Below are 66262 nucleotides of genomic sequence, written 5' to 3' on the forward strand. Positions count from 1 at the left end.
GTCATTAAATGCAATATGCACTTGTCATGGTCGTCAATATATGACCCCTATTGATTTTGGGGTCAGAAGGTAGAAGGTCATCGTGACCTTAAATGATGAGCGCTGCCAACAGGTGACATATCCCATTGGTAGAAGTTTTGTTTTGAAAAAAATGTGTATTTTTGTATTTTTGAAACAACATTATTTCATGCATTTTCCTCACCTTAATCCTACTCAAGGTTTAACAATTTTTTAAAAAAGGACAAGGTGTTGCAGAAAAGGAACATTATAAATAAATATTTCAAGTTGGACATTAAAATATTCCAAACGAGAAATATGGGAATTATGACTTGCTAGATGTTATAAAAGTTGTTGACTTACTAGTTTTAATGTGAATGTTTATCCATGGATGGTACGGTGATTTTAATTCTTTGCTTTGCTAGATTTAAAATGTAAGCAGTTCATGCAGTACGGTTTTATAAAAAAACACATTGCGTACAAGGGTACTGACTACAACCAGGGAGATGTGTGGATGGACGGTTGCAACTACAACTTTACTTGCATCAAAGCCTCCATCGGATACTACAGATGTAGAGAGCTGTAAGTGTTGTGATATTTTTTCAGGTTGAGGCATCCAATGAACAATCTTGTATCGACGGGTTTTAAAACATAAAAAGAAAACATTGCAATCCTTATTTTATTGCGATGAAAATTTGCAAAATCGGTAATTTTATGTCCATTTGCAGTTTTGTTTTATTTTGTTATTAGCATTCTTCATGTACTGCAGCAAAGAAGAATGTTCAACATGATTTGACAGACAAGGTCACACCAATATGATGTTTTGTTGATTTTTAATTTTGTTGTTATGTTATTGCTCCTTTTACTGCCTACAAATACAAATACACTTACTTTTGAAGCAATGTAAAAACATGTTAAATATTGTCAGACAACTCCCGGAAGACCGAAACACTTATATAACATGAATACGCTGTGGAACATTTGCTTAAAGCTACACGTAGAAGGAAGAAAAGTTAATATTATTGAGAATTATTCAAATATTTTGTTTCACTGCAACAGGTGCTTGTTTGCTGGTTTTGTTATGGTAACACAACATAACATAACATAGAGTTTACTTTCATTGAAGCATGTGAAGATTATCTTTAAATAAAACGTGTAAATGGCATATCATTATTTAACGTAAGTTATATTTCAAAATATCATATTTAAACAAATAAAGTTTTACATGAGTGTGTTTTTTAACAATTATATGATACTACACAGTAATGTTAATAACATAAGTTCTTATTGTATTTAATTAATAATATAAATGTTTTTTTCGGCGTTGTGTAACAAACTAACAGTTTTATATAAACATACGGTCTTTTCTCCAAACAAAACATTGGAATATATTTTTCATATACGTCCCTATAGTTAGGGCAAATTAAAACGTGATTTTCATCTTCAATGACATTGTTTCCACAAATATATTTTGTGATGATACTCTAAGTCTGCATTCTTCTTGTTGATGTTTGAGATATTATCCATCCATCCATCCATCCATCCATCGTGTAATGAATAGATCCTCTAATCTCAATTTAAATTGTTCATTAGATTAAAGCATGTTTCCAGCGTTCTGTCGGTACAAAGGACAGTCCTACGTGCAAAATCAGACCTGGAACGACGGATGTAGCGAACTTTGTACCTGTACGGACGCTATCAGGGGTGTCTACACCTGCGGCAAATTGTAAGTTATTTGATTAATTAGATATCTGTTTGTGAAGAAACAAGTCAAAGTATTGTTATAATTTAGATTTTAATGCCATCAATGTCGTCAACACTTTGTCATGAAAACGTTAACTAATATAAAATGCACATTGGTGATGTGAATTCACCTCATGACTTCGGCTTGACTTAATGCTGAGTAATGCATGTAGTACTATGTTCGTTATATATAAAAACATCCTATCATGTTGTCCCAATGGTAACATATTTGTTTGATTCATACACATGTATAAAACCAGAAAGAACCTTACTTCATGTTGTACCAAAGTTAACATGTTTGTATGACTTGTACATATACTTAAAACCAGAAAATGCGTTATTATATGTATCTCAAAGATAACATGTTTGTATTTTCTAGGTGTCTCAACTGGGATAATCTACCTGGAATCTGTCACCTTGAAGCTCCGGGCTCAGGGTCCTGCTGTGAGCAACCCAGATGTCCCGATGGTGTAATTATCAATATCCCTAAGGCATATAAAGACCATTACCCTGGATACAACTAGGTAAACTAGTTTCCTTTATCTAGTGATTTTTGTAACATTAACATAAACACAGATTTTGTTGTCAATAAGGTTATAAGTCCCCTACTATTTTCAACAGTAGTTTTAAAGTTATTTAGACTTACAACGATTGTGAAACAAGCTGTTGCAACTTATATTAATCACTATCGTTGGCACGATGTTGGGCGAGAGTGTGGTCTTGTGTTGTGGGGGAAACCGGAGTACCCGGAGAAAACCCACTTGTCCGTCTTGGTGACCACTAACCATACACATATGCGCCCAAGCCGGAAATCAAACCCGGGTCGCCTTGGTGAGAAGCGAGTGCTAACCGGACAACCATTTTTAACATTACCATATGTCACCTTGAGCCTCCTGACTAAGGGTTGTGTTGCGAGCAACCAAGATGTCCCTACGGTATAATCATCGATATCCCTATGGCCTAAAAATACCAGTTCCCTGGATACAACTATGTATGAGAAAAAAGTTTCCGTTTTTCTCAATGTTGTGAAATATTTTATAACAAATATGTAACATAAACACGATCATGTTTCCAAAATCGTTGATCTAATACAATTTTACGAACAACTATTTGATATACAGTCTATAAGCAAACACCATCAAATGAACGTATCAAGCTTGAGGGCCGGCAGCGATGCACAAGTCAAATCGAGGACCAACATTATTTAAAAAAAAAATCTATTTAGTTTTGAGAGTCAATTTATGACAACCATGATTCATATATCCGTTGCGACGTGAAAATCTGTAATTAGGAGGTGAGCATTTTTTACGATAGAATATTTAATTAAATTTTCAATAAAAAAGCATTTACGCTTTACCGAAAATGTCTTAATACAAAAAGAATATGTTCATGGGTCAAATTTATCGGAACTGCCCAATAAACAATGTCTTGGGGCTTTGTGTTGATTGCAGCTATTTCAAAAATTATATATGCACTTTTGTTACCCGGAAATAAAAAAAAATATCTGAATAACTTTCTTATTTGACAAGATTTCATCAATCAGTCTGGGGCATTTGGACATAACAACAATATAATATAATAATGTCGACAGACCGAAATTATGTGAATGCTTTTTGATCCAAAAGCTGATAACATTTTCTTTTGTAAAATTTGTTTAACTCCTAATTTTCCCCAAAACATGTCATGTCACCAATATTAAATGTCTCACTCTCAAAATGATCGATCCTCAAAACTTAGTAAAACATGAACTTTTTTTAACGTTTTTTTACCTTCCCCACCCACTTTTGCATTGTGGCCGGTCCTTGATAAAATGTTATGACACTGAGACCAGTTGTCTATCAAAGCACAATAAATATCTGGTCAAGATTTACACATAAGCTGTAGACACCATTCGATACAGTTCGATATGTAGCCAATTGAAATGGTCTGAGAGACGGTTTTATCAATATCAAGTCCTCTAAAGTCCTCTAACACATCGTGCGCTGAAAATATGTTGATTTGGTACAATCTGGATGTAAGTCTATATTGATGATTTCCTTTAAATATGGACATGGTTTAGCGATGGAGCCATCTATAAACAAGGCACCCAATGTTGATTTTTTTCCTCCTGCAACATGTATACTAAATTTCATTTGAATATCTTGATCGTATTTTAATTATATCCAATGTTGGTCAATTTCCTTGCACTACGACGACACCAAGGTTATATCATTATTTATATGAAAAACTACAGAAACAAGCTCAGCAGCCAAAAGTTTAAATACAAACCCCGTTTAATGGCACAGGGTAAACGCCAAAGACATAGTACACACAAACAAAACATCACAAACAAGAAACATGGCACAACAGTACAAAACTCCACAAACAATACACCACGTATATACTCATAAATCAACTCGTTTGAGGAGACACCGATAGTCCATTGTCCTCAATTATAACCAAATGCGTTTAACACACACTGAGAACAACAGAAGGTAAACGCTTTTGAATTTTCGAAGTTTTTCAAGTGGTCCTTATTGTATGTTGCGAATGAAATATTTTAATCATGATGAAGCAAATTTACAATGATGGTTGATGAGCGAAATTATTGACAGTTAAACATAACTTTTAACGATGCTGTGAGTGAATTGGGTGACGCGGATATGTAAACATAAACAAATACCGTAAAGATGAAAGGTAACACTTGATTGAATGTAATAAGTGTTTCCTATAATGTCATACATCATGATAATTTTGCATAAAATACCATTTTATATTTTGACCAATGTTAAGGGCCTGGGCGACCTCATACTGAGCACATTGCATTGATTAAACATGGGCATTTATTTAAAACGACATGAAATGATGTAATAAAAGATCACTTTGTTTTATACATTTTCCCGGAAAAATCATAGGTGGGTTAATCTTACAAAAGAGAAATCCGCCAATGAGGGCTATGAAATGATCATTTAAATCAATCTCTAGACATTAAGAAGGCGTCATTATGTACAATTAAGTTGCAGTTTCACACTGTTATGCAAAGGAAAAATTCAAAGTCTAAGATCCAAAGCAAAATTGCGTTATAGAAATAAAAAAAAAGTTGAATGGCTGAACATAATAAAATATCCAAATCAATAATCAATATATTCATATATACAATTATATCGAAGGCTAAAAAGATTCCGAAATCAGAATGAATCGCACTAAACATTAATGCATTTACTAGGACCGTCAGAATTGGCAACATGTAAAAGAACACAGCGCTACAAAAATTGCTTGTTTAATAAAAGTGCGGTCTTAAACCCTAAAGACCTAGACATCAATTTAAACATTATCGCACGCTTTGGGTCCAGTCTGGGTCTGCAAGTCTTAACTTCTTTGCAAAACTGCTATTTGAAGAGCGATAATGGCTAAAAGTGTTGCATATGTTTGAATAGCGTTTTGTACTATACATTCTTTTTGTCAAAAAGTATCATATAAAAGATACTTTGCAACATTAAATTCACTTTTCTATCTCTTGGAAAGAAAGAAAACCAAACAATGAACAACAAAAAAACCCTTTGCTATGATTAATTCCGAACATATCTGATGCCCCATCGACCAATTTATATATAATGCTTTTATCGAATGTTTGATCAGCTACGTAATACCGTCAGATCAACAGTATGCTGTTTTGCATTTGCAGGCATTGAACAGTGCCAAACTTACAGATATGAAATGTATTCCGTGTACACATTTAGTTTGCATTGATGTTGAAGGTAAACTTAAAGGTACTGTATGTACTTTCAACATGATAAGGATAAATTGTTACTAGTTGACATTAGGTTATCTAATGTCAGATGGTTATGCTGATGAAACCATACACTGATAGATATATTTATATTACATGCATCGAACATCATTGTGGTAACCTAGCAAAATAAATGAAACAATGAATAAGACCAACAGCACTACGTCTTAAACGGTATTACCTTAAACTATTTGCTTTGTAAATAATGCTGCTTGTGGAATACAGCAGAACAATTTTACCATGTCGAGTGTGCACCAAGGAGTTAGTAGCAGTTTGAAGGCGACATGGAAGTTTACCGTGCTTCGGTCTTCCATTTAAGACCACATTAAGAACCCGGAGCTAGCTACAAAGAAATGGCTCGAGAAGCAGTTTACTTTAACAATAATTCCTGGATGGCCATGGCTTTTAGTTGATAAATCCCCCAGGAGGAATAGTTATTGACCGAGGAGTTTAGCCCGAAGGAAAATTGTTTTACAGGGCAATTATCAACAACAGCCATAGTCAACCATGTATTATCCTGAATTATACATTTGTTTCGTCATTTGTGAAGTATTTGAGCAAGTTTGAAACTTAAATTGTTGGATTTGATTAGCAGGACTTTGAGAGGAAACCCCCATAACAACTTGGTTTTGAATGGCCTTAGCTATTGAAAATTACGAATAATTGGAAACTATATTAGCAAACCCTTTCGCACGTGTTTTTGGAATTCGACTGCTACATTTTCATATATGCCCTAATGCGTGGCACTACCAATTACATATTTCCAGCTCTCTCGTGAACAGGTGTTGATATGTTATACTATTTGCAGGAATACAGACACTCTACATGAGAGGGAATTTACCTCACAACTATGTTTTATATAAGTCGGCGGCATCAATGTGAAAATAAACCTTGTAAATACAATAAATAAATCAACGGGTAAGCAATCTTGGTTTTAGTTTTTGCAATAATTTTTACATTTGATTTGTTGTTTCGAAAAGCTAGCTATTGAATTGTCTTAAGAAATATCGTTTAATTGAAATATTCCATTAGCAGTAGTGGTAAGTGAAACACCTTTGTCGTCCCTTAGGACAGGTGAAAACGATTTTTCAATTAATTTATGAATACAATCAAACTATATTTTTAAAAATGCAATAATACCATAAAGGTACACATCTGTTAACCATCATAATTAATTGCTATATTGTGGAAGAAACACTATGCGTTTTTTGATATAATCCCAACTATGAACTTTATCCAAGCAGTAGGGGCAGTTTTCATTACAGTATTATATTGTATAACAATCCGCATTACTCTAACATTTATGTTGCCAGATGCATGGCCATGTTTGTGATCTTTGTGATATTCAAATTCAACAAATGAATTTTCCTCAGAACTTGAAAAGGTTAAAGAAATAAAATTGAATGAGACTTAGTTTAAGCTTATTCATTTTACATCGATTGGGAAACAAGTTATTACAACATTTATAATTTATATGTAAAACTCCTGATGGCACGATGTTAAGCCAGAGTGTGGTCTTGTGTTGTGGAGGAAACCGGAGGAAACCCACTTGTCCGACATGGCGACCACAAACCGAAATCACATGCGCCCAGGGAATGAAACTTCAATATATATAATAATATTATTCACACTGTTATATAACATATAATATAATATATAACAGTGTGAATTTGAGTGAACAACAGACATCTGTGTGACTTATTGTTGCAAATTGTCTACGATTACATGAAAAAATTCATGCATTCGATATTAGAAGAATTGTATTGTATAATGGCAAACATGTAAAACTCATGTTTAGAAGAATTGTATTGTATAATGGCAAACATGTAAAACTCATGTACATTTCAATAAATACAACTATGTGGTCAATCGGTCAAACTTGTGTCCCCTTGGCATAAAGAGTTTCAGTCAACATCAAATCTTTCAAACTTTTGTGGTGGCAATGTCTGTACACATTTGATCATTGAACATTGTTCCCTAATTGTCTCCCTTAACAAATATGTATGTTTCACATTTACTCAATGCATTAATGGTCCGTTCTTTAAAGTGCGCCATCTGTAAAAGGACCCATTCTGTGTCGGCTCGTATTTCATTTACCTTATATTCTCTATAACAATTATATGCACCTCAAAATACATGCAAACACGCTCATTGTGAGAAACTTGCTGAACAGCTTCGTGAAAACAGATCATCCTCTTGTGAGCTTTAAAATGATCTTAAACACTTCGTTTACTCTTCTTCTCAATATAAAGAGCTGCCCCCACTAATGTATTGTGGCAGAAGATGTGTATCCATTTCTGACAAGGAAATCTTTTGAATACCTTTTCCAATCTCAATCTACATTGAATGTTCTGGATGGTCATACTGGTACCATTAATGCTAGTGAATTGGATAGGCCAACTATGACTGACTTCAATATATAATGTCAAGATGGCATTGATTCAATCATGGTTTTGAAAACCGGCAAGGCGACTGGAGCTGATTCTGTGAATAGTTATGTACTTGGGAAAATTGCCTCGGAAATAGCTCATCCCCTTCGAAACCTATTTAAGTTTTTGATCCGCTAAGATAGTGTTTAGGAAACTAGCAAACCTTTGTACTATACATAAGAAGTTGGATCCCTAAGACAGGAGCAGTTATCGTCTGATTTCCCTGCTTACGATTGTAAGCGAAGTTCTTGAACGTATCATGCATAAATACATCATTAACTTCTCTAGAACTGATTTCTCCTGGGGCAATATCTCGCAAGTGGAAGAAGAACCTGAGAAAAAAATATCAAATCGAGGCCGCTAGAATTATTTCCGGTGCACCCAGTCTTGTGTCCGTAAACAATCTTTACATCGAAACTGCCCTAAAACCACTAAATGCCAGTAGACGCGAAGACAAGCTCACCCTATGTGTTTCAATAAAGCTGTCTTCAACACTTGTTTTCCTCTCTTTTTTTTCGTGGAATGCCCTTCGTGACGAAACCATTCCTTTCCAGCCTTCGAACGCAATCTGAACAAAACCAACTAAACTGTTCCTCCGTTTTATAACGAAGAAGATCGAAAGTCGAGTGTGCATGACGCAAGGCTCTTATTACTAGCACCTATACTCTAAAAATATTGTAGATAGTCCATGTTGTCAATGCGGGGAAATTGGAGACACATACCTTCTCTTGTCTTTCCTTTCCCATTTTACCAAGATTCAAGTGCAAGCCTACTTGCAAAATATCATAACTTCAGGCCGATCACACTTCAACACTTCCCTCGGCTCAAAGGGCAAATGACCAAACAAACTCTCAAAATATGTGCAAACATTTGTCAAACAAACCGACATATTTTAAAATCATCATTAACACAATTTGCATAAACCGGACTTCTACCCCCTACTTCTTGCCATGTCATTTTTTCTTCTTTCCCAATCACTCTTACACTTGTATTTAATTTATTTTACACCCTGTTACACGTCTGTTCTCTGTAATTTACTCATGTCCATACCTCTTTATTATTTTCGATAGTAGCTGACACCAATCTTTTCATAACATTGTAAACGCAGCTTGTTAGAACGACAGAAACATGCCATTCTGTAATTTTTACGATGCAATCTTATTCCCAAATAAGATTGACCACAATTTATACAAATGTGTTAATATGCTAAAAAAGATGACTAAATGTCGAAAACAATGGTTCTTATTTTGAATTGAAAGATTGGTGCAGAATACCTAATGAGACGATAGGTCACTGATAATCTTTTAGCACTCACCAGTCAATTTAATATTTTTGCCTTTTCAGCTAGTCAATTCACGGTTACAATCTTCTGATAAGTAATTCATATTTTCCATTAATGCATTATTTAGTGAGTAGTTAAAAGTTTATCAAACAAAGATTACATTTGTGAATGTGAATGCATTGATTTTGAACAAGAGTGTCACTTTAAACTTTCTCCTTATTTATATCATGACCTTTTTAGCTTGCGTTTTACTTGTACAAGTTTGATTTTGCTGAACGTTTTTATTCTTGACCTTGTTTTGTTTTTCTAAATAAATATTATTTAAACCAACTCAAAGTGCCGTGTAATTTATTTTAAAACATGTTTTAATTCGTATGCTCCGTTAACCCGCCCGATACAAAATTTATCACAAAAGTAATGAGAAGAATATAATCCATTTTAATTACTGTATATTTAGCTTAAACTGAGCAGATTGCATAAAGATTTCAAGGTATAGCAAAATGCACGTAAGTAATGTTATAAGATAACTTATTACAGTTAAGCTTTAATTATTAATCAGTGAAGCAGTGATCGAAATATTTCTGGAATATACTGATTAGCATTCAAGAAACAATAAACAAGTATGTATTAGTTTTATTTCTGTTTTCTGTTTCAGCATAATCTAAAATAAACTGATGTATATTTAAAACAAAAATGCTGCAAAGAAAAACGTTCGAGGTTCGTCCGATAAGCACACTCGCTTTTCACCAAAGCGACCCGGGTCGATTCCCGGCTTGGGCGCATGTGAGTTTGCTTAATGGTCACCAAGTCAGACCGATAGTTTTTTCCCGGTACTCTGGTTTCCCCCACACCACGAGACCACACTTTCGTGCAACATCGTGCCAACAAGAGTGACTTAGTATAAATTATCATAACTTTCTTCACAATCGTTGTAAAATATAATGTTTAAAGCTGCACTCTCACAGATTAACCGTTTTTACATCTTTTAAAGTTTTTGTCTTGGAATGAGCATGTTTTTGCGTAGATATCTGCAAACTAGTGCTAGTGATAAAAAAAAAACTGCTGACAAAATATTAGATCGCAGGTTTTCATATTTCAGTTCGAAACTTATCTTTTATGGTTAAAGCGTTACTAACTCTATTTTTGAACTAAAATAGAAAAATCTGTGACAATTTTTGTCAGCAGTCTTATATGAAAGGTTTACACGCATTTTCACTTAAATTGGCTCGTTCCAAGACAAAAAAGTTGTCAAAATCTGTGAGAGTGCAGCTTTAAAATGGATAAAAGAACGTTAATATATTGTTCGCAAACTAAAACTTATAGGTTATCATCATATTTCCAATGGATGTTTTTAATTCATGTCTCTTATGCGCGGACAAAATAAAAATCACGTTCTAGGACACACCAATGGATTTATGTGTTGGTCAGCGCACGTTTTGCACGTGCTACTTATTCAACCAGTTTTTGAACTATAGGTATCACATATATTCCCGGAAATTGATTTACAGAAATAATTTTTGACGAAAATTGTGCGTCCTTCAATAACTTTCGATACCTAGACTAAGAAATGAGAATCGTGCAAGGAGTTTGGCAATGCTAGAGTGAAGACGTACACAAGAGGCCATTACAAGGCATTTTAACGTGTCTCGGTCGACAATATCACGCTTAGTTAAGCGAGTTAATGAAACAGGCCAAAGTAAGGTGCGCCACGCGTGACGTCAGCACGCCAGGACAATTACAAACGTACACGTCAGCTCCGTGATTGGTTTGTTACAGCGCGTTTAACGACGAGCATTATTTTAGGCAACAGCAATCGGCTCCTCGAGCGGGGCATTCTCTGCAGAAGACCGTATCGCGGCATGATTTTTACTGAGCGTCTCCGTCGAGATCGAAGTCAGTGGGCGGTTGACGATCTTGCTCGTCGATAGCGTTTCGTGATATTTAGTGATGTATCTCGTTTAAATATATCCAATGACGGGATAATGTGTGTATACAGGCGGTGTCATGAACGGAAAGCACGTTACTGCATAATGCAATATATCCGTGTCACTGATGGATATGTGTTAAAGTCTGACGCATATAGTACATTAATAATAAGATTGTATTGGCTATGTAAGACAACTTACTATTATAAAGTAACATTGTTTTCTTCAAAGCATTGTTTAAATAATTATTGTGTGCCTTCTCCAAAGCATGTATGTGTATATCACATTTGTAAATATTTGTAAATATTGTTTGTCCTCATGGGCCGTATGGATTTTTGGATATAAAACAAACCATCTTTTTCTTCTTCCTCCTCTTCTTCCTCTTTCCTTCTTCTTCTCCTCCTCTTCTTCTTCTTCTTCTTCTTCTTCTTCTTCTTCTTCTTCTTCTTCTCTTCTTCTTCTTCTTCTTCTTCTTCTTCTTCTTCTTCTTCTTCTTCTTCTTCTTCTTCTTCTTCTTCTTCTTCTTCTTCTGTGATGGTTCGGCAATTTATCACTCATTCAAATCTAACCTCTTTTTCGCTCAAGATTATGCGAGAAGATATATAGACCAAATCGTTGAACCAGTAGTAATGCCTATGGTAAATCAACGCCCTGCGTAATTTTTCAGCAACACAACGCACGTCCTCATACGGCATACGGCGTAGATACTCTTTCGTGGTCTTCTGTTTCACCAAATGAAACATATGTGTGATTTCCTATGACGTCTTTTACGTCAGCGTCCGTCGCAACGTTCAAGAATTGACAATTGCTCTTCGAGTTTGACCACATTCCCATGAAATTTGTGCACAAGTTTTGTGGGTCTATGAGGCGAAGAATTGATGCATTTGTTGCCAGTCTTGGACGTCATACTCACTACTGTGGAGATGATCATGATTAACATAACCTATTTGACCTATCAGCATTATGATTAATCCGAGACTTTCTGCATAATTTGAATACCATAGCATTGCTGTTTGATATATTATTTACATGTGTGATTTTTTTTGTGTTTGTAATTAAATACAGCCTTAATAAGACCATTTTAGCGTTTTGTTTTAATTTTCATCAGTTTTCATGCTAATATATGTACAGAAACGTGTAAATTTCATACCACTTTTTATCGACTCGCAATGCTTAAATAACTATTCTATATTTTTAGTCAGCATGTTTTTCTGTCTGGCCGTTTCCTATTTACTTTGTTTAATAAAGTAAAACAACAGCAACTTCATACATAGTTATAGAATCTTGCATAACATACATTTTAATTCAAACAGCGAGTTTTATAACAATTTGTAATAAATGACAATTCATGTAAGATCATTTATACTTAAAATGAAGTCTTTATTCATGTTTTCGGTGAAAATTTAGGGCGAAATGACGTCAATTTAATTTAATCATCGGCAGTTAAATTCGTAAATATAACGCCGGAAGTTCTTACCGGAAACAGTGAATACAGATTGAATACAGAAGTAATATTAAGAAATAAATTGCATAATTTAATAAATACAGTCATTCTAGGGCATTAAGCTGTCATAGTATTTTGGATCGAGAGTGTTCATATGACACTGACTTGAATTTGGAGCTTTAATTAAAGGAATATCTGAATAGAATATGAAATATGACAGCAATCCTCAAAATATGTTTTCGTTAAAACTCATTCGTCAGTTCGGTACACTGCCATTGCTTTATAAAAGAAGCTTTCAAGAACAGAAAAATGCGGTAAATACTAAGCACCCTTTTGATGTCAAATGTCTGTGTGATTTTTACCAATATCCGTGTGATTTTCACCAATATTTGTGTGATTTTCCCCAATATCTGTGTGATTTTTTTCCCCAATATCTGTGTGATTTTTTTTCACTAATATCTGTGTAATTTTCACCAATATCTGAGTGATTTTCACCAATATCTGTGTGATTTTCACCAATATCTGTGTGATTTTCACCAATGTTTGTGTGCTTTTCATCAATATCTGTTTTAGAATGACTTTCGTATTTTGCAGGTGGTTGAAGTAATAGTCACTTTGGGTTTAGTGCTGTTGTTTAAAAGGTAAAGTTAACTTTGAACAATTTCACTGACGGGCATTTCACTGCCCATTCTAAGGCAGGAACTCCACCATTTATCAACAATGTCAATTCATCAGAAAACAAAAAATAACAATAAAAATATATACATCATCTGTTTTCGTGGTATTGAGACATTGTGTGTCTGGCGTTGATGAATGTACTAGAAACAATATAATATTCAAGTCTCGCTCAGTCTTAAAACTGTCTTGTTTTATACCTATTTATCAAATACAATTTACTTAATTAACATCCATAATAATGCTCAATTTTCGTTTACATCAGAAGAGAGACATCTCAAAATACTTTAATTTTCTTCACGATTCTGGCTAAAACTTAATATATTAAATATACTGCCTCGTTTCAATATTGCAAAATAGTATTCCATACGAGTATATATTTCTATTTTCTTCGTCTTGTGTTGCATAATATGTTGATTTTATTTTTGCTTAATCCAACATCAATTACTGTTTTTGCGGTCACTTATTTATTTTTATTTTTTGAACGACAAATTTTCGAAACTTAGTCTGTAATATTGCATGCTTTCGCTAATTTCAATTTTTATCTACAGTATTTCTTTTCTTGTATATTTTTTCTTGGAGTTGGTTGGGTATTTAAGAACAACCTTTTGATTGATGTTTTGTTTCAGTGTCTATTCCCAGTCAACATGTCAGTCTGTCACTGATCAGTATTTTGTGAAAATACGGCTAGTTGGAAACCTTCAAATCAAAACACTGCAATTATACGTGATAAACTATGTACATGTTCTCCCAACGTCATCTGCTTTCTGAAGTACAAGGTAAACTATATACTGCCATTATTTCTGCATCTACGTCGCGCTTCTTATGAATTGCTTGAACCTAAACAGTTATACATTTTTAGTAGCATGTAAATTTATAGCTGATTTCATAGCTGGTACAAAACCTGATGTCGTGTTGTTGATATATTTCCGACTCATTAAATCCAAACATGTCTTTTCAATATTCACATAGAGAATACTTGTCTGTAAAAAAACAACAACGAATAATATTTTTAAACATTTGCCTTAAAGAATGAATAAAAAAATCGCAGTTTTTTCAAAAAGCGCCATATTGTATGCGAACGTAACGCCATTTCGGCAATTACAGCGTTGAAAATGTGTCTCAGCCCTCTGTCTGTTGATATTTGACCTGGAATTGGGAACGGGCTAAAATTTAAAAACAGTGAAAAATATCATTTTTATATTTACGCTGTTTGAAACAGTAAACTAACAATCATAAATCTCAATAAACCACCTGGAAGCGTATAATATTGGTTCAAATATATTTAACAGCGTTGAAATACGTCCAAAAAGGGGGCGTATGAGATACATACATGTACATTAATATAAACAGTGAACAGACATTAATACATACATGTCATATCATTCAGTTAGTTTAACATAACGCGAATAGGAAGTTATCTGCATATTATCGCACAATTAATAAAGTAAATTAACAAATAAGCTTTCTTAACACTACGGCAATTGAAACAAATAACAGGACAGATTATAGCAAAAAGCTTTTATTAATTTACCATATTTTTCTGCGCAAATACGGCGATCGTAAAAGGAAAATTAACTAAACAGTAGTTTTTTTTTGAATAGATAGCAAACAAGTGTGCATATTGGTCAGAACAAGTCATTGTCACTATCGACTTCAATGTTAAATGCTATATCATTCATTTCCGGCATTCATGTAGTCATACTTCTATATATATTCTGACCGATCGCAATGTAAATATGCATAAGATAACAACTTTATAATGCCATTATATCGTTCTTCATTTTTTGTGTTAAAACGAAAAACTCACCTACTCTTTTAACCTGTTCCCTAAAAGTAACACTGTAACATGATACAATACTACTTTATCCGTTATATATTTGCAGGTTGTTGGAGAGCTTACGGCAGTGTTCGGTAACGTATATATCACTGTATTTGGTACATCTATTTTAATGATGATAGTTAAGCATTATCAAATAAACATTACAGAAGATAGATGCGTAGTTTCTAATATGAATTATTCATATTTCAAAAACTGTTTGTGTATGATAGCTGCTTATAACTAATACTATATACAAGTGTTCATGTATGTGTTACTGTATATAAGAGTCAATATTTCTGTTAGTGTAGATTCGAGTCTATTAGTGTATATAAGTAGTCGTAGCTGGTACTGTGAATTTGAGTAAGACCGGGTACTGTGAACTTGAGTCAGACCTGGTACTGTGTATTAGAGCCAATGGTGTCTGGTTCTTTGAACCAGAGTCGATGTATCTGATAATGAATAATACAAAGTGTACGTATCTGGAACTGTTTATCAGAGTCAATGTTTTTGTCATTTATTTGACACTGTATGTTAGAGGTCATGTATCTGACACTGTATATTAGAGGTAATGTATCTGACACTGTATATCAGAGGTCATGTATCTGGCACTGTATATTAGTGTCCATGTATCTGACACTGTATATTAGAGTCTATGTATCTGGCACTGTATATTAGTGTCCATGTATCTGACACTGTATATTAGAGGTCATGTATCTGACACTGTATATAAGAGGTCATGTATCTGACACTGTATATTAGAGGTCATGTATCTGACACTATATATTAGAGGTCATGTATCTGACACTGTTTATGAGAGTCCATGTATCTGACACTGTATATCAGAAGTAATGTATCTGACACTGTATATTAGAGGCCATGTACCTGACACTGTATATGAAAGGTCATGTATCTGACACTGTATATTAGAGGCCATGTATATGACACTGTATATTAGAGTCCATGTATCTCACACTGTATATTAGAGTCCATGTATCTGACACTGTATATTAGAGGTCATGTATCTGACACTATATATTAGAGGTCATGTATCTGACACTGTTTATGAGAGTCCATGTATCTGACACTGAATATTAGAGTCCATGTATCTGACACTATATATTAGAGGTCATGTATCTGACACTGTATATTAGAGTCCATGTATCTGACACTGTATATTAGAGTCCATGTATCTGACACTGTATATAAGAGGTCATGTATCTGACACTTTATATTAGAGGTCATGTATCTGACACTGTATATTAGAGTCCATGTATCTGACACTGTATATTAGAGTCCATGTATCTGACACTGTATATAAGAGGTCATGTATCTGACACTGTATATTAGAGGTCATGTATCAGACACTGTATATTAGAGGTCATGTATCTGACACTGTATATAAGAGGTCATGTATCTGACACTGTATATTAGAGTCCATGTATCTGACACTGTATATAAGAGGTCATGTATCTGACACTGTATATTAGAGTCCATGTATCAGACACTGTATATTAGAGTCCATGTATCTGACACTGTATATTAGAGTCCATGTATCTGACACTGTATATAAGAGGTCATGTATCAGACACTGTATATTAGAGTCCATGTATCAGACACTGTATATAAGAGGTCATGTATCTGACACTGTATATTAGAGGTCATGTATCTGACACTGTATATTAGAGTCCATGTATCAGACACTGTATATTAGAGTCCATATATCTGACACTGTATATTAGAGTCCATGTATCTGACACTGTATATTAGAGTCCATGTATCTGACACTGTATATTAGAGGTCATGTATCTGACACTCTATATTAGAGGCCATGTATCAGACACTGTATATTAGAGTCCATGTATCTGACACTGTATATTAGAGTCCATGTATCTGACACTGTATATTAGAGGTCATGTATCTGACACTCTTTATGAGAGTCCATGTATCTGACAGTGTATATTAGAGTCCATGTATCTGACACTATATATTAGAGGTCATGTATCTGACACTGTATATAAGAGTCCATGTATCTGACACTGTATATTAGAGTCCATGTATCTGACACTGTATATAAGAGGTCATGTATCTGACACTTTATATTAGAGGTCATGTATCTGACACTGTATATTAGAGTCCATGTATCTGACACTGTATATTAGAGTCCATGTATCTGACACTGTATATAAGAGGTCATGTATCTGACACTGTATATTAGAGGTCATGTATCAGACACTGTATATTAGAGGTCATGTATCTGACACTGTATATAAGAGGTCATGTATCTGACACTGTATATTAGAGTCCATGTATCTGACACTGTATATAAGAGGTCATGTATCTGACACTGTATATTAGAGTCCATGTATCAGACACTGTATATTAGAGTCCATGTATCAGATACTGTATATTAGAGTCCATGTATCTGACACTGTATATTAGAGTCCATGTATCTGACACTGTATATAAGAGGTCATGTATCAGACACTGTATATTAGAGTCCATGTATCAGACACTGTATATAAGAGGTCATGTATCTGACACTGTATATTAGAGGTCATGTATCTGACACTGTATATTAGAGTCCATGTATCAGACACTGTATATTAGAGTCCATATATCTGACACTGTATATTAGAGTCCATGTATCAGACACTGTATATTAGAGGTCATGTATCAGACACTGTATATTAGAGTCCATGTATCTGACACTGTATATTAGAGTCCATGTATCTGACACTGTATATAAGAGGTCATGTATCAGACACTGTATATTAGAGTCCATGTATCAGACACTGTATATAAGAGGTCATGTATCTGACACTGTATATTAGAGGTCATGTATCTGACACTGTATATTAGAGTCCATGTATCAGACCCTGTATATTAGAGTCCATGTATCTGACACTGTATATTAGAGTCCATGTATCTGACACTGTATATTAGAGTACATGTATCTGACACTGTATATTAGAGGTCATGTATCAGACACTGTATATTAGAGTCCATATATCTGACACTGTATATTAGAGTCCATGTATCTGACACTGTATATTAGAGGTCATGTATCTGACACTGTATATTAGAGTCCATGTATCAGACACTGTATATTAGAGTCCATGTATCTGACACTGTATATTAGAGTCCATGTATCTGACACTGTATATTAGAGTACATGTATCTGACACTGTATATTAGAGGTCATGTATCAGACACTGTATATTAGAGTCCATGTATCTGACACTGTATATTAGAGTCCATGTATCTGACACTGTATATTAGAGGTCATGTATCTGACACTGTATATTAGAGGTCATGTATCAGACACTGTATATTAGAGTCCATATATCTGACACTGTATATTAGAGTCCATGTATCAGACACTGTATATTAGAGGTCATATATCAGACACTGTATATCAGAGGTCATGTATCTGACACTGTATATTAGAGTCCATGTATCTGACACTGTATATTAGAGTCCATGTATCTGACACTGTATATTAGAGTCCATGTATCTGACACTGTATATTAGAGTCCATGTATCTGACACTGTATATTAGAGGTCATGTATCTGACACTGTATATTAGAGGTCATGTATCTGACACTGTATATTAGAGTCCATATATCTGACACTGCATATTAGAGTCCATGTATCAGACACTGTAAGCGCAAATTCTAAGCTTATGTGAGAATATTGTATGTCTTGCAACTCATAAAACAACGTATAATAGGTATACTTATTCTTTGTTTTATATAAGCACTTGACGTCACAAATGCTGCAGACCTTGATGAATGCCTTACCAATATTACTAGGAAAGGGTTCACGGACATTCAAACTTTTCCCTTGGTGAGCTACGCAGCCTTTGCACAATTCCTTGGAGTTGAAAGTGATCTGACTGCGAGTGTGGACAAATCCATCCTAACAGATGACATTCAGGCGTTATGGTGTGAGGTCAACATAGAATTTACTGGTACGTATAGAGCATACTATGAAAACAAACACCAAGCAAGTATTAAAGTGTAAGATCTGCAAATAGTTTACTGATAAGTATATTGCATAATTTCGATACAACCGACAGGGAGACATTTTTGCGCTTGTTCCCCATAGCACTTATTGATACGTTTAAGCATAATGAAAAAAGAACAGACGTAACGGTGTTAGATAAACATAATGTGCTGGTATGTTTAAAGCACCGACATCCAAGTGGTCTAGAGCGTCCTCCTCGGGATGAAAGGTTGTGGGTTCAATCCAAATGCGCGTCATATCAATGACGTTAAAGGTAGTTGCCCAATGACGTTTAAGGTAGTTGCCAATGACGTTTAGAGTAGTTGCCCATTGGCGTTTAACGTGGGCCGAATGACGTTTAAGGTAGTTGCCCAATGACGTTAAAAGTAGTTGCCCAATGACGTTTAAGGTAGTTGCCCAATGACGTTTAAGGTAGTTGCCCAATGACGTTTAAATTAGTTGCCCAATGACGTTTAAGGTAGTTGCCCAATGACGTTTAAGATAGTTGCCCAATGACGTTTAAGGTAGTTGCCCAATGACGTTTAAGATAGTTGCCCAATGACGGTTTAAGGTAGTTGCCCAATGACGTTTAAAGTAGTTGCCCAATGACGTTAAAAGTAGTTGCCCAATATTGTTTTAGGTAGTTGCCCAATGATGTTTAAAGTAGTTGCCCAATGACGTTTAAAGTAGTTGCCCAATGACGTTTAAAGTAGTTGCCCAATAACGTTTAAGGTAGTTGCTCAATGACGTTTAAGGTGGGCCCAATGACGCTTAAGGTAGTTGCCCAATGACGTTTAAAGTAGTTGCCCAATAACGTTTAAGGTAGTTGCCCAATGACGTTTAAGGTAGTTGCCCAATAACGTTTAAGGTAGTTGCCCAATGGCGTTTAAGGTAGTTGCCCAATGACTTTTAAAGTAGTTGCCCAATGACGTTTAAGGTAATTGCGCAATGACGTTTAAAGTAGTTGCCCAATGACGTTTAAGGTAGTTGCCCAATGACGTTTAAAGTAGTTGCCCAATGACGTTTAAGGTAGTTGCCCAATGACGTTTAAGGTAGTTGCCCAATGACGTTTAAGGTAGTTGCCCAATGACGTTTAAGGTAGTTGCCCAATGACGTTTAAGGTAGTAGCCCAATGACGTTTAAGGTAGTTGCCCAATGGCGTTTAAATTAGTTGCCCAATGACGTTTAAGGTAGTTTCCCAATGACGTTTAAGGTAGTTGCCCAATGACGTTTAAAGTATTGCCCAATGTCGTTAAAGGTAGTTGCCCAATGACGTTTAAGATAGTTGCCCAATGTCGTTTAAATTAGTTGCCCAATGACGCTTAAGGTAGTTGCCCAATGACGTTTTAAATAGTTGCCCAATGACGTTTAAGGTAGTTGCCCAATGACGTTTAAGATAGTTCCCCAATGACGTTTAAGGTAGTTGCCCAATGACGTTTAAAGTAGTTGCCCAATAACTTTTAAGGTAGTTGCCCAATGACGTTTAAGGTAGTTGCCCAATAACGTTTAAGGTATTTGCCCAATGACGTTTAAGGTAGTTGCCCAATGACGTTTAAGATAGTTGCCAAATGACGTTTAAAGTAGTTGCCCAATGGCGTTTAAGGTAGTTGCCCAATGACGTTTAAGGTAGTTGCCCAATGACGTTTAAGGTAGTTGCCCAATGACGTTTAAAGTAGTTGCCCAATGGCGTTTAAGGTAGTTGCCCAATGACGTTTAAGATAGTTGCCCAATGACGTTTAAGGTAGTTGCCCAATGACGTTTAAGGTAGTTGCCCAATGACGTTTAAGGTAGTTGCCCAATGACGTTTAAAGTAGTTGCCCAATGACGTTTAAGGTAGTTGCCCAATGACGTTTAAGGTAGTTGCCCAATGGCGTTTAAGATAGTTGCCCAATGACGTTTAAGGTAGTTGCCCAATGGCGTTTAAGGTAGTTGCCCAATGTCGTTTAAAGTAGTTGCCCAATGACGTTTAAGGTAGTTGCCCAATGACGTTTAAAGTAGTTGCCCAATGACGTTTAAGGTAGTTGCCCAATGACGTTTAAAGTAGTTGCCCAATGACGTTTAAGGTAGTTGCCCAATGACGTTTAAGGTAGTTGCCCAATGACGTTTAAGGTAGTTGCCCAATGACGTTTAAGGTAGTTGCCCAATGACGTTTAAGGTAGTTGCCCAATGACGTTTAAGGTAGTTGCCCAATAACGTTTAAGGTAGTTGCCCAATGACGTTTAAGGTAATTGCCCAATGACGCTTAAGGTAGTTGCCAAATGACGTTTAAGGTAGTTGCCCAATGACGTTTAAGGTAGTTGCCCAATGACGTTTAAGGTAGTTGCCCAATGACGTTTAAGGTAGTTGCCCAATGACGTTTTAAGTATTGCCCAATGTCGTTTAAGGTAGTTGCCCAATGACGTTTAAGGTAGTTGCCCAATGTCGTTTAAATTAGTTGCCCAATGACGTTTAAGGTAGTTGCCCAATGACGTTTTAAATAGTTGCCCAATGACGTTTAAGGTAGTTGCCCAATGACGTTTAAGATAGTTGCCCAATGACGTTTAAGGTAGTTGCCCAATGACGTTTAAAGTAGTTGCCCAATAACTTTTAAGGTAGTTGCCCAATGACGTTTAAGGTAGTTGCCCAATGACGTTTAAGGTAGTTGCCCAATGACGTTTAAGGTAGTTGCCCAATGACGTTTAAGATAGTTGCCCAATGACGTTAAAAGTAGTTGCCCAATGGCGTTTAAGGTAGTTGCCCAATGACGTTTAAGGTAGTTGCCCAATGGCGTTTAAGGTAGTTGCCCAATGACGTTTAAAGTAGTTGCCCAATGACGTTTAAGGTAGTTGCCCAATGACGTTTAAAGTAGTTGCCCAATGACGTTTAAAGTAGTTGCCCAATGACGTTTAATGTTGTTGCCCAATGACGTTTAAGGTAGTTGCCCAATGACGTTTAAGGTAGTTGCCCAATGACGTTTAAGGTAGTTGTCCAATGACGTTTAAAGTAGTTGCCCAATGACGTTTAAGGTAGTTGCCCAATGACGTTTAAGGTAGTTGCCCAATGGCGTTTAAGATAGCTGCCCAATGACGTTTAAGGTAGTTGCCCAATGGCGTTTAAGGTAGTTGCCCAATGACGTTTAGTAGTTGCCCAATGACGTTTAAGGTAGTTGCCCAATGACGTTTAAGGTAGTTGCCCAATGACGTTTAAGATAGATGCCCAATGTCGTTTAAATTAGTTGCCCAATGACGTTTAAGGTAGTTGCCCAATGACGTTTTAAATAGTTGCCCAATGACGTTTAAGGTAGTTGCCCAATGACGTTTAAGATAGTTGCCCAATGGCGTTTAAGGTAGTTGCCCAATGACGTTTAAAGTAGTTGCCCAATGACGTTTAAGGTAGTTGCCCAATGACGTTTAAGGTAGTTGCCCAATGACGTTTAAGGTAGTTGCCCAATGACGTTTTAAGTATTGCCCAATGTCGTTTAAATTAGTTGCCCAATGACGTTTAAGGTAGTTGCCCAATGACGTTTAAGGTAGTTGCCCAATGACGTTTTAAATAGTTGCCCAATGACGTTTAAGGTAACGTTTGGCATAATATTATGACACGTTTGTCACAAGTTTAATTTGTCACACAGTTTGTTTTCATTTATAAAAGCTCTTCAAATGTCTTTCAGTGCAGATTCCAAAAGGTGGTTGAACTGTTATCAGCACACATTTAGGTGGTTAAACAGAAAATAAATTGACCATGAACGCTCTTGTACAGCAAAGGAATTGTCAGGAAATTAAAACACCACATTTAAATAATGTGAAAGGAGAAAAATTGCAAATACATGTGTTATGGGAGCATAAATGTCTTTAAAAGTATCACATTCTCGCTTCCCAAATTTGTAAACAACAGACTGGCCGAAGGTTTTCCTTCAAGAGGTTTTTTATTCCGTAACCTAGAAGCATGAAATAAAGAGCCGAGGGAGGCATTGTAGAGCCGAATGCGCGTCATAATATTTTGGAAATGTATACGTTATACTACTAACCAGGCGAAAACAGGTTATGAAAATCCTATTTTGTCATTGTTTCGCCGCCATCTTGCATATTAGACTCCAAAACCTCATTTAAACCGTTGCGGATTCGGAATACGTGTACGTCCCTGGAAAAACGTCCTATCATAATATCCCCTATAAATTACATACATTATAATTTGCTTATTATAAAAGCTAACAGTAAATCACTCTATTTTATTGAATAAACTAAAAGCGATGGGTCTCAATGAAATGTCCATTAACTGGTTTACCTCCTACTTGTCTGATAGAAGTCAGTTAGTTGAAATTTCTGGTAAATACCCCTCCTCAACAACTATTTCCTGTGGTGTGCCCCAAGGGTCAATTTTAGGGCCACTTCTTTTTCTTATCTATGTAAATGACATGTCTGCTGTTGTCGAAAATAAGTTACTTCTTTATGCAGATGACTCAGCAATTCTTGTGTCAGGTAAAAGTAAAATGGAAATAGAAAACCTGTTAAATAATGACCTGAATATTGTTAGTCAGTGGCTCATCTGCAACAAACTTTCCCTGCATCTTGGAAAGACAGAGTCTATTCTATTTGGGTCCCAACAACGGTTGAAATCCCAGTCCAAACTTGATATTCAATGTAATGGCCAACCTATTGAATCAACGACTTCAGTTAAATATCTTGGAGTAACCATTGATCAACACTTGCCCTTTGAGTCTATGGCAAGGTCTATTATTAAAAAATCAAATGCAAGGCTAAATTTCCTGTACCGTAAAAGTAAATTCCTCACCCTACATACAAAGAAACTTCTGGTTACCTCTCTTATACAATGTCACTTTGACTATGCATCATCTGCTTGGTTTAACAGTTTGACACAAGATTTAAAGAATAAATTGCAAGTCACACAAAATAAGTTAATGAGATTTGTGTTGAACTTACAACCTCGGTCACATATTGGTAAAGAGCATTTTTCACGTTTACAGTGGTTGCCAGTTGTAGGTAGAATGAATCAAATAACATTATGTCATGTATATAAAATCAACTCCAAACTTTCCCCTCTCTATTTAAGGGAACAGTTATCAATGAAGTTCATAAATATCCTACCAGGTTCAGAGTTAAGGTCGATGGTACAAATAATTTAATGTCGGAATGCAAGAGGTTTGCAATTCCTAAGGTCAAAGTCTTTGGTGGCAAATCTTTTGCTTTTAATGGTTGTAACCTTTGGAACAGTCTACCACAGGATGTGAGGGATGCCAAATATATTTCTTCCTTTAAAGGCAAGGTCAAGGAACACCTTTTAAGTTCGGTTTAATTACTGTATTTGCTTTCCTGCTTTTCTTGCTTTAATGCAATTTTACTATAAGTTCATTTATTTCTTATTGTTTTTTAAACTGTCATGCATAAAGATAGATATTTCAATTACATAGTTAGTTTTACAGGTCAGTTTTTTCATGGCAATATTCATCTGTGATATCCATATATTTTTATCTGATAAAGCTTTAGTTAATATTGTTACTCTATTTACAATGTTTTGTCAAAGCCGCATATTGTTCCATCATTTTAGCTATTTAATTTATTTATTTATGCAATTCAATGTCTTTCCTTGATAACCACACTGTGAAAATTAAGTATATTTTGTTTAAAGTCTTCCTATGTCACACAATACTATATTTTAAGGACCACAATGGAAATAAGAGTTTTATTTAAACTCTTTTTTTGTGATATCCTTAACATGTAATGTTGATTGACATGGCTGTATTAACTCATACAGTTTGTTTAACACCTGTATGTGTTAATTTTAAAATTGCCATGTAAATTGTACATTTTATGTTGAAATAAATCTATCTATCTAACCTTTGGAATAGAAAGTAATAAAATATCCCTAATTACCAATTGTTAACAACAAAGCCCTTCTGTTCAAAGATCAGATACGTCATTTTAAAGGAAAATGACGTATCTGATCTATATTTACAAATTAATTCCTCCCGGCAAACTTTTGTTATACTATCAAACATTCATATTTTAAAGAGAATGTTTTGTTAAGAGAAACGTGATCAACAGTAGTCCATATCATGCATGGCTTGGCGACAGCCATCCATTATAGCACATATCAGTTGTAAAATATTTTCGGTATCACATTTAACAACCCATTTTTATTTATTATTTTACCATTTAAAACCTTTCATCATAATTACTGTGTGTTTTTCCATTGTGGTGATGGTGATCGACCGAGCGCAACGTGTGGTGGTGCAGATATGACAGTCGTGATGTAAAATGTATACGTTCATTTACAAGTCTAAATGTGAAAGTGAACCTAAATAAAAGTATAAGTTGCGGGGTTAGTTGGTAACCCAATATGGGATATACGGGGTTAGTTGGTAACCCGATATTGGATATACGGGGTTAGCTGGTAACCCGATATGGGATATACGGGGTTAGTTGGTAACCCTATATGGGATATACGGGGTTAGTTGGTAACCCGATATGGGATATACGGGGTTAGTTGGTGACCCGATATGGGATATACGGGGTTAGTTGGTGACCCAATATGGGATATACGGGGTTAGTTGGTAACCCGATATGGGATATACGGGGTTAGTTGGTGACCCAATATGGGATATACGGGGTTAGTTGGTAACCCGATATGGGATATACGGGGTTAGTTGGTGACCCGATATGAGATATACGGGGTTAGTTGGTGACCCGATATGGGATATACAGGGCAAAGGAAACCATACCGGGTGAGAGCGAAGCTCGAAACCGAATATGGTTTTATGAGCCCCGTATATCCCATATCAGGTCACCTACTAACACCGTAACGTATATATCACGTCGACAACCTGTTAAAATATTTAAATGTTTCATCTATTCATCGGAGTCGGAAAATGGGGGCCATTTTGGTACAAAATAAATTTGGTGACCCAATAAAAATATGATGTCACCGCGTGACCAGTCCTGGACCAATGATGTTGCATTATTTATGTCGGAGGCGTGCTATATAAATGACTCGAAAGTGTTTAAGGCGTTCCGGAAAAAAAATATGTAATGTCGAAACAAATATACCACAGTAATAGATCAGGTATGTTGTTAGATATTGCTATCAATACAAAACATTTAATAAGGCCACATTATCTTTATCGATGTAGGTTTAAACAGCACACAAGCGATGGACCTATGGAAACGGGAGGCGGAGGCCGTTCTGAACCTGATTGTAGCTGGTGTTCATTTGGTTCCCCTGAAACTTTCTGGAGAAAAAACAGTCAGTTGAATCCAAGCACTTTAATCGTAAATATCCAGTATACCGAAATAACTGATTGCAAGCTATCTACATTTGAATACGCTTATTTCATTAACAGAAATGTTGAACTTTAGTTTCAAATATTACTACGCAGTTGATGAAAACTGTTTTTGAGATCTTATTATTCTTATTTATGAATACAAAAATGTCGACAAAGTCAAGTGAGCAAGTTACTTCTTTCACAGGAGTTCAATTTTGTTACCTGGGTCACATGGTATTTTCGTCACGAAGTCAGAATAGTACAATTTCACCGGGATATTCTGATTGCTTGCAAACTTTTATTCAATGGAATAAAAACAATAATTGATAATTGAATTGTTACATACAACCATAATTTATCATCGAATAGAAAATTTGTATAGTAAATATTGATATCAAAAACATTATTTGCTTTTTATTGCAGCAACTTATATATTTATATAAAATGACGAAATATAACTCTTTTTGGTACATTTGTAGCACAAATTTGGGTATGCAGTCATGACACAAACAAGTTATATATATATATCAATTTTGTGTTTAAAGTAAAAACATATATATATCAATTATTGATGATCATCATCGATTATCGCCGATGTTGATAACCCGTCGACAACTGTTCAATTATAATTGATCATTGCGTTATCACTTATTAACACCATACTCATCACTAGAAACTACAGGGTCAGTCCGATTGGACATTTAAAATGCGCATGTACAAAGCAAATATCTAAAGACTTAACCTACCTATAGTACAATGCCATTTGGAAGCATCGTTCAAACAAGAGTGACTACATATAATATAGTGTAATCAATTGTATCACACTCGTTGTAAAATTATAAAAGATTGTACAACTCACAGTGTTTTTAACTATGTTTTCCAGGTGCACATCTTTATCAAGCTGCCAGTTACCGCTGTGGAGGGACCTTTCTTTACAAACCCGTTGTTTGACGAGAATGGCGACAAGATGAAGGTCCGCTGTAAAACTGTGTTGCAAATCAACCAGCCATGCATCTGAACATGTGTCCTCTTTTCGCACAGCTGTATTTTATATACTGTTTGAACATAAGGAAGCTAATAAAATTCAGTAAAATCCCTGAGCTGATATAAAGTGTGTTTACTTGGTTTCTTGCTTTGGTTATTTTTGACATATTTGCTCAGTACATTTAGAAACGCAAATTGTTTATTACATCATATTTACACCTCAACTTCCATTCCTTAAATGAACGGCAATTGCGTTCATCAATCGATGAACGCAACATCTTCGGATATGTTCGGATCGTAATTCATTGCATAACAATATACATGAAAGCTATTGATCTTGTTATTGGTTGTATTGTGTCTGCAGGTCCCGTAAAATATAGATCAACATTTTTAAAAGTGTTAGTGTATTATATTTTAAATATATTGGTACCAGAAGTGTTTTAATTTTACGTTTTAAAGTGATTTCAAGTGGTTGATCTTTTCCCACGTTATTGTGACGTCATTTAAAAAAAATGTTTCCGGTTATAGTCGGGTCGTTCTTTTTACAGAATGGGTAAGAACGGATTACTGTTTTCTTAAATGAAATGAAGTATTTTTTTAACAATTCTTTAATGAAATAATGAACTATTGGTGTAAATATAAGGAATGAATTGCGGGGTTGATGCCATTATCCTTCGGACTCCACACACATTGACCTTCGGACTCCACACACATTGACCAACCCAATTGCGTTCATACCCCGTTAATGACATCAACCCTGCAATTCATTCCTTAAATAATGTATGCTACATTTTGTAAGTAAAATACTACCACAAAATAATAATGCCCCACGTTCATGATAATGCATTTTTATTTGAAGTTGAATAAACTTGGTAACTTCAAGTAAGTACAATACATAAACACCATATCACAGGCCGACATCTCCGGTTTATAATACGTTAGAGTGGAGACATGTAGGGGTCGGTTCAGTAAGTCTGTGAGGGATTAATGTCACAAGAAGATAAACTTACAACTACAATATCTTCTCACCATACCTGGTATGTGTATTCAATAACGACAACAGTTGAAGAATAACAATCGTGCAGATAACATTTCGTACATACTGGACACTAACGATGGAATAACAGTAAAATAACATTAAAACATAGTAACTATATAATTATACATTTCATTTATACTTATATATTAAACATGTTATTTCAGTAAATCTTCTACACAAATAATACAGTCAGTGGAACTACTTGATTTTTGCTCATTTTTGTGTCTGCCGTTATCGAGGTCGGTCAATAAATTTGTGATAGCTCTTTTAATTGCAATATTCCACTGTTTTATTTATTTTATCTCCTGGTTTGTACAATTATCAAATAATTATAAGACTTTATGATTGCTTAGTATTTGAAGCCTTTTTAGGTGATTGACTCGTACCTTGGATCCGTTGTCTAGTGGAACCACATTTCAATTTCATTTAAGGGGTCAAAGCTTGATTCCCCGTCGCGTGTGGGTGGGGGGTGTCCCGTGTGACATTGATTTACACTGGAGCACGTCAAATAATCGAGATAGCTGCTTTAAGTAGGGTTATAATCTGTTTGTGCACTTTGATCCAAAAACGTGAAATGACTAACAATCTATCCGAGCACTCACCTTATAGGCCTTGCCGGAGTGCGAGTATAAATAAGCTTTCAAACCCACCCCTAACTTACGTTGCATGCGTACCTACTTGAGTACTTGATATTACTCTTAATGTTTCAAACGTATTTATGCGGACATCCTATCTCATAAAGGTCGCAGCTCATAAGTGTTTATAGGCGGAAGAAGTGCTTGAACTGAAGATAAATGCCATTTACATGTACTTGTTGAAATATGGACGCAATATTCAGTAAAATAATTAAAAACCGTTCAACAAAGAAAATTCGAAATATATTTTGATTGTAAACTATTTTTTTTTTGTTAATTATTTACGGTCCAAACATTTCTTGATTTTAGAAGTTTACATAGACTTTTCTCAGAAATGCTTAAACAATTCATTTTGTATCCTTGACTTTTTACAAATGATTCAAAAACAAGTATCAACACCTGTAAATGTGATTGCATACAATTAACAATATTCTGAATAATATGCAATATGTAGAAACGATTGTTTTGGTAAAGGTAAATAATGTGCACATTCAGTTGAGTGTAAAAAGGGCGATATAACACAAAATGGGGAACCAGAAGTGGAATCTGATGTCAATAACGCAGTCGGATCATTATAAGGATGTTTCCAACAACACAAACATAAAAAACCCCTAAAAGGACCTGCTGTTTTACGTGGCGTTGAAGCACAAAATGTACCCCCATAAACATTTATGAACCTGTGAGGGTAGATATAACGTGAAATCCGGAACTCAGCTTTCAAGCGTTTTCATTGGCTATAATCTTCTGGAGAGAAAATATTTTGCTCATGTCTAAAACGACGGAGGTTTGAACCGAAAGGCTAACCAAAAACATAGACACGCAATACTACAAAATAACACAGTTTACATATACTTTAATTAGTTGCCTGTAACTAAAATAAGTTTTTCTTCGGGCTTTTATACACTCATCGGCATCGTTTACAAATAAGACGGATGCTGCGATAGTAGCAACAGAAATGGAACAACAGCAAAATAAAACTACTTAATATTAAAACATATTTTTTTAAAACGAATGGCATGATAGGGTTGTAAAATATGTCGAACATCTGTATGACTATAGAAGAAATCTTTTTATGACTTTTACGTCGTATCGAGACTTTACGATCTTGGTATATAGGGTTTATTAAATATCATACTTTAATCCGCAATATTCCTGATGACTGGAAAACCAGTTTGAAAAAAGAAGGCATAAAATACAACACACCAGATAACTTGATAAAATTGAGGAAAATACATAAGAAAATAGTAAAACAGTCGACAAACAGTCAAGCATTTTATAATACAACTTGAACCTGAAAATAGAACTCGAGAAGAACATCGGCAATCTCAATTTGAACTAAACTCTATAAAATGTAAAAAAAAGTGTACACACAGTCGCTGAACCTAAATATAGATACGAAATTTCGGGAATTCAAATGCAAAAAGAGTGTGAATATCCTTCTAAATAATAACAAGCTTAACACGTACAATATTGTTGCATCCAGGCTATGTGATTTTTGTCTAATAAAAATCAACTCAAAAATCCAAATGTTTGGGAATGTCATATATATTTTGCAGGTGTTTTGGGGTTAATTTAGAATATTCATAACAAATTCGTTTAATAAAGTTAGCTTAAGAGAAATACCATACAAAACTATTCCCTTTTGTGACTTAATGCCAAAAAAAAATTTGGTTATCAAATAATTTCATGATACTTTTAGGAAAATATTTCATCTATAAATAAAAAACGGAAGGATACCAAGTTGTGCCATGTTTGTCCAATATGTTGGTTAACGACTAAAATAGAGAAAACAATAGCAACGATGAAAACTAAAATCAACACCTTCAACAGACAATATCAACAATTAGAAGTCTTATTATTTTAGTTTAACAGAAATATCTACAAAGTACTGTGCTTTATAAGATCTTATCTTATATATATATATATAAAACAAGATATGTCTATCAAGGATTATTAGGTACCGCCTTGGAACGGTCTGTCCAATGTTAATTTACTGGAGTTTAAGCCAGTTTACGTGCACAAAACTCACTCTTATCCAAACAATCCTGAATAAAGTTAAAACGTAAATGGTAAATCTTATTAAATTATGCATTAACCAAGTTATTTTTAGTTGTTGCTGTGGAAAATAATGCTAATCGGGTTCGACAAACAAAGAGTTAGATCAATATAAACTTGTTAACATTGATATCATTTGTTATAACGCTTTGTATTACATGATATACATACATATTTCGTTTGTATTTTTTGCATGAATGTACATTTGGGCAATAAAAACAGAAACCAGAAGAGTGTTGCTGTAATATAAACACTAAACACCACCCCTGCCTCCAAACCCGGAAAACACAAATTGGCTCAACCTATCAACAAGCATCTGTCAAAAAGTGTAGTTATTTTAACAGATTATAAAACGTTTTTATTTGAAACAGCAAAAATGTATTTACTAAATTACAAGTGAATCTGCTTCAAAATAACCATACTGAGTTGATACATACATTTCAATAATACACTCCTTGATAAAATTTGGAAAAAAAAGTTACATCCCCCAGCAATAATTGTATCATTTAATTGCATTTTTTTATCAAAGGATATATTTTGTTAAACTAATTACTATCTTAAAGAAATGCTAAAACATTTACCTTAAAGGTATGTTTATTTAATTTGATCTAGTTGATGTCAGAACAAACAATTATTTTCCATTATCAACTAATTGATCACCGTTCTATCCATAATTTGTTTAATTTACGAAAACTTTGAATTCATAGAACATTTTTATTGTCTGAGGATTTTTGTTGATACGAAGAACAATGAACGTGAGTACTGGTTTATATCATTACTGACCGTTTCAAGGCGGTACGTAACAATCCTTGATAAACATAACCTTTTTATATAATATAAATGCACTGTGTTGTTTGTGGAGTTTTGTGCTGTTGTTTCATGTTTCTTGTTTGTGTTGTTTTGTTTTTGTGTTCTATGTCTTTGGCGTCTGTATTGTATTCCTTCGTCTGCAGATAAAGCCGGGATCCATTATCATAGAAGTACTTGGAGTTTACCTGTTAGTTTATTATTATTTGTTTTATTATTACGTTTCTTCAAGGCAATGCATGCTTTGGTAAAATTTACCATTTGCGTTTTTACTGTATTCGGGTTTGTTTGGACAAGAATTAGGTTGTGCACATAAACTTATTAAAACCCCCAGTAAATTTACATTTTACTGACCGTTCCAATGTGGTACCTAACAATCCTTGACACCCCAACCCTTTTGTTATCAAGTATATATGTACTGTGTTGTCTGCTGAGTTTTGTGCTGTTGTTCCATATGCCTCTGGTTTGTGGATGTTTCTGTGTTCTATGTCCTTGGCGTTTGCCCTGTTCTATTAATGTCATTATAAATTTTATTCAAACACTTTTTAATCAAACTAAACAACATATGGTAACTGTAAAGACATACACTCTTCAGAATGTAAAAATAAATCATGAGCATAATTTAGTGATGTTTAAAAAGAACTTCCCCTTGCATGTGTCCAATAGTTGACTTAAGTTTTATGTTTTTTCTTATCAAAACCATACTATGGTATATATTAATTTCGACATTTAAGGTCCTGTTTAAGGCTGTGCTGTTCGGACTTCTGTTTACTATTGACAGGTATTTTCTGTAGATTTGCCATGTTTCACAATAAACGGCAGTTACATAATGAACGTCTGAAGGTTTCAATGTTTCATAATGAAAGACTGTAGGTTGCCATGTTTCATAATAAACGGCAGTTTCACAATGAACGTTTGTATGTTGCAATGTTTCATTATGAAAGACTGTAGGTTGCCTTACATTTTTGTAACTTTTTGCAAAAATATTGTTCCATTATAAACGGCAGTTTCATAATGAGCGTCTGATAATTTCAATGTTTTATTATAAAAGACTGTAGGTTGCCATGTCTCACAATGAACGGCAGTCCTATAATGAAAGTCTGAAGGTTTCAATGTTTCACAATGAAAGACTATAGGTTGCCATGTTTCAAAATGAACGGCAGTTTCATAAAACCATCAGCATGCGAAGAAATGAAACAATTGCTCTAATTATCAATATACAGAAGAAAGATTATTCAATAAAATTGCCTTTAACAAATTCGAATACAATCTTGACTTTAATCTCTGTTGGACAATGGAAACATGTTCTAATACATTCTATTTATTTATCCGTTTTAGTTAGCCTAGTATATGAATAAACCAAATTTCTGAATTGATCATAACATATTTTTAGTGTGATGATCATTTATAAAAAGAAATAAACAACAAAAAACTCAGCTTTACGGAAAACGTTTGAAACAACTTATCTTCCTGAATCACTTTAATATCATTTGCAATTGTATTAAGAGATTTATTAAGATATATTTTGGATGTTTAGAAAATGATATTTTACACAGGAAGCATCAAACAATTTGGGAGTGAAAATACATTTTAATATCTTGACTTAATTTCGTTTTGAATATCACAGTAAATGCAGTGGCGTGCGCTGACCGAAATTAAAAGTATAAATGTATGTTCCAAATACGATTACGGTCGAGGAGTTGATTTATTTATCCCAGATTCTACTGTTCAAGGAACAAAATGAAGGTAATCAATCTAAGTTAACCTTACCTTCTTGTAGGGCGATCCGGACAAGTGTTGAATTCTGTACTGACCGCTAATTGTGATCAGATATTATTTTTGCATTTTTTGCCAGTATTTGGTCAAAAAAGGGTTTGATACATCATTTCTTACCAAACACTGAAGCATATTCATGCTCAGTTCAGCTGTTTTCTACAGCATCGACCTCATATAGTCAAATTATAGTGACGAGAATCATGACTTGAATTAAATAATGAAGTAATGTTTGATAAATGCCAACTTCAATCCATAAAATAAGCCACCTTTTAACCAAATAAGCAATTTTGTAAAATTTCCAAAATGCGAGACACCTTGTTTTTACCGAAAGTCGTAATTTTGATTGAATTTATTGAAACCGATCATAAACCGGTCGATATACAGTATAAAAGTCCACGCATACGTAACTTCCCTTACAAAAAAAATTGAACAGCGCAGGAAAAGTATAATTAATTATAATATAATTGGCGATGAAAATATAGGTGCGGTCGCGAAAAGATTTTTTTTTCACATTTCAAAATAATACCTGAGTAATTCCGAGAAACGAAACATCGATTTGGTGTGGCCTTATTATTCCTCATAAATAATAATCTGTGATTTTTTTATACGAAACTGCGCTAAATTTGACCAAAATGACTTACTTCATTTAATCTAACAGCACCCTGTTCGTTTTCATCGTTTGATAGTTTTAGGGAAATGGGCTTTAATTCAAAAACAGCAACACGGACATGAATACAATTCGATACACTTCATATAGTTTGCCTAAAATGGATGAAAACGATAAGTTCATTAGGATATGATCGACCGTTATTGCTGATGTACCCGCGAAAAGTATAATATAAATATCGAACAATGTGTCCTTCAATAAAGACATTCCGTTAAAAACTATTCCGGACAATGAAGAACAAACCTTCATACCATTTCCTCTGTTTTTTCTTGCAGAGTGTCATGTACAAACCTTGCGAATAAGTACTTGGTAAACATCCACCTTGATGGTGATTGTGATGATTCCAACATAGACAGATGCTTGGAGAGAATTGTCGAGAAACTTTGCAGACCGTCTTCAGCTGTAAATTGTTTTCTGAAATATAAGGTATGAATATACTATAAAAAAGCTATTCACTGGGCTGATCGTTCAGAACTTTGTTAAAGTAAACAGCGTTGTTAACGGTGTCGTTTTAAGCTTTAAAGTCTTTACTGCTCAAAAAATTAACAGGGATATACTTTTGATCTACAGTACTTCTAACAAGATTAAGACAACGGTTTCAGCTGGACTTGTTTTATTTAAATATATTAACTTATAATCAAAATCTTGTTAATCGTGCTGTTAACTTTAAAAATGTTCTGAACAAATCGGCCGAATGTCTTTTTTTGGATACTCCGAACGCTAGTTAATCAAATGTATTGGACACATGAGATGAATGTGTCAATTCAATGCAGGTAAAATACTGTCCCTGTTTAAATGCAACTGTTCCTATTTGTTGTTTTTTGGAATCATCTGATTGCAATTCGTTTATTATCATTAATCACAGACACAAACTGAAGCATATATATTTAATATTAAACATGAAGAGTTTATGGAAAAATAGCATCCATTATTCGAATTACCATATCAAAGAGTATTTAAAAAGGTATCATATAGATTCAAGTTTGAGTAAAAAATATTTTGTTTTTATAAATTCAGCAATTTGGAAAGCTAAGGTGAAAATAATCAGTTTGTTCATTACTCATATTCATATGTATTGTCATTTTAGCATGTCGTAAATGTGAAAGTGGTTTATCTGTTGGTTTAACACTGTTGACGAATATTTTAGGTCGTGGGTGATTTTCAGGCCGTTTTTGGTAACCTTTTTTATTTTTCTCAAAGTTTAGAATTAAATAGATTTTCAAATTAGTTTAATTTACTGATCATATCAATGTTAAAAGTAGTAATTATTATATTATATCATTCAATTTAAAATTAAAGATTACCGTATGGCTATTAAACACAATTACATTTATTTCTATTATTCTTCTACAGCCCTGAATGTTCGGAATGCTATCATTCTCGATCGGCGAATAAATAGCATAGGAAGGTTGGGGTTTCGTAAAGTACAAACTATCCCACTTCTCGACTATGGCGTTTTCTGCAAGTCAGTTCTCAAAGTCGAAGATGCATTGGTTGAAAATGTCAACGAAACACTCCTTATGTACGATTTAGAAGCCCTCTGGATAGAGGTTAACATAGAATTCACCGGTAAGTGTTCAAAACGGTAGGACTATTTTCGTTGTGGTAAATAGAAACAATAACCATGTATTGATTGAACTACAAAGAAAAACATGTTCATCAGCTCTATCTATTATATAAAAACACCTACAGCGCAGACCGCTACAAATAATTCTAACCTAGGTCATATTTACTGTTCGGTTACACACTTGATTCAATTAAGTTTTAAAGTCAGTCTATTTTACCCCCGAAATACTTAAAGTACATAAAGGTTCGTTGTTCTAACTTTTAAGCTGTCACACCAATGGTACTTTTCAAGAGTAATGATTGAAACACCTTTTCCCACTAGGCTTGAACGGCACTGAAGTAATTGACCTCTGGAGGCGAGAGGCGGAGTCTGTACTGCAGATAATCGGAAGTGGCGTCCACTTGGTACCCCTTAAAGTCTCCGGGGATAAATCAGTAGGTTTGATAAAAAAGAATCTTATATATAGGAAACTTATACAATATGCCTATACAAACTACATGCATTAAACTTTAAAAAAATATAATTGCTTTAGCTTTGTGGTGTGCCGTGTAAATTATCCTATAGATACCATGGCGATAAACAATCAGCAGATATGTTGGATAACTAATCGTATTCCGTGTTTATCGTACCGGTATAATATCGTATGTACACGCTTACACTTATTGTCATTCAATTGAAATTTAAAAGAAATGGAATCATATCACTATTGGTTTGTGATAATTGTATTTCACTATGCATGAGGTATATGTATTTCAAGAAACGCTATATTTTCACACGTTGTCTGGAAATAAACAACTATATGCTTCAGGCACATTTCTTTGCCACACTAACTACCACCCAGATCGAGTCGATATTTTTTCTGAACCCTCTTTTTGACGAAAATGGCGACAGGGTCAAAGTGAATATCAAGACAGTGTTGCAACTTCTACCCCCGACGCCAGCACAGACGTAATCTTCAAAACAAAATAAATACTTTGCATTGGCCGCTTGCGAACAAATGTAAAACTAATAATAAAATGCATCCTTAAAAACTTTGGATATTCGTGTTTTTTTGTGTTCGATTTGTACAATCAGACTGTACCTTTGATTTTGCAACTTTGTAAACAAGAGCGTGCACATCTCATAACGTTATCAGCGCCGTGTGTCGTTGTTAAAACATAAAGATTTAAAGCTTAATTTGAGTATCGCATCAACAAGCGTACAAGCAAATAGCGTAGGATAAAGAATTTCTATAGAATACATAGCGTCTGTCATTCCTAAAATTAACATTGTTTAAAGTTCCAAATCTTCAGATGATATACAGAGCGGCTACAAGCCTATGATAACTCATAGATCAAAAATAAAGTCTCCGATAAAGCACAGTAAACAACGGCCTGGTTATATACATAGCAACACCAGATTACATGGTAATTCATAGAGCAGCACTTAACCGCCTGATATTTCGCACATTTAAATGGCACCGAAGTATCAAAGCGTCTGATAATACACAAAGCAATTTCAAAGGATAAGATGATACGAAAGTAGCACATCATCACCTGATGACAAAGGGAGCAGCACCAAAATGCCTGCAAATACAAAATCAATAACAATACCATAGCGCTAGATAATAAAAATCGCAATAACATATCGCCTCAAAGTGCACAGAACTGTACCTAGGCGCCATATTCATAGGACAGTACCAATGCGCCTTATGATAAAACTAACACCACCAAAGCATTTGATAAAACATAAAAAGGCAGTATCAAAGCATCAGCTAATACAAGTACCAGATACACGGTTATACTCTACTTATTAATTTCCATATAAATCCTATGCAAACAGCCAACACTTTAAATAGAAAATGATGTCAAGTGTCTGACAACCAGACAGTTCTTGAAAATTTAGTTAAACCGGATGTCAGAAAGATCTTGTTCCAGCAAAGAAGTATTTTATCTCCGAGATATTTATGAATTTTGTTCTCTCTGTGTGTAGGTATAGGATCTAATGGAAAGAATAACAAGTATAGAGTATGTGCATCACTCAGACATCAACAACATATACATCTGAAGCAGCATTCTCCATCTCAGATAGAGAGGACATCCGGTTTTTTTTTTTTTTTTTTTTTTTTTTTTTTTTTTTTTTTTGGTGGTGGGGCTTAGTAATAACGTACATACAGATCAGTAGCAAAGCGCATTATAAAATACATATCAGTATCAAAACGTTTGATAAACACACAACTGTTAAAATCCATCTGTAAATATATGTAGCTGTATAGCAGTACCAAAGCGTATAAAGATACCACACTCCTAACAAAGCGTTCAAATAAACCTAGGTCACAAATCATCTGATCATACAACAGAGAAGTGTTTGAAGATACACAGAACAAAAACAAAGCGCCTGTTTATACTAACATGAGTAACAAGGCGTGAATAATAAACATATCAGTTTCAACGCACCTGATAATACAACATATCAGTAACAATGACCTCAGATGAGACCGCCCCAGTCAACTTTAAGGTAAAAAACTAACAAAAAATCGGCAATGGTAGCATGGGACTCAAATACATGCAATGAAGGACAGAGCGATCATTCAATCTGAAAATGTGTAATCTTTTGGCTTATATCTTTAAGTAATTTATTTACAGAGTATCCAACCTACATGGACATTCCTTTATATCAACATTAAAATGCTATTTTTTCAACTTTTATACGATGGTGATGTTGATTCTATAAAACTGAGAAGATACAACATATAAATGGCCGACAAATATTATGAATATTTGCTTCCACCACAGTGACTAACAAAATATTCACAATGATATAATTCTTAACAATTATATAATAATGCAATTTACTTTACATTTTACATTTACTTACAATACCATAAATAGCAAATTTCATGAGTAAAATCATTCCTTAATGAAACATCTGCATTGGATTAGTGTAAATATACCGAATATTTGAATTCATATCGAAACATATGACGATGTAATAAACCGACAGCTGACTCAACTGAACATTCAAACTTATTTTCTGATATAAAATGAGGTCAAATATATGGTGTCGTGTTTATGCGGGGCGCGATTTTAAATGCCGCACCGAACTATGTTAATACGATCATATTGTAGCAATCAGGGAAAATAGACGTATCATAAGGAAGGGTTACTAAGATATACACCATAATCTGAAATCGGATTACATATTTAATAGAAAATTAAGGTTAAGTAATCGCCAGTAGTGCTCCAATGAACAAAAGCGGTAATCCCATCATTTGTAAATAAAACTATTTATATGTGTGTTTGTATTTGTGTGTGTGGTGTTTGTATTTGTCACTTGGGCACATTACCTAGTGGTATTTTTTGAATAATTGACTTTCCCTGTAGTTTTGACCTTACTCAAGTTCCCTTAATGTTTGTTTTTTCTGCTAATGACGATTTCATTTGTTTGTCTTGAACACATTGCCTAGTGTCCGGCTTGAGCAAATCGAGTCTAGTCCTAATTTTTCGACTGAAAACTAGTTTTGACGGTGTTTCGTTGGTGGTGTAATGCACAACTGTGCGGTATAATAATAGAAAATTACTGAGTTTCAAGCTGAAATCGTCAGTTTCGCCACCTATAGCTCGCATAGCAGATTAAAATGTAGCATTGCACCTTTTAACGAGACCATTTGTCGATGGTTTTGCAATGGCTATTTTAATATGCTAAATAAGTAGTCGATTTCATTTCTATAACTTCTGGCCATTTGCTATGTGCATCGAAAATTACCATAAACCTTCGTCCTAAAAGTAGGCCAGCAAATTGACGTGTATTCGTTCCCAGCTGGAACTCGGCCATTCCAACGGATGCAGGTAAACATGTGCTGGTTGTCTTTGTTCCATTTGACACCCATTACATCTTTTGACCAGAGATTCAATGTCACCATCAATACCAGGCCACCATATGTAACTTCTAGCCAGTCCTTTCATTTTGACAATCCCAGGATGCCCTGTATGAACGGTGTCTAATACCTTAGACCGTAATTTGATTGGAATTACTACCCGGTTTCCCCACATCAAACAACAATGATGAATGGCGACTTCATTACTACGCTAGAAATAGCTTTTCAACAGAGGGTCATTAAGCGTTTTGTCACAGCCGTTTTCTACATAACTGAAAACACACGATAACAGACGCTCGCGCTGAGTTTGTCTGCGAATCTGAGAACTTGTGACCGTTAACTGATCAGTTTGAGAGGTGTAAAACACTTCTTCAATATCATTGTCATAATTTTCAGCGGTGTGCGGTGACGGCAATCTAGACAAGCCATGTACGTTCGTATGTTGCTTAGTATTCTTGTACTCGACATCGTAATGAAACCCCGACAAGTACAACGCATATCTATGAACACGTACCGCGGTGGTAACCGGTATGCTTTTACCAGGGTTAAAAATCGAAGTAAGTGGCTGGCAATCTGTCACTAGAGTAAAATTATTGCAATACCAATACGTGTTAAAACGTTTTACTGCTCAGTAAATCCCTAACGCTTCTTTGTTTATTTGCGCATACTTACGTTCCGTCTTTGTCAAGGAACGCGACGCGAATGCTATTGGCTTTTCGGAACCGTCCGGCATAACATGTGACAATATACCGGAAATACCGACAGGGGATGCGTCCGTTGCGAGCAGTACCGGAAGTTCCGGATTGTAATGTGTTAGGACGGGCTCTGATGTGATCAGGCGCTTCGAATCATTAAACGCCCTGTCACATTTCTCTGACCATTTTTAATTTTTCTGGAGAAGTGCGTTTAAAGGACTTACAACGGTTGCAAGATTTGGCAGAAATTGGTGATAGTAGTTTAAAACCCCAAGATAAGCACTCAATGAAGTTACATCATGTGGTACAGGCGTATCCAGCACTGACTTACTCTTTTCGTTACATTTCCACAATCCTATTTTATCAATGTCATGACCACAATATGTAACCTTGTCCTGAAGGAATTGACACTTATCTGTGTTAACTTTTAATTCATTGTCTCTACAGCGTGATAACACTTTTTCAAGGTTTTCGTAGTGCGATTGATCACTGTCTCCTGTGCGACACAGACCGGTTATAGCGATGTGTATTGATTGCCAGTAACTCATTGCTGTCGTCGTCGACCTCCATTTTCGTGATTTTCTGTCCCTGTGACAGATTAGCAAAAATGTCATCCACACGTGGAAGTGGATTTTGTCGACCTTCAGCGCCTGGTTGACCTTCAAATCTCCGTAAATCCTGACATCTCTCAAAACTGGTACGATTGGTGTAGTCCATAATTATACCTTGTCTTTCAAGGTTGTCAAGTTTTTTTTTTCGATTTTCGGTTTCATTGAAAACGGAACCGACCTTGCTTTCATGAACTTGGGTGTGGCATCGTCTTTCAGCGTTAATTTCGCCTTTCAAATACAGAATCATATTTATTCATCATTACAGTAGGGTTTGCCCAGTTTGAAATTTCCGAAAAATTGTTTTAAGTTTAGTTCCGAAATAATGGTAACTGCAGACCTAGTGTCCAGCTTCATTTCAACCTGTTTTTCATTGATGATTGGATATAGAAGAATTTTCGATGTTCTCTCGCTGGTCACCTCGTTAATGACATACACACTGTCATTTTCCGTTTACATTCACTTTTCTGGGGCTTAGACATATAGTTCTTATGTGTCCCTTTTCACTGCAATTATGGCGTATTGCATTCTTTAGTATACACTTGTCAGACTGGTGGTTCGATTTACCACAATGTATGCACCGTGTATTGCAATATTTCCCTTTTTGTTGTGGCTTCAATGTAACGTCTTTACGGTATTGTCGTTTACTAGGTGGTTTCCTTCTTCCTATTTTATTTACATTTGAACTTCCTGATGCCGTATAATGTAATTCAGCTGCGTCTTTGCAATCTGTTTCCATCGCAGTGGCGATTTCGCAAGCTTAAGTCAGCCGTTGACAATAGCTTCCTTTGTGTCGCTTCATCCTTTAACCCACAAACAAACCTATAACGTAATGTATTTTCGAGATTATCATTGAATTCACAATGTGCTGCTTATCTCATTATAGCGGCTGTGAAATCACAAATAGATTCACCTGTCGCCTGATAACATTTATAGAAACGGAACCGTTCCGTAATCACCAGAGGTATTGAACATAATTGTTTCTTCAATAATTGACAAAGTTCCTAGTAAGTCTTCTCTGCTTGCTTTTGGGGTGATGTTAAGTTCCTCAACAATGCATACGTCTTCTTCCCCAACAGAGTTAATAAAGCGGCAAACTTTTTCTCGTATCCATTACTATTTACTACAAAGTACATCTGTAAACATTCCTCATATAAAATCCACGATTCACTGTCACTGTTGAATGCGTTTAAAGTTCCAATTAACCATCTTAATTATTATCCAGAATTTCACGCACAAATGGATAAAATTCCTGAAATAATAATAAGTTTTCGTTAAACATCCTCGTCGCCAATATGTTGTGTTCTCAACAAGAAATAACAACAGTTTACGGTTTATTACTAGTACTAGAGAACAGTCATTGAGAACTAAATTACTGCGATAGCATGCAGCATGTAGTAGTACATAGGCGTGGCTATGGTTATCAGCAAGAGGTGTCGCTATTGGCTAAAGTTAAATACACAACAACATTATCTTGCAAATCAACTACAGATTACAATAATATTTGCTTAGGTGACCAGAAAGTGAAAGTTGCTTATTGGAATATGTTTTGTTGCGCGTATGGCTTTATCATTCGGTCGAATTATGGACTGAAGTTTTGATACCTAGATACTCAAGTGTTTATCGTCTCCACACTCGTCGCACCAAATGTATACAGTTCTGATGTCTGTCATAGTACACGTGTATAACTTCTTGACATCTTGTTCTTTTTTTCGTTTGCCTTTGTTTGTCCACATGGTCATTTAGAGATTGAGAGCACTTGAAAATATGTACACGAAACATCAGTGGGCTTAACATCTCTCGATGGATTAAGGCCAGCTACGTCGCCTGCTATCGCATATAGCATGTACTCGTTTTCGTTTGAAGATAAACATTTGAATTGCTCACTTTTCACTATTTATTTGCGTTGCAATATGAGTATCTATTATTTACAGGTGACTTTTTTATGGACTTGTCACTGTAGTTTTCATTGAATTATAGCTACAACGATATATCCGCATGCTGTAAATTACCACATGAAATCCTACAGTTTAACTTCTTTATTTAATCAGTTGACTTACTCATGATAAGTCACAATGTGTTCACTGTGTTGACAATGTTATGAGATTATTGTGTTTCGAAAAAATTGAGTTAGTTAGCTAACTAAATCATAAAAAACTGTAATTAGGAATGGATATTGCAAATTATCCGTAGTCCAGTCGTTAATGATGATATTGATTTTGTCGTTGTTTCTATATTTTATTGAATGTCGAAATTGTAGAAATATTATTGTCAAAAGTTATATTTACCGCTAGACTTTATTAGATAAGCTGTAAGTCAATCGATAAAAACCCTTCTTGTCAAATGAGAGCTAAGGACTTGCCTAGCTCCCATGTTTTACACACTAATTTGACTGAATATGTTGGCTTTGCATTTGCATCCTAACGAGACGATTTCAGTGCATTCAGCGCTTATATTACCTGTGAGCAGAGAAATTACACGGACAAGCCAAGTAGCCAAATATCTGTTTGAAAGGCAACACAAAACCTAACTGTTGTTACTTTTGTTTTTACTGTTTTTTGAGGACCCGTCATATGAGCAATGTCAATGTAATCCTTGGTAAGACTGTTGTCTGTTATAGCTTTCCTGCTCAGGTTTTCTACACCAAAAGCAATCGTGTATCATTGGAATTAATACTTTAAATATTATGAAGTATATTTCATTTTTTATTGGAATAAGCTCTAGGAAAGAGATTCCTCGAAATATCCGATACACAAAACTGCTCATTCGGTTAGTTTTCACCGGCATAAGCGTGAAGACCATATACACGATATTTTGCGAAAGATCTTTGCTAAGACCGGAACTTTGTGAGCACAATCTTCTTCGATATGCAAATATATGTGACAATAAGCACGTTTGATTCATAAACTTTTGCAATATATTTACTATTGAATGGTAGAAATGATCTGCATTGTTTAAAACATTAATATTATGTAAATTGTTCTCTATGTGGCATTTATTTTTAGCCCTGATTACCGAATATTAATTGCTAGTCAAACTCATCTGGCTAAAACAAACCGCGAAAAATAAAGAAACTTCTTGTTTACATATGAGACCTTTGTCTTATTAAACTTGGTCAACTGATTCATACTTTGAATCTACAAAGACCATTCTTAACAAATACCTAGCAATTGTAAAGGGTACATGCTTTGGGGTACCACTACTAGACTTTGAATTTTGCAACGACCAGGTGATTACCGTCGTCTTGTACACAAACATTTGCATCAATCTTCAATTATATCCCGTCAAACACTGTTGGAAGGGGGTTTAATAGACTCAATACACTTAACGGTTGCGTGGTCGTTTAGCCATTTTTTTTTAAACAACCAACAACCCAATTATATAGATTTCGAGTTTTTTATCTGACAATTGGTAGATTTAACCATAATTATGATTAGTAATAAGAGTCTTCGGTATTTTTTTTAAAATTTACTCCTTTGGCTATATTTAGGTTTATAGAGCGAATTACACCTACAGTACAAAATATATCATTCTGACACTTGATACATAATTGGCATTATTTCCATTACATGAAGTATTGCCTAACACATTTGTAAGCCACTTTAAGATGATATAATTAACTTTGTACAGTAACCTTCTAGCACATTCTTTTTATTATTCTTGGCTTGACTTGTGAAACATAAACGTTACTTCCCTAAACCGATCAAAGACTTTTACAATATTTTTTATGTTGATATATGACTGGCTTGATTACAAACATTATGTTTCTTATACGATTAAATGTTTGTAATTTTTATTGGTATTTTAAATAACATTGCTAAATACCACTATTTTTCTTTTTCCACGTCTTCTAAGCAACACGTTGTGAGCCCCCGAGGTGCGATATACACCGCCGATAACACATATGTAAGCGAGTGGTTCTTGGACATTTTTGAAAGTTTTTATCCTGATGTTTAAAGGTCTCTGAATTATATTTTGCATAATAAACTTCAGCTTTGCTTACACTAAAATGATTATGCAACGAAAAGTTAAAATTAAATAATCTAACTGTATTTTTTTCGGCTCTGAATGAGGTGTTCAAAAGTGGTCGATTTTATGTCCGACAATAGTAGCTCTCGGAGGCTTCATAAGTTAACAACAATACCGGGAATCCTGTCCTGTTTAGAACTTTTTTTATTTCATCTCTGTGAAAGTTGATATGTAAAAAATGTAATATAACCTCTGGAGTCCGTCTAGTGTTTTTTGCCTATGCATAGTGTGATTGGTATTCCCAGCGGTAGTAAAATGTATCAATGTAAACAACAGGAAATGTTTGTAATTGTGTAACTAAAAAAAATCCTACCTGGTGAAAAGTATTCTACATTCTTGGATGTTCCAAGCAATCGGTTAACACCTACATGGCGAAGAAATCTAAAGGTTACGTGTTGTGACATAAGTTTCAGGTTGAAATGGGGAAAAACACCTGTATTATCTGCAAACACATAGCCATGAACTTAAGGTAAAGATTTACTTTTTATGGCAACTGAGTTTACCCTTACACTTACCCCTGTGTAGCTCAGATGACGGTTTGATAGTTTAAGGGAGGCAATTCATGCAGACCTTGACTGCACCTTTAAAATTACTTCCCTTAGACCATGGTCGGTTCACAAGTATACATGTTAAGTGATGTCATTTGTCAGGTAATATGTCGGGAAAAGATTTCACTACTTGATGAAAGTTTGAAAAGTTTAGTGGAAGCTTTTCTTTTACATTCTCCAAGTTAAGGAAACTATGATGGTCAGAATCGTTGCATTTGTTGTTTTAACAAATGTTTTCATTATCTTGTGTTGGCAATGTGTTGAAGATGTTAACTTGCATTTTGTTGATTTCATAGAATGAATTATGTATTTTCGTGGTTTGAGATTTTGGAGAACTGGTTTCAATAACAGCATTCTTTTCTAATTGTTCTTAATATTCAATGTTGCTTTCATGGTTTTGGGTTTTCAGTCATAACCAGAGTAAACAGCATTCACTGTGGTAGCTGTGGGTGAGAGAAAATGGAGTTCAGTCCCTTAGACTTGGTAGGTGATATAAGTGGACTGTGTTTATGTGTGTAACAGACTGCACAAATTGCTAGGTACACCTGTCGGGGTTCGAACCCACGAACTTTTGCTCTGCAGGCGGGCACTCTGTGGTTGAGTGGTCTCTTATCATTTATACAGATGATAGTTTAAACACCATTTTCTTGTTTCGATATTGTCAAATGAAAGTATACTTTGCGAAATTAAGATGATTTAGTCATTTTGATGGTAAAAAATGTTTCAACAATTAAAACATATACACATTATATATAAGTATGTATTACCAGGCCCCAAATTCTCGAATCTTCGTAAGTCCCTTATAACATGATATGGCTTAGCTCACTATTTTTGTTTTTCTATAATATGCATTATATTAAATTCTTTAGAAAGTTTAAGACGTTAAATAGAGAGATCTGTATGATTATCAAAATAAACAATTCAATATTTATCAAAATCGATTATAATTATGTATTTTGGCTTACTGAAATAAGGTACTTAATTTTGTTTCATAGACACTGAGACTTTTGACCTGTATTGATATTTCTTTTGTAAAGACGAATGCTTTTTATGGTACTACATCTCTCATTATATGTTGTAATGGATATATGGATTAGTATCCAATTTTATGTTCTATGGCGGGATTTTATAAAGACTAAATGACATATCAATACTGACTTATTCTATAACCTTGTTTCTTCTAAATGTTCTTAAAATTTTAATTACTATGATTATATATGTTTAAGGATGTAAATGCCGATTGTGTTTAAATAAGTAGCAGAAGAAATTGCAGTAGTAGTAGGAAACTATTGCAACGTATTGAGACAAGATGTATTCAAATCGTAAATGCCCTAACAGCCGTTGTTTCCAAATGCCCAAACTTCAGTGCGTCATTTCGACTTTCGAAATATCACGAAACATTTCATCTCGCCCATGAATACATCTAAATCTAAAGCCAGAGGTGTTTTCTGAGAAGAATTCATTCTTTCACGATTTATATCCTCAAACGTGCAGTTACTTTCTGTTATGCACCAGATGTGTACATAAGAAAGCATGTAATACACTTAAGATGCGAAAGCGTACATTCAATTATTGTTCCTCTAAGTGGAATTTGCCCTTGAGTAATGTTGACATTCGAAATAAGGCAAAAGTAATACAATATACTAAGTGAGTTCAGTAATTTGACAAGCCTTAATGAAATTTGATCCCCGCATATTTCTTTCATGTTCACTGTTGCGCTTAATATAAGGAGTGACATTCAGTGCATATTTAATGCAACATGTACACCTACTTCTGATGAGATTACTTCAAAGAAGTCTATTAATTAAAAGCGGATCTGACTCTCCCCTCTAAAATTATCCAGTTAATTACCTTTTTGTCAAGCTCGGAGAACAAGTTTGAAAAGATGACAGCAAATTACACTGCCATAGAAATCCGTTCTTCTCCATATCGGCCATCCTTCAAGTATAACCTGTGTAAGATTAAAACGATCAGTTCCTCGGCTCCTTCATACGGAATTCCGTTTGGGCCATAGGTTATAAATGTGATGATGAAATGTGAATGATGATGACGCAACAGTACGACGATGATGACCTAATAATAAGATGATATAAACGCGACAGTACTATGATGATAGCGCGACAGTATAATGATAATCACGCGACAGGACGACGATGTTGACTCAACAATAAGATGCTATAAACGCGACAGTACTATGATGATAGCGCGACAGTATAATGATGAACACGCGACAGAACGATAACAAAAACGCAACAGTAGGATGACAATACGATACCACAATTACGAAAACGCGATATCACGATATTATGATAGTCGCGTTTTCACCATCGTAATACATGTTTGGAACACGCGTTCGGGAAAAAGTGTGAAATTATTACCTCGAGGGAGCCATAAGGTTTTGTGCACGATTTGTGTACTTGGGACCGAGGATATTGCTCGACTGCTCGACATAATTAGGTTTCGAGGCAGCGTGGGTATATTTTATATGAAAATAGAAGGAAAAAAGTTCGAGGGAACGCCGGTTCTCGAGCGACCGCTTGTTCGAGGGAACGCAGTTTTACTGTATCGTGATATCGCGTTTTCATTATTGTAGAACACGTATCGTACTGTCGGGTTATAATCACCGTACAGTTGCATTTTCGTTACCGTAGGCTCTCGATTACGTGTTTTCATCATCCTTTCTATCGCGAAACGCGTTTCAGATCAAAACATTGACAGGCGATGACCCAAACGGAATTCAGTACTATTATGAGGGTGATCTCAGATCGAGAGTCATTCACGCAAGACTGTGTTGTCACTGATGTGATATGAATGAACATTTGTCAAAATAAATACATCTGACCAGTCTACCTTCTTCCCTCGCTTAATATTGTTTTAACCAATGCATAACATTGAAAACGTGCGCGTTGTTTATCGACGTTATATGCCTGTAGCGCTGTAAATCATTACCTTAGTATTAGCGATGTAAAAAAAACATATCTCATTTATGGTAATTCAACATGCTATATATTAAACTCGGTTACCTAAAATATTTCTGTCATTAGAAAACTTCAGAAAACACACTGAACTAATTCCGTATCGATTGACAACTCATATAATATTCCAAATTAAGTATGATTTAACCAGGGCTCATTAAGTTCATGTGATGTATAGTCGAACCCCGTTGACTTGAACTAGCTTGGCTCGAATTCCTCGTTGGCTCGGAGTGAATGCTTAGGACCGATTTCATTATAGTGAACGTAAGTATTCCCGCTTGGCTCGAATTTTCCGAGGCTCGAGGTATATTCGCTGGTCCTTGGGAGTTCAAGCCTACCGGGTTCGACTGTATACAAATAAATATATATCGCCAGTGACAGCTTATAGTTTGCAATTTGATTTGACTGTTATCTTAAAAAACAGGATGAAATGTTCAAATCTTTTTGCGAATGATATAGCTTTTAACGTAGAATCTAATTCGAATTTTTATTTATTTATTTGTTAAATCAGAATGTTTTAAGTGCATTTAAATCTTATCGACGTTTGGTCTCTGTAAGGCATGTATACGTTTCATATGGGATTGTCCCCGCAGAGTAGGCTGCATTATTGTTGTTTTCCAAGACGCATTGACATTTGTAAGGATGTAATTTAGTATTTTGTATCTGATTTTTTTCAACCTGGATATATTATATTCCATTCTTTTCTATTATATCAATATTATAAATCTATGTTCTCTTGTATTTCCACTTCTCATATCAATGGAATACGGTCAAGTTCATGTAGTGGCCTTTCACTAAAACACCTTTCCTTTTGTCACCACGATGCTTTTTCGGGCCTTATTGTGATAACTCGTGAACATTCATTATTTAAAACATGGGGACTTTTGGAGATATTTTTTATGAAGAGATGGGCTTTTGCGATAATCACTCCGAACCGTTATCATTAAGGTCAGAAAACATCCGCTATTTATCCTGCTAATGCCAATGCCGTTATATCCGATGATTATTAATCAAAATCAGCCGTCTTCAGATAGAATTGCCAATTACTGAACGGTGTTTGAAGAAAAGATTCATTATTGCAGAAATTGTGGAATCTTGTGACGTCACAGACAGTACCAGATACAGAATTGTATGTGTTAAGGCGACATTAAGGGCAATTTGTTCACCAAGCATCCACTGATTGGATATTTAAAAGGAACGAATGAATGGAAACGGTAATACAAACATATTGAAAGAGAACACAAGATCCATCGATGATAACAATATCTAGAAGAACTTGTTGGGTTGTTAGGATAAGAGTGGGGTTGTGCACGCAAACTGGTTTAAACCCCCAGTAATTTTACAGTTTACTGACCATTCCAAGGCGGTACCTAATAATCCTTTTTTATATGGTATATATGCACTGTGTTGTTTGTGGAGTTTTGTGTTGTTGTTCCATGTTGTTCCATGTTTCTGCTTTGTGATTGTTTGTTTTTATGTTCTATGTCGTTGGCGTTTACCCTGTGCCATTAAACAGGGTTTATGTTTAAACTTCTGGCTACTGAGCTTGTTTCTGTAGTGTTTCATGTAAATATTGAACATAACTAACAGCTTAATATGTAGTAAGGTTTAACAACATGTGGCCACTTAATAGATAATTTTGAATTTGTTACAAGGTCACATTGTAAATATTCTAAGCAATACACGTACATGTATAACTGCCAAACAACATATGATGACATCAATGAGTTGTATATGTTATCGCAAAGAAATTGAAATTCGAGAATATATCTCATTCTCAGTATACGTCGATTGTGGAATACTTTCTTTCATAAAATATAAAATTATTAAGGTACGAACAAGGTCTCAAATAATGTTTTATCGCCTTGCTAAATAAATCCAAAGTTTCCAATTAATAAAACAACATTTGGAACATACCTGCATTTTTCTCGAAACGATTGAATAAATGAAATTAAATAATAAGAATCATCCTAATTTTATGACTGACACCACCATCGTCCAAAGGTGGTGAAGGTGTTATCTTTGTTTTCTTTCGTTCATTCATTGCCATACAGATCTGCAGTGCTCTTACCGTAAAATAAGTAGTGCGGACAAATTGTAACAATGTTAACACAATGCTACACAAGCTACGTATTGTACGCTGTCCTATACAAAACGTGCAACGCAGTTAAAGTAACACTCGTGATTTGGACTATACAACCTGGCACTAATGCTTTTTACTTTAAATAGCGATGTTTGAAAGTCGCGAAAACGCGTAGATATTTAAGCATATGAAAGCTTATTTATTTATAAAAATATGTATGTATACCACCTATTTAAAAACAAACAAACTTTCGCATGTGAAAATTGAAATTTTATTATGTCTTCCTCGCTTGACCCTGTAATGTCAATTATAAGAGTACGGCTTTCTGGCTTGACCCTGTCCATTGTGATATTACGGTAATGTCCTGTTATGTCATATGCTTTTGTCATTATGAAACCGTTGCTTTAAGAAACTGATGTCTGTTTTCCGCATAATGTTTGGTCGCCTGCAACTTCATTGTTAAACAACTATGGTATAATATAACGTTAATGTCTGGTTATGCCATATGCTATTGTCATCACGCAACTGTGACTCTAAGTATTGATATCTGGATGTTATTGTCACTGTAAAAATTGTTGTCGTAAACCAATGGCTATTGGCATTCATATATTTTGCCATATTGTGCAACCATTTTAGGCACACACCGGGTAAGTTATTCTGAAATTATGTATTCCTTCTTGATATCTTAATTGTTCAGACATATATTTTCTTACTGATTTATGCCCTATAACTTAATTTTCTTTCTTTCCTTTATTAATACAGTCGGACCCCGTTTGCTCAAACTCGCTTGGCTAGAATTCCTCCTTGGCTCGAACTCGACGAGGACATATTCATTTATACTGAATGTAAGCATTCCCGCTTGGCTCGAATTTACCGAGGCTCGAGGTATTTTCGCGGGTCCCTAGGAGTTCGAGCCAACGAGGTTCGACTGTATGTCGTACATGAATAATCATATCAGAACGGCAACAAGTAAGCTGAGCTTAAGAGGCAGACTTACCGTTCGAAAGGTTGCGTGTGAAAGTAGAAATATCGGTGAAAGTTATCTGCACGCTCCTTATTGCCATCATAAAACCCAGGTGGAAGACAAAATCGTTAAATCAAGCAGAATATCACGTGCAACGGAAATCACAACGGATATTTTAAACTTGATGAGTATGATGAGTATTTGCGCACAATATTTCAAAAACCAAACGACCATAGTTTGTATTAGTAAAGGTACATGAACAATTATTCAAAATTAAATAACACACATCTTTCAACATTAACATTATGTAGGTGAAAAGCCTAATTAAAGTCACTTAATATATTGCATCTTCAAATATCATTATTTATGTTTTTGTTACTGCAATGGAACGGTCGGCGAGACATGACTTTATAAGATGATTACACTATATATTGAGCATTCAGTCTCACAAACTGAGCATATCATTGACACTTGTAAGCTTGCATTTCATTTGTTTATGTTTAATCAAACACGTGTTGTTGTTTTTTTTTACTAAATACCCCGTCAGCAATATTATGTAGCCTAGTCTTAATCCGCATTCGGTACCTGAGGATAACTTCCACTTAGTTTCATTTAACGTTATTAGAATATGTTATGCTTCATCAATTTATTCTGTATATAAAAGAACAACCATTAATAAATGATCATATATACACCACGGTCATGCGACTATAAATCAAAGACATCACAGAATAGACATCGTATACATGCTGATGTACCGAACTCTAGAATGACATTAAACATTGATTACTCAAACATGATATTTTTAAACCTAATGAATTTATATAAATAGTAGTTTTTCCTATGTCTATAAACAATGTTTTATAAAAAAACAGCATGTATTTGTTATTTCTTATCATTCGTGTCTAACACGGTCAAACCCTTTCTTTGTCCATCCCGTATAAGGTCCGTACATTCATCCGTGTACGGGGTCCGTATTCCAATCCCGTACATGTTGCGTGTACGGTTCCGTATATCCATCCGGTAAACGTTGCGTGTACGGAGTCCTATATCCATCCCGTACACGTTGCGTGTATGGGGTCCGTATATTCATCCCGTACACGTTGCGTGTACGGGGTCCGTATATCCCTCCCGTACACGCTGCATGTACGGGCTCCGTATATTCATCCCGTACATGTTCCGTATACGGGTCCGTATATCCATCCCGTACACGTTGCGTGTACGGGGTCCGTATATTCATCCCGTACACGTTGCGTGTACAGGGTCCGTATATTCATCCCGTACAAGTTACATGTACGGGGTCCGTATATTCATCCCGTACACGTTGCATGTACGGGGTCCGTATATCCATCCCGAACATGCGAGTATACGGGCTCCGTATATCCATACATATATTTTTGGCAATAAAATGCTATGTTCAAAATATGTATTTCTTCAAAAACACGTGAAAGAAATAAAAAATTTTTATATACAATGATAACTCCGTATATCCACGGGTACGGGGATGGATATACGGAAGTCAGTACACGTGGTGTTCCGTATACGTATTCGTGTACGGGTCCCGTACACGTTGGGTGTACGGGTCCGAACACACCCGTATATTCAAGATGTACGGGACCGTTCTTTCCCGTATATTCAACCATTTTCCGCAGTGTTACGCAGTAGCATTGTGAATGTTGTATTGTAATTAGTTGGTGTGGGTAATTACGCAGTAGCATTGTGAATGTTGCATTGTAATGTGTTGGTTTGGGTCATTACGCAGAAGAATTGTGAATGTTGTATTGTATTGTGTTGGTGTGGGTCATTACGCAGTAGCATGGTGAATGTTGTATTGTAATGTGTCGGTGTGGGTAATTACGCAGAAGCATTGTGAATGTTGCATTGTAATGTGTTGATGTGGGTAATTACGCAGTAGCAGTGTGAATGTTGTATTGTATTGTGTTGGTTTGGGTCATTACGCAGTAGCAGTGTGAATGTTGTATTGTATTGTGTTGGTTTGGGTAATTACGCAGTAGCATGGTGAATGTTGTATTGTAATGTGTTGGTGTGGGTAATTACGCAGAAGCATTGTGAATGTTGCACTGTAATGTGTTTGTTTGGGTAATTACGCAGAAGCAGTGTGAATGTTGTATTTTAATGTGTTGGTTTAGGTAATTACGCAGAAGCAGTGTGAATGTTGTATTTTAATGTGTTGGTGTAGGTAATTACGCAGAAGCAGTGTGAATGTTGTATTTTAATGTGTTGGTTTGGGTAATTACGCAGTAGCATTGTGAATGTTGCACTGTAATGTGTTTGTTTGGGTAATTACGCAGAAGCAGTGTGAATGTTGTATTTTGATGTGTTGGTTTAGGTAATTACGCAGAAGCATTGTGAATGTTGTATTTAAATGTGTTGGTGTGGGTAATTACGCAGTAGCATTGTGAATGTTGCACTGTAATGTGTTTGTTTGGGTAATTACGCAGAAGCAGTGTGAATGTTGTATTTTAATGTGTTGGTGTGGGTAATTACGCAGAAGCAGTGTGAATGTTGTATTTTAATGTGTTGGTGTGGGTAATTACGCAGAAGCATTGTGAATGTTGCACTGTAATGTGTTGGTGTGGGTAATTACGCAGAAGCATTGTGAATGTTGTACTGTAATGTGTTGGTTTGGGTAATTACGCAGAAGCAGTGTGAATGTTGTATTTTAATGTGTTTGTTTGGGTAATTACGCAGTAGCATTGTGAATGATGTATTGTAATGTGTTGGTGTGGGTAATTACGCAGTAGCATTGTGAATGTTGTATTTTCATGTGTTTGTTTAGGTAATTACGCAGAAGCAGTGTGAATATTGTATTGTAATGTGTTGGTGTGGGTAATTACGCAGTAGCATTGTGCATGTTATATTTTTGTGTGTTGGTGTGGGTAATTACGCAGTAGCATTGTGCATGTTGTATTTTAATGTGTTGGTTTGGGTAATTACGCAGTAGCATTGTGAATGTTGTACTGTAATGTGTTGGTTTGGGTAATTACGCAGTAGCATTGTGAATGTTGTACTGTAATGTGTTGGTTTGGGTAATTACGCAATAGCATTGTGCATGTTGTATTTCAATGTGTTGGTTTGGGTAATTACGCAGTAGCATTGTGAATGTTGTATTGTAATGTGTTGGTGTGGGTAATTACGCAGTAGCATTGTGAATGTTGTACTGTAATGTGTTGGTTTTGGTAATTGCGCAATAGCATTGTGAATATTGTATTGTAATGTGTTGGTTTGGGCAATTGCGCAGTAGTATTGTGAATGTTGTACTGTAATGTGTCGGTTTGGGTTATTACGCAGTAGCATTGTGAATGTTGTATTGTAATGTGTTGGTGTGGGTAATTACGCAGTAGCATTGTGAATGTTGTATTGTAATGTGTTGGTGTGGGTAATTACGCAGTAGCATTGTGAATGTTGTAATGTAATGTGTTGGTGTGGGTAATTACGCAGAAGCATTGTGAATGTTGTATTGTAATGTGTTGGTGTGGGTAATTACGCAGTAGCATTGTGAATGTTGTATTTTAATGTGTTGGTGTGGGTAATTACGCAGTAGCATTGTGAATGTTGTATTGTAATGTGTTGGTGTGGGTAATTACACAGAAGCATTGTGAATGTTGTATTGTAATGTGTCGGTGTGGGTAATTACGCAGAAGCATTGTGAATGTTGTATTGTAATGTGTCGGTGTGGGTAATTACACAGTAGCATTGTGAATGTTGTATTGTAATGTGTCGGTGTGGGTAATTACGCAGAAGCATTGTGAATGTTGTATTGTAATGTGTTGGTGATGGTAATTACTCAGAAGCATTGTGAATGTTGTATTGTAATGTGTTGGTGATGGTAATTACGCAGTAGCATTGTGAATGTTGTATTGTAATGTGTTGGTGTGGGTAATTACGCAGTAGCATTGTGAATGTTGTATTGTAATGTGTTGGTGTGGGTCATTATGCAGTAGCATTGTGAATGTTGTATTGTAATGTGTTGGTGTGGGTAATTACGCAGTAGCATTGTGAATGTTGTATTGTAATGTATTGGTGTGGGTCATTACGCAGAAGCATTGTGAATGTTGTATTGTAATGTGTTGGTGATGGTAATTACTCAGAAGCATTGTGAATGTTGTATTGTAATGTGTTGGTGATGGTAATTACGCAGTAGCATTGTGAATGTTGTATTGTAATGTGTTGGTGTGGGTAATTACGCAGTAGCATTGTGAATGTTGTATTGTAATGTGTTGGTGTGGGTAATTACGCAGTAGCATTGTGAATGTTGTATTGTAATGTGTTGGTGTGGGTAATTACGCAGTAGCATTGTGAATGTTGTATTGTAATGTATTGGTGTGGGTAATTACGCAGTAGCAGTGTGAATGTTGTATTTTAATGTGTTGGTGTGGGTAATTACGCAGTAGCATTGTGAATGTTGTATTTAAATGTGTTGGTGTGGGTAATTACACAGAAGCAGTGTGAATGTTGTATTTTAATGTGTTGGTGTGGGTAATTACGCAGTAGCATGGTGAATGTTGTATTTTAATGTGTTGGTGTAGGTTATTACACAGAAGCAGTGTGAATGTTGTATTTTAATGTGTTGATTTGGGTAATTACGCAGAAGCAGTGTGAATGTTGTATTGTAATGTGCTGGTGTGGGTAATTACGCAGTAGCATTGTGAACGTTGTATTGTAATGTGTTGGTTTGGGTAATTACGCAGTAGCATTGTGAACGTTGTATTTTAATGTGTTGGTTTGGGTAATTACGCAGTAGCTTTGTGAATATTGTATGGTAATGTGTTGGTTTTAGGTAGTCAACTTAAGAAAAATTCTGCATGCTATCAAAACTATATTTCATGTTTCCGCTCCAATAAAAGTCAGGTTGTGCACCATTCTTCTTATACATATTGCAAATATACTAGAAGAATGGTAAAACAGCGATAAGCCCAGTATCTTTAATTAGGACATTGATTATGCTCAAAATGTATGTGAAAAACTACAGAAACAAGCTCAGTAGCCAAAAGTTTAAACAAAATCCCCGTTCAATGGCACAGTGTAAATGCCAAGGACCAAGAAAAAAAAGTCACCCACAAGAAACTTGGAACAACAGCACAAAACTCCACCAACAGCACAGTGCATACATACTAAATATAAAAAAAAAACTAGATATGGTAGCACGGATTGTTAGGTACCGCCTTGGCACGGTCATTAAAATGTAAATGTACGGGGAAGTGTAGTTTGCGGAGGTAATTGAGGATTTTGCATTGGACATTGTTAGTGTTACCTTTCAATCAAACTAAGCCCATAATTGTTATGTATATATATGTTTCCAACGGATATTTCTTTAAAGTAATTTGCCGTAATAAGGATTACAAAATTAATTCTAATACTAAAGACAATGAAATTTCATACTAAATTGTGGATGTATGCATGTGATTCCCAAATATACTTTTAGAGTGTATTGCAGAAGGTACCATTTCACAATAAATAAAAATGTATTAGACAAGATCATTGTATATAGGGTTAAGTAAAACAAAATCAGATAATGCTGAAAATGTCATATGAACAATGGTCGGTTTTGTTTCTTTATGCCTCTCTGTTGGTGGCAATAACTTGAAACACTGGTCTAACATGACTTCAGCGTCATTGGATTGGTTTTAGTATTCGTTTCCGTGTGTTTTGGACATTTACCGGTGATACATGCCAACTGCAGAGAGGTCAGAAATGCCAACGGCTCTGACAACGCTACATTTTTAGGGCAAATAATATGGAACCACTTATACAATTAATAAGAGGTTGTCAATTGCAAAGCTTTATGTAAACTCTTCCTGTCAAAACCAGCGCTATATCATTATTTTCATGAATCATATGAGAACATACCTTTTGAATATCTGTTTCAATTAAGATTGTAACAAATGCCATAAAATAAAATACCAGAGCATGACTATCATAATGGGGTTTGGCTTGTACAAGGACCTTCCATTATATTACATAGCTCCACTTGAGGTTTAACTCCCGGTAGGATGACTTGATACGGTGTATAAGGTCCTGTTAAAGAAGTTTAGGCCACAACAAATTGATAATTTGTTCGTCGGATTTGCCGCACCTAAAATTTGAAAAACGAAAAAAAAAAAATAACAAAAAAATTCTTTTTTGCGCCCGCACATATTATTTGGCCGCTCGAATAATTTTTGTTTACTTCAAAATTACATCTATTTTCTGATTTTCTATAACTTAATTTAAACCTGCAACGTCGACTTCGCCTATTTTTTGAAGATATTTCCTTGCTTTACATTCTTCGCGAGCAGACTTTCTTCGTGTCAGGACATAATCTGGTCCGGGTAACCACAAAACAGCTGATATTTGTTGATAGTCTTGTTTGTCGGGAATATTTTGCTGTACCCACCGTTTATATTCATTTCCAGTATTATTTTTTAGTTTACTTTCAGTTTTCATAATGTAGAATACACGTATTAAGTGAAAATCAGTGTCATAGTCAATGTATTATAGTCTTCAGTAAACAACAGCAGGTTCACAGCGTCGAAAGCAAAAATTAATTATGTGTGTTTTTAGTAATATATTGTTCTGTTCTCAAAATGTTGTGCTAATAACTAAGTCAGATTTTGAGTGCAAAACTTATATTCAAATACAGGTCGGACACACGACTAACAACCATTGCACATATTTTCGTGAGTTTATTTTTTTTTTAATTCTAAAATGCATTTCTCAGTATTCATATACTCATAAACAGATAACAAATTAGTACTTGTTAATGTTTTAAAAACAATCTGTTTTTACAAATATAGTATTATAATAACATCAGTAAAACCAGAAAATTAAATGTTTTATTAATAATTTTTTTTTCTCAATTCTTGTTCTTATCGCACCTACTTTCTTTGACTGATTAATGATAAAGTGGCCTGTTATTAAAGTGGCCTATTTCTATTTCGTTTTCAAGGCACAGACCTATAAATCATAGGCTTGTGGTCAAGGCGAGGTGTCAAAACGGAAACATCTTTAATCCACCACCTGCACCTGCACAATGACTTTTTTAAGTCAAATACTGAACGTCTGGACGGGACGAAATTAAACTGAACAATGACCAGATCGGATTAACACCTAAGCAACTATGGGTGACTGCGCATAAAAGTAGTTCCCGTAATTATAACATTTTAGGCTAAAATGTGATAAATTAAGACCTGATCAAATATTTAGAACTGCTCAAATGATGAATCACTCTTACTTGTCTTAAATGAACTTTTTTATAGTAAGTTAGTACGGAATGAATACAATAGTTGTTCTATTTGGTCATTGAATAATTGCACGTTAATGTGAGGAATGCTGTATTTACAAAAATATCCACGTTAAAATTGCTGATGCAATGAAAGTTAATAGTAAAGCACTGGATTTCATTTCCATTTGTTAAATATTGAGACAAATTTTCATGTGATACAATCAAAAACTTTTTAATTATAACTAAGAATCTTTTTTTTGCAATTAAAAAGCATTTCTTGACATAATTGTATGATAAATTCGGTAAGAAATGTACATATTTTATATTATTTTTAATTTTGCCCTGCGCTCGCCTTTTATTTGCCTCAAATTTAAAAAAAATAGCTTTCATTTTTTATCAGTGAGAAAAAAACGGTGGTTGGAATTCCATAGGATGCAACGTGCAAATCGGTGACGTACAACCCCACATAGATCATACTTTTCACGCTAATACAACCAAAAGGATGCAAGTTCGACTCCGGCAACAATCTACTTTTGGTAGAGTAGTTTTTATATATTTTAGAACACACAACATAAAATCTATTTTTTTAATCCTTATGCTTAATATTTATTAGAACAACAATTACATACGCCATTTCATGTTTTGTTTTTGCATAACTTTATATATTTATTTTTATTCAAGCCATGCACACATCAACAACTACAATTCAATATAGGAAGATTGATCCAATACCGCCAATTGTGCCAGGTTGTCCATTTCTGAACGGATGCTATGAAAATGACGTCACGATGAAATCAACGCCAATAATTAATTTTTGTGTGTTCACTTGGTAAAATAAATTTCGATATTGCCCAGAAATTCAACAAACTATCTTTCATGTAAGAACGCAAGTGTCTGTACAGAATATCTATGGTTTCTCTAATATAAATTTTCAATAAGCTATTGTAGGTTTTCATTAGTAGAATTGAACTCTTCTGTAGATTATTGTTTTATTTTGCACTGAAATGTTATTTTTGCCATTGGCATTCGATACTTGATGTCAGTAAAAGATGCCGTGCCTAGGAGTATAATTCGATTAAAGGAAACAAGTTAATAAATTAACTTTGGAGTCAAAATTACATAGCACATTATGGTACTTTTGAGCCCCTATTATTTCTGTAATACTCTTTTACAGAAAGTAATTTCCTTAACGAAAGGAAATTACCAGCAATAACAGTTCGGTAAAGATTATTCAAAACGTTTAGGGTGTCATTACAATGCAATTATTTTATCATATATTAGAACACGCTTTTTGTCAGTGTAAGAGCTTAAATCCAATCGACCTTGAGGTATTTGAGTTCGTCCTTCCCTTTATTTTCCCTCACTAGTAAGTATAAACACCGAGAGGATACTTTTCTTCAAATAGTGGACAAACGAATGTTTTGAAAAAGTATTTCAACAAAATGAATTCCAATCCGTTTTGTCAATTATAGCATCTACTATTTGAATGTTCAAGTGAAATAAATGTTTGATTTTGTTTGATCTGGTCAGCTTGCTCAATTAATGTGGGTTTGTTGAAGTTATCATTTACTTAGGCCAGCTGTGTTTAATAGTTGTCTATGTGTATATGTATCGTACCATTGATGGGTTGGCACCTTTTGTACCCCCTAATGAAAGGACCATATCGTAGAATTAAGGGACTTGTACTCTGTGTGACCCTTACCCACAATTTAGGGGCTGGTACTCTTTATACCCACCTTATCGTACCATTGAGGGACAGGCACATTTGGACCCCCTTATCAACTACAGAATCGTACGACCGCTTTAACGAAATTATTTGTTTACCTTTAAATATAACTATGTTTAAGTGTTCATGATAAACAGATCAGAACAATATTGTATTCTGCCTTTGTTGTATTTACAGTTATTTATCTCTCGTTTGGTGTATGTTTGACCTTAACATCTGACTTTAAATGCATTCGCTGTCTTTTGCTTGGTTACTTGGTTTGTCCTTTATTATTTACAGTAAAAATATGAATAGACAGAAATGAGTTATATTCAACTATAAATGAGGTTTAATCGTACAAAACGACAGCAAACACATTTTGGTGATTTAACCTTTTTATCTGTTTGCGTTAATGTAAGCTTTTTTATCTTGCCTCTCATATTAGTTTGTACTTAACAAACCTTGTCAAAGCACCACTTTAAAATAATGATTTATCATGTTGAGAATCAACCAAAAGAGAAGTTCTAAGGATCGCTTTGGTTTATCATGAACTCTGGATTAATGAAAATAAAACAGAGTATGAAATTACATGTCAGATTAAGAAGATTCGTTACAACAATAAAGTTTTTGCAGCAATTGTGCCAAGGTTCAGCATTTTAGCGGGCGTATTTTCCCTTGAATGTGTTTCACCCCGCAAAGAGATTCTAAGCATTTCATGTTAAATATGGCTTAGGGTCTACAGTCTATGCACTGTTATATTGATTGTCACACTGTTAGAACTACTGTTTGTTCGAAAACTTCTTTAAATATTTTGGAAACGAACTAGTTTGTTCTGTTTATTAGTTAAATGTCAGGTCACTCCGTCCGTCTGTTGTATACTCTAAACACTCATAGCGTGATGTATTCAATGAATCATTTCTTGAATGTCAATCACCAATCAGTTGGCCAATAATGTAAATTTCAGCTTTATAATACAAAGCATTAACTGCAAAACCTGTTCAAAGCGTCTAGCAAAATTGCCATTCGGAAGAATGTTAATGAATTAAATCATGAAAGTGGTTCATCATTAAGCGAGCCTTGTAATCAGTCAATCCAAATTGTGTAGGCATTGCTTTAATTTTCTATTTTGTTAGTAAATTATTTCCATATATAGTAATTATTGGTTTGAATAGCGGCCTAATCTTTTCAATCTCAAAATTGGTGAATAGCGTGTTTCACCATTGTGCCTCTCTACCATATGTAAACCTAAAATTGTTATTTAACAGAGGCTGTGATTAGGTTTAAATATTCAATTTTGCTAATATTCATAAATGGGAAAATATGTGTAAGGTTGAGTTCACATACACTCATAGAAACCTCATGCATTGAGATTAAGATGTATTTTTGAATGTCACTTAGTCTGTAATAACATGCACAATTCTTGATGTAATCATAATTTATTTAGCAGGTTTACACATCTATGACATATATTATTTATTTACGGTATAGCCTGGTAAAATACAAGATCAGCTAGTTAGTGGCAACATACGCCATACTTTGCACAGAGCTTTCTTCTAGGGAAAGTTAATACATCTTGTATTATCCTTCAATATGACTGTATAATCGTTACCATTGGTTTAATGTCTTTTAAGAACACAAATCGTGATGCTTGATGAACAATTCGCCTTTCATGTCGCCTTAATCTATAATCTTCTGTATCGCTTACTGTCTGGGACTTCACAAGCCTCCACAATTTCCTGCCATAATGAATCTTTTCTTCGAACACACGGTTCAGTAATTGGCAATTTTGTGTGGAGATGGCTGATTCTGATTAATAATCAACAGAGACAACAGCATCGAATTGCTTTCGATATCTTAGACCTCGCTTGTATTACTACAGGGGTCCAAACAAAGACGAGATATATAATAAATTATTTCCTGTCAGGTTGACAAATACTTCGCCAGAGACTTAATCCGTTATTTCGTTCTTCAAGGTGACACTGTCTCTTGAGAAACAACAATAGTGTATTATTAGGCTCGCTCCACAGAGCGAGCCTTTTTTAGTGATTGGTTTATGAGATTTCACAGGAGACGGAAATGAATGCTTTTAGCCTTCCGAGTGTAAGTGTATGCACAGAAAAGTGTTGTTGAAAATTTAGAATTAGAGAATGATATTATTTTGACTACTGTTGGAGTGATTTATATTTTTTTTTTTTTCTTTTACCTAATTGGCAAAAAGTGTAACGAAATAATTTAATTTCGAGGCGTATAAACAAGGGCCCTGAGGTCAATAACTCCTTTCAATTCTTGAGCATGCGCAAAGTAATTATACGCATGCGGTGCGAGGTGATACAGGTATCCAGTGGATTTCGTGAAATCACTCAAAACGTGAAAACTATTCATTACTCATTTAATCTTAATTAATAAATTATTTTTGTTGTATTCATTTTGGAAAGTGCCCCACGAAGGGTATGTGTTTCAAATTTTATTGAAATCTGTCAAAATTAGAAGAAGTAAGAGCAATTTTTCGATTTTTAGATAGGAAATCGAGGTGAAATCCAGAATTCGAGAAGTAAAATCCACTCATTATTTATAACTTTACTTTTTATAAACAATTTGGAAAGTGCCTCATAAAGGGTTTATGTTTCAAATTTTATTGAAATTGTTAAAACAATAAAAAGTTAGAGCAATGTTTCATAAATAGATCGAAAATCGAGGTGAAATCCAGATTTCGAGAAGTGAAATCCACTCATAAAATTAACTAATTTATTTTCATTAATATTTTTTATTTTGTTTATATATATATTGGAAAGTGTCTCATAAAGGGTTTATATTTCAAATTTATCGAAATTGGCCAAAATATGAAGAAGTAAGAGCTATTTCCACAGGTGCAAATCACTTCTTACGGCTATATATTGACATTGCAACTTTTGCAAACCTTAGTATTTGAACTTTTTGTTTTTAAATACTTCCCACAGGTGCAAATCAATTCTTACGGCTATTGACATTGCAGCTTTTGCAAACCGTAGTATTTGAACTTTCGCTTTTTGTTTACAAATACTTCCCACAGGTACAATTACCAAAGTATACTCTGCACAAGTGCAAGTCCCTCATAATGGCTATAATAAATAGATCATATATTACTCGTGACCTTAAAAAAACATTTTAACTCGTACCGTCGCCCTCTCGTGAAATAAAATACAATAATTTACATTCATCAATACAAATTTTAATGTTAAAGCATTTTTTTTGCTTTTATTATAAGAGTTAATACACGAATTCTTTTATGTACAGGGCTTGAAATCATTGGCCAAATTACACTGATCGCCATTTACAGAATGAATATTTGAAGGGTCAAAAGTGGATACAAAACAAATATGAAATAACATTAGACTAAAAATAATTTTCCAATTTAGATATTTTTTTCATAATACATTTATAAATCACAGCGACTGCCAGAGATCATTCTGATTCACTAGACTGACGAGTCGTTTGCAAAATAGAGTGAAGCCATCGCTTGGTACAATTGGAGGTGTTTGTTGGGTATTCCACGTTTTTGGTTTTATTAATTGTGTGATTTTTTGTAAAAGTTCGTATCAACAGTTTGAAAATATATTGAATAGATAATATTACATCGATTTATTTTTCAAGTTTATTCCAGCTTTAACGTTATCGAGAATGTAACAAAACAGGGCTAATACTTTTATATTATGTCTGACATAATATTATTGGGATGATCTTGTTAATACCTTTTTACACTGTAGGTTTACATTTGATTATGCATGTTGCTGAATCTACTGAATGCATATAATTGATTATGTGTATATGTGTCTTAAAATCAACACATTCCTCTGTTGTTTTTTCAGGTTTATGATGGCTTCCCAGAATGTAACAGGCCATATAGTTCCATCATAAAGCCTAGAGTAGCTGCACAATATACTTCACAATTTGACAGAGTCATGCAGCAATTATTCAAGCAAATGTCTCACAGACTTCCCACTAATTTCCTGCAATATCAAAGCACATATTGAGATACGGGATAAAATATTCATGAAATAAGCAAGGCAACTTTACTTCAAATACAGAACTAACAGTTTCTGCAAATGATATTTGTTTGTGAAATTATAGTGACTAGGTTTCCTGATTGGAATTAACTTAATAAACTCGTATATTAATGTGTAAGAAAGGCCATGTTATAAAAGATTAGTATACACAGTATGATTCAAATATCGAAACACAATAGTATTTACTTCTTTTGATATTGTAATGTATTGGTTAAAAACACAAACAAAAAACAGAAATTGGAAGATTTCAGTTTCGTACAATATGATGTTTCAAAAGTTCAACTGTGATCCTTTTCAATAGTTAACGTGGCCATACAGTTATGACTATACGCCAATAGTTCATGAATCTAGTACTTTTTGATACTAAGATCACAACGAAATGTTACAAATAAGTCTTTTTTAAAACACACACAATCTGCTCAACGATCCATTGTAGTTAATTAAATAAGAAAGACTCAAGAGCATTTTCAAATTGTATTAGGAATTCTTACACGTCCGATTGAAAAGAAAGCAGACATTTCGATCGTAAATCACTGTGTTACTTAGTTATTGATGTATATCTGTTCAATCTTTAAACGAATGCAATTACATTAACATGATAAATATTTGTATTGGACAAATGTTTGTATTTTTTAATTATTATCCGTTTACTTACAGTTATTTATTGTTTTTATATTTAAGGTAGCGGTGTCCTAAATCAAATGCGTATTCATTGTTACCAATGATATGTTTAAAAAGTAAACAGCTGTCAAACATTTAAACACAATCATTATGGTGGAAAAAATATAAGGAACAACGATATAAAAATATCTGGGATTGAGATATGCATTTGTATATATCATTTCAGTATAATATAGTGAAGGTATACACTACAAGTTATAACGAATTAACACGACACAAGTCTCAGAAGGGCCTCAGCCTAGTTCTCGTTCCTCTAAATAATGTCGTTTTTGAATTTAGGCTACAGGGCTAGTACTGAAGATTGAGTTGTTTAATCCGTTTATGCCCAGAATTATGAGAGGATCTTGTGCTCTAATAAACCTAATTTGGACAAAATTAAGACACTGTTCTGCAGTTAAATCCGTGTTAAAACGCTCTTCGTACCCTGTTTTGGAGTCATGTGTTGATGGTAATTCGGCACAACATTTATTAGCCAATCTGTTTTCGGTTAGGCCGTGTATGTGTTAAGTCGCGGCGACTGTCACTTTCTAAATTCATATAATATGCTATTCTAGACTCGAATTTACTTTGTTGTATATTGAATTTATTGAACTTGAGCATTTAAGATGCTGAAGGTTGGGAAAAATATAAGTATAGAATAGCAAACAACGCTATAAATTGAACAGTAGGACATACACAAAAAATACCTAGCGACATTGACGTTAAACCAAGCTGTTCTTCCCTTTGCAATGTTTCGCATACCACTATGATGTTCTCTAAAAAGTAAAAAGTAATGTAAATTTATATCCGGGTAAGGGGGGGGGGCTCAAAACTGCGACCAAAGATTAGTCACCTGTTATGTGTTATACAACTTGATGAAAAAGACACACCATTATGACGATCCGAATTATTCTATTAAGTGAGCAGCAAAATGCTTCATTATGATTCAGAAGTGTGATAGCAAGATACCTAAAATAACCTATGGATCTTA

General features: G+C 34.7%; 1 protein-coding gene and 1 long non-coding RNA gene across 7 annotated transcripts; both read left to right on the forward strand.

The window, feature by feature from the left end:
• Positions 1–9671: 9671 nt before the first annotated feature.
• On the forward strand, positions 9672–27450 carry LOC128203033 (uncharacterized). Of its 6 annotated transcripts, none has more exons than XM_052904278.1 (7): positions 9672–9726; positions 13184–13230; positions 13894–14043; positions 15151–15178; positions 18900–19057; positions 26219–26331; positions 27234–27450. In XM_052904278.1, the coding sequence occupies exons 3-7, from the start codon at positions 14001–14003 to the stop codon at positions 27366–27368; spliced, it is 477 nt and encodes a 158-aa protein (XP_052760238.1). In that variant the 5' UTR covers positions 9672–9726; positions 13184–13230; positions 13894–14000; the 3' UTR covers positions 27369–27450. The 6 variants fall into 6 exon arrangements, 5 of the variants coding, with proteins under 5 accessions (XP_052760238.1, XP_052760239.1, XP_052760237.1 ...); XM_052904279.1 differs by having other exon boundaries at positions 9681–9710; XR_008255846.1 differs by having other exon boundaries at positions 9707–9840; positions 18845–19057.
• A 7992-nt stretch (positions 27451–35442) lies between these two features.
• On the forward strand, positions 35443–36230 carry LOC128246571 (uncharacterized). Its single transcript, XR_008263284.1, has 3 exons — positions 35443–35488; positions 35667–35882; positions 36202–36230. It is a non-coding gene; the product is annotated as an uncharacterized LOC128246571 (long non-coding RNA).
• The last annotated feature ends 30032 nt before the right edge of the window (positions 36231–66262 follow it).

This window comes from Mya arenaria, chromosome 9, assembly GCF_026914265.1.
Source record: "Mya arenaria isolate MELC-2E11 chromosome 9, ASM2691426v1".
Lineage (NCBI taxonomy): Eukaryota > Metazoa > Mollusca > Bivalvia > Myida > Myidae > Mya > Mya arenaria.

Bases quoted from the DNA above. Each gene is read 5' to 3' on its own strand.
- LOC128203033 (XM_052904278.1), top strand. From the start codon at position 14,001: ATGTACATGTTCTCCCAACGTCATCTGCTTTCTGAAGTACAAG. The intron at 19,058-26,218 runs GTACGTATAGAG...TTATCGATGTAG, and splicing joins GGTCAACATAGAATTTACTG to GTTTAAACAGCACACAAGCG. The intron at 26,332-27,233 runs GTCAGTTGAATC...TATGTTTTCCAG, and splicing joins AACTTTCTGGAGAAAAAACA to GTGCACATCTTTATCAAGCT.